The sequence below is a fragment of the Balaenoptera musculus genome, chromosome 4 (genome assembly GCF_009873245.2).
Source record: "Balaenoptera musculus isolate JJ_BM4_2016_0621 chromosome 4, mBalMus1.pri.v3, whole genome shotgun sequence".
NCBI lineage: Eukaryota > Metazoa > Chordata > Mammalia > Artiodactyla > Balaenopteridae > Balaenoptera > Balaenoptera musculus.
The window spans coordinates 105,078,364-105,150,452 of record NC_045788.1 but is presented as its reverse complement, the minus strand read 5'-3'; the positions used below and the strand labels follow the sequence as shown (position 1 = coordinate 105,150,452).

Below are 72,089 nucleotides of genomic sequence, written 5' to 3'. Positions count from 1 at the left end.
AGTTTCTTCAAGATTTTCATCTAGGTTCTTGACTCTCATTCGGCAGTTTTTGATATCTGACACTTCAGTAATCTTGCTAGCAGGTGTTAATAGATAGTTTTCTTTCAGAAACAAGGGCTCATGCCCTTTTTAAAATAGTCCTTAAATAGTTAGTTGATTGAAAAATCATGAGATTGCAGTTGTCCACTCATACTGGTAGCAATAACAACTGAGTCATTATAGTTTGGGGTAAGTTTATGTTTAAACTGTTTCAGTGCATGTCCACTAACTAAAATCAAGAAGCAAAATATTGATACTCATTAGGAAAGGTTCCTAGGTGTCTTCCAGAAAAATATATCCAGTCTAATAGCTGTCATTTTCCAACCATCTGTGTGTGTGTGCACATGCATGTGCACATGCATTTAGGTATGTGCATGAAAATATACAGTAACATTTTTGAGGAGACAGTTTTCAGAAATATTTTGAGGTTAAAATGCAACATGGAGGGAACATTTGGCTGTTGGCAATTATGCACAGCTTCATGGTCATACATTGCCTTTCTTCATCCAGGCTCATGATCTTCATCTTCTTAGTGCTTTGGTATTTATTGTCTAATTTGGGGACATGTCAAAGAGCTGCAGGATTCACCAGTTTATCTTGTTTGACTCAACTGAATCACATGTTGTAAAAATAATCCTGTGTTACAATTGCATTGGTCACACCAACTTTTCATTGATTTGAAAGTTCATTCATCTATGCTGAGGTATATGGACATTTCTCTTCCCTTCAGTTACATTGTTTGGTGTGTAATTGCCAATCTTTTTACAAACATCTCAGTAATAAATATATGCATGTCTTATGTTCTTGGATCTAATTAAAACTTTTGGTTGTTCTTTGCAAGAAATCATAGAATTGTGTTCATTCCTCCTCTGATGAATATTTGCTTCATTAATATCAAATTCATGTCCCACTGCTCTGTTTCCATGCCTTTCTAAGTACAAAATAACTTATTTTTCAATGCTGAATCACAGAGTAATCATTTTGATGACATTTTCAGCAATGCACATAACTCAATTTAAGTGACAATATGGATAGCCATGATAGAATTCTCATATGTGCTGCAAATAGAAATTACATTAAGACTTAGCCAGCACTGATTTTAAGTTGCCATCAATTGTTAAAATGTTAGAAAAATTATGCCTTATAAACAACAAAATATTGTTGATTCCTAGGGAGTTCAGCAAGGTGACCATTCCAAAACTTGTTTATTTTTTTCTCTACTCACAATTCCACCCATTTACTTCTTTCTCAGTAGAGAACTTTACTTCCTCATCACTTAGAGAATCAAGATGTTATAAGTAAGCTATGTATGTGCCCACTTGTTCACTTTTCCTTAAAGCTCATCCAGCTGCTTTTTTTTTTTTTTTTTTTTTTAAAGTGGAAATCTTTTTTTTTTTTTTTATTTATTTATTTATTTTATTTTTGGCTGTGTTGGGTCTTCGTTTCTGTGCGAGGGCTTTCTCCAGTTGCGGCAAGCGGGGGCCACTCTTCACCGCGGTGCGCGGGCCTCTCACTATCGCGGCCTCTCTTGTTGCAGAGCACAGGCTCCAGACGCGCAGGCTCAGCAGTTGTGGCTCACGGGTCTAGTTGCTCCGTGGCACGTGGGATCTTCCCAGACAGACCAGGGCTCGAACCCGTGTGCCCTGCATTAGCAGGCAGATTCTCAACCACTGCGCCACCAGGGAAGCCCCTCAGCGCTTTTTTTTTTTTTTTCTTAAATCTCAGAGGCAAAGATACTCCTTTTCCTGTCTAAAGATAAACCTTCCTTTGATCTTTGTCTAGTAAATCAGTGACATAGATAAACACCACAGATGACTGTGATGCAAGTAGTCTTCAGCTCAGTTTGATAAACAATGGTGCCACCATCTTTCATCTCTGTCTCCACAAGGAGCTCTCACGTTGTTATAAATACACTCATTGGGGAATAGAAGTTTCCTGCTCCTTTTGTGCACTTCCTTCCTTTAAGATTGTCAATATTAGTAAAGAAATGTTTACCTCTTAGATGTTACACTGAAAAGAATCCAGATGCTCTAAACTATTCCAAACTCAGGACAGGATGAAACCCCAAAACAAAATTAGTTGCCCTGACTTCAAGGTACATTCTTGACCTTGGTCCTTGGAAGGTGAGGAGAATGAGAAGGATGAAAAAGATAAGTTATGAATGATGAAAAAAAAAGTAAAAGTACTCATGGGCACCTATTCAAGGTTGATAGGGCTAGGACTACAGAGAGCCATGTACAAAACATGAAGGCATTTCTCACTTTTTCCATAAATATGCCTGGGTCCACCAACTAAAAGAGTTTTCCCGGACCTACACGTACACACCCCACCAGATGTTGTGAGGTTATATTTCAAGTATCTTGAAAACAATCTACTTCCTTTTATTTAACTCTCAAAATTTTGAAGTGTATTCTTTACTCAGTGACTCCACATTTTTCTCACAATCATTTGCTCTTTATCTCTAAGCATTTTGACCTTTTGGTCCTAAACCAATGAAACTGCACTTCTGAAGGTCACCAATGATAATCACAAAATCAAATGGCCTTCTTCTCGGCCCCCTACTTTCCATCTACTGTATGTGATTTTCACAGATTTGACTACTCATCCGTGAAATTCTCTTTCCTTCTGACTTTCCTAACACTAAACCACAGATCCTCAACTTATTTATTTGTGTCATTTATTTCATTTTTCTTGGATGAAGCTCAAATTTCACAAAAGGAAGAAGCTGAGGGAGAAGGGTAAAAAAAAAAAAAAAAAAAAGGTTTATTGAGAGCAAAATCTTCCCAGAAAGTTATACAAAGAAAGGAATTGGACACACACAACTTCCACCTCCACATTTCTAAACTCTGATTTTCTTCCGAGGAGGGTAAAGGAGTTAAGACAAAGAAGTGTTTATCAGGCAGCAGAGATAGGAAATGTTCTTTCAAGCATGAAGAGAAGAAAGTCAGCATGTTATCTTTCTCCCATATACCAAAGGATGCTAATTTGCTTTTAATAACATTTAGTAATATACATTTAGTAACATGCTTTTTGAAGTCAGCACAAGGGGTGATTCCTTGGTTCACAATGATTTTTCCTATATTTGCAAATAACCCACTAATAAGCAAATATCATGCTTAATGGCCATATGTATACTTTAACCTTTCTATTCTGAGTGTCTCTGAATATCTAGGGGTAAATATCTGCTCTAAATTGGACATATAGATTTGGTATCCTTGGAATTCAAAATTTAGAAGAAAGAAACACAAAGTCTTGCTGGGCATTTTGCCTGTGTCATGTTAATAAGTGTCAATACCTGGAATAAAAAGGCATTTCTTCAACTTCTAACAGTTGCCCTAGTCCCTGTTCTTCAACTAAAGTAGTTCAATCTTTCAATTAAAGATGTAGCTCGATATTAAATACTGCAGAGACTTACAGGGAGAATGTACCATTAGCTGATCCCTCATGTAAGAGATACCAAAACAATGTAGGTTTGGGCGGTGTTTTTCTCTTTTGTTGTTCCTCACAGACTTTGGAATAAAATCCCAAAGTCCAAATCATGCACATTTTGTAGATAAAATTGAGCCATATAAAAATTTTGGTAGGTAAACACTGTTAGAATATATATTTGTTATTGGGTTAAATGTGACTCTCAGAGTTTTATTAGAAAGTTCAACCCACTTACTTTGTATCTCTTAACCATTTATTTTCCTTATCATCTGGGCTCTGAGAATGGTTATATGTTCAGAGTTACTTTTTACTGTCTATTCTTTACAACACACCTGTGAGTTAGAGAAATATGATTATTCATACCGTACAGATGGTGGGAACTAAGGTATAATGCCATCTAAAACCTGAATAGCAGAGTCGGAACCAGAATTTATGATTCCCCAAACCTCATGTAGAGCAGTATTTCCTGTGATATCCCTGCCCTCTCTTTATTGTTCGTGAACAAAAGGCTGCATATAATTGCAATCTTTATAAATGCCAACTACTTTTTCAGAATGGGTTTGGTTCTTTCACTGTGATGGGAATATATTGTTTATTAAAATGTAGATAATGGTTATCAGTAGTACTCAGAGATAAGTTTTAGCTGATTTTGGAAATCATTATCTTCTGTGTTAGGCATAAGTTTAATTCTTTCCTCATTTGATTTCTTGTTTGGGGCATGTTTGTTAAAACAAGCAGTGGTCTCTGGTGGGAGAAATGTGTTGTTGGAAATAACATGGAGCTAAGCATTTAACCCTATGTACCAGGTTTGGAAACCTGCCAGCTTAGTCACCCAAGGCAAACGATGTTTTGTGCCAGAAACATACGAAAATTCAGATTAAACTTATTTTACTACTGGTAAAGAAAAGGAGTACATAAGGAGGAAAATAATTTGGACTGATACATTTTTGGTCTTATTTATAAAGCAGCTATACATTAATATTAATAAAAAAGTTTTTTTCCCCTCTAAAGACTAGGTATGGGAAGAAAAGATATTGGCCTAATGTATGTATTTTTCCCATTCCTTTTTTTCTGGGGCCAATTTTGGAGTAACTAAATTAGAACATATAGAATAATATTACAGTTGATTTTTCCATAAGGTAGAAATCAAAATACATCTTTGCTGTACTTATCATCCATATAATATCCAAATTAAGATTTCTTAAAGGGTTTTCAAAGTGTAGTTTACCATCCATGTCATTCAGACTTTTTTTCTGTCAGTTAATGAAGCGCAGGGGCTAACCTAATTCATATGATTCCCATCTGTCATCTCTGCAGCAGTGATGAAGCCCAAAATGAAATTCCATTCTTCATTTAATTCCTGTAGCTTGATATTAGTCAGGTAATCAAGCACAACTCCTGGGGTCTTGCGTTTTCAGATGAGGAAACTAAGGTCAAGTGACTTGCCCTGGGTCACCCAGCAAGACATCATAAGAACAAGGAAAAGATCCAGCAACCTTGGACTTTCTCAGACGTTAACAAGACCACTGAACCATACTATCTTCTCAGGTAATTGCCTTCTCTGACATCAAGTGGGTCACATTTTATTACCTTTTTTTTTTCTTTTTAAACAGAATCCTTTTTTTCTTTCTTCTTTCTCTGCTTCTTTTAAACAGGCATTTAGAAATGCTATTCTCTGCTTAGTGTTTCTGGTAATTATCTTCAAGGAAACCAGAATACAAATTTAAAGTACTCATTAGCATGCTGATTAGAAATTTCTCTCAAAGACTCAAAAGGCTGGAAGAGACCCCCAGAGATCATCTGATCCAGCCCCTGACTTCAGGCGTGCTTCACCTAAACAGTTTCCAGCAGATGGAAAACTATATTTATGACCCCCACAGGGAGGGTCCCCAACCTCCCCTGGTAACACAACCCTGTGCTTAGATCTGCTTCACTACGTAATGGGTTATGAGCAAAATGTAGAAAAAGAAACTGCCCTCTCTTGTAATGTCAGATATTACTAAAATGACTAAGATTAAGCATAATTTATATTTGTATTCATATAAGTTATCTGACCAACATTTCTGACTTGATTTTGGAAAGGTCTTCCTTGTCATTTGGCATTCTTTTGACATAAAACTTTTTGTAATTTATTTTTCAATTTTAAACCATATTCTGGAAGAACCTTCGTAATTTTACTTGAGGTAAAATGTCCGCACTTTTTATTTTTGTGCCTTTTGCTTCTTCTATGCAGAATGTGTCCCACAGAAATACTAGTACTTTCTCCCAATCTCTATTTCACCACCCTAACCTGGATAACCTTACATTGGGTTTGAGGGAACTGTGAGACTTAAGAACTCTTTCTGATGGCTTAGAAATTAAAAGATGAGCTGGGTACATGTGTACATCCTGACTTGTTCATGGGAATTGCCTTCATCACTTTCTAATTTCTTTAGCAGATTGTAGATAGGGCTTCAGAAAATCCCATTTCCATAATCACAATCCCATTTTGGCATCATTCTTTTCAGGGACTGATTGATCTCAAATTTGACATTTATGCTTCTGATCTAAAATAATTTTCTATCTTCATTAAAATCAGAATATACTTATAAAAATATTTATGAGTGCTCTCCTGAATCTCAGTTTTGAATGGCAGAAATAATTTGCTGAAAGAAAAAATTCCTAGCTCAAATGTATCTAAGAGAATGGGGAATTTATCCAAAAGGCTGGCCTCTCATATTTACACAACCTGTTTCAATGAGCTACATGAATTATATCCTGGGCACTGAAAGTGGTGGGAACATTCTGTTATTTCTTCATAAGCCAAAATGTGTAAATGTGTTAACAATGCCTGCAGGTTTCTCAGACACTGCCTTCCAGATTGTCTCTTTATTCTTCTTCTTTATTTTCTGCTTCTTTATTAAGACAGATCTATAGGACAGGACAAGCATTGACTTGAGACCTGAGTCATTGGGGTTCCTTGTAGAACTCCCACTGACCAACAGTGAGCTTCAGCAATTCTTCGTTATGGGGTCCTGATATCTATTTGTAGAATGAAGAGCTTGTAATGGATGACTTTTAAGATCCCTCTCACCTCTAAAATTCTAGCATAAGTGAATGAACAAATGAAGAAATAAATGACTGAATAAATTATTGAGCATTCTGGTCTAGTTCTACCTAATTTGTCTTTCTTACAATAAAATTGAGTGGCATTACTCCAATATGCATTTTTGAAATGTATTTAAATTATAAGCTAAATGTTGATTGAATATTGTTGACTTGATGTAATAAATGTTTATTAAAACCTTTTTTGCCAGACATATGTGGAAGATAAAAGAAAAAGGCAGTCAGTCATTTAAATATTTAAATATGTTGATTGTCAACACTATGAATGCAGCTTGAGACCAAAGTTAAATATCAATTAAATAAAATTTGATTAAATACAAATGCACTATATCCATAAAGAAGAATTTGGAACAGAGTATTAAACCAAGTCTGTTCCAATGAAAAATCCCATGTCAGGATTTGTCCAAATGTCTTTTACTCCCTTTCCTAGAAATCTGCTACAGTCGATGTGAGAAAGCAGCAAGAATACTCCCAGCAATATATACATATGCTGTGTTGTGCTAGGGGGCACAAATCCTGTCTTGATTTACTCATGTGCAACTCCATCAACACTGTGAGAAATTCAGGGCAAAGTTTAGTTTATTTTTCAAAAAGGATCATGTTGTTACATATTCCAAATAACACACGAACTCTTTTTGATTATAAAACCAATGATGTGCAGCCATACACATTTAGGCTACTCATTTAGCTTTTCATTGACTAAATGTCGGACTTGTTTGACTCATTCTTTATGGCAGATATTTTTAAAAGCAAGATTTGACAAAGAGAAAAATGAGGTGAATTTCTAGAACCATAAAAGCATGGAGGCAGAAATTATAGGAAAAATTTGAAATTTTAATGCCAAAACATGGTGAACATGTTAAAATATGGGAAAATGTTGCATACATTATTTGGCTTGAGATGGACAAAAATTATCTATGTGTTTGAGATAATCTCATTTGAATGCTGTCCTTTGTTTAATCAGGTGGAGTAAGTGCTGCCTCTTCTGTGCTGAATTTGGAGAAGTTGATAGAGGGGGATCCACGTGTAGATGTTGAGCCCTGACAAGAGATTGGAACCAGGAAGGAAAGGTAAAACAGGAGGTCCTTCTCTAACTTACCTTGCCCTGAAATCACACCTTGTATTTCTCTGTGAGCAAATGTGGGAAGTAGCAACCTTAGACAGTCCACACTCTTTGGTGTCCTGCCCCCTGAGCACACACAACCTACTCAGTCACAGTCACATGGTAATTGACAGAGTCAGCATCATTGACTATGAAGTAGGAACTCACCAACGGAGTCTGTCGTCACATTTTCTGACTCAACACCTTGTTAGCTATATGACTTTGAAAAGCCTTTTTATTTCTCTCAATTGTTTACATCTCTTAAGAAATAAGAGATTTTTTAACTTTGCCAATGACTCTTTCTGTCCTAAGTTTCTGTCTCTAAAAAAATTTTTAATGCTACATAAGTTGACATGTTATTTTACCATAGCATTATTAAATATAAGGCAAGATATAGTGTGTAAGAATATAGTGTGTATATTCTGTACTGTAGCATTATTAAATATAAGGCAGAATGTATTGTGTAAGGTAGTTAGTGAAATAGCAAAACAGCTTATGGTCTGCTCAAATTTGAATCTAAGGGAAACAGGAAACAAAAAAGGGGTTATCCACATTAATCCTTGGGTTATTTATTGACTCAGAACCAGGCTGTCTAGATCTATGTTGTTTATGGGGATGGATAATGGTGGATGCTTTCAGATATATATAAAGCCTCAAAACTGAGTATGTCAAGTTAATACAAATGTACTAAATACACATTCTGTCCCTTTGGCATTAAAAATACAGAAACATAGGTAATAAAAGATGCTACTGCATTATTAAGTTTTGACTAAATATTGATATATTTATATTCCAACAGGAAATGATTGAAGCATATGACAAGATAGTCTCTCTGAATCCAAGGAGCTTAGGATGGGATGCTGGGGAGAAAAGACGAACACAAACAAACCTGTAATGGATCCGCCCAATATAATAAATACCAATGTTAGACACGTATTCCTATAACAAGTCAACTTCTATAAATATAATAGAATCAAGGACAAGAAAAACAGATTGTTTTTAATTAAGGAGAAGGAAATTGGCTAATTGGGGGATAAGTGAGGTGGGGTGACTGATAGAGTGAAGGTAACCAAGATCAGAATCAGAAAACACAAATCGAAGATTTATATTTTCTCTATTACAGATTAGTGAATTTCAGAGTGACGTGATTACTCCTGAGGAAACATGGAAAGGTAAGATCTAGGAATATTAACACAGAGACCTAATATCTTATAGTGCTTAATATGCGTTAGGCACTACTCTGAGTATTTACATATATTAGCTCATTTAATTCTTTCAACAGCCATTTGAAGGTAGTACTAATATTATCCCTATTTTACATGTGATGAAATGGACATGGAGAGGTTCAATGACTTGCCCCATGTCTGATAGCTAGAAAGTGGCTGAGCTGGTTATAGACCTGGGCAGTCTATGTCCAAAGTCATCACTCTCAACCGTGATGTTGTATAACAGCCAAACGAGTAAAAGAGGGTGTCCATTAAAATTATAGCCTATGACAGCAAAAGACTGGAGAATGGCAAATATTCTGGTTCTCAAAGAGGAAACTATGTTATAAAATACTTCAGAAAACACTCTTAAATAGATTATTAAATTATGTTTTATTAATACTCAAAAAACAAATTGTTGATCATGTGGAGTGAATGTTGTTTCCTCTGGAATAAATTACGCCAAACTCAACTCATCTTTTTTATCTTTATGGTTGTTATAACTGATAAAATGTGATATAACAGGCATATTGTACCTTGATATCAGCAGAAGTTTTTCTGTCTTAATAAAGATGACAAAAATCTTCAAAATGATCTTAAAAATGAAAATTAAATAAAATCTTGATGATTTTGTATAAATAGATTCATAGATAGCTACAATGCCTCAAAAGTACTTATAAATGAATCAATACAAAGATGAATGGATGTCTCTAGTGATGCATGAAAACTTTTGTATTTGGGTTAATATTATCCATAATCAAGAATAGGATGAGTGGACTGAGTAGGAATTCATATTTTTAAAAAATGCTAAAAGTTTTACTTGACTAAAAGTTTGACGCATTTCAAAGAACATGATAGTCAAAAATGGTAATGCAATCGAAGAGAGTGCTATCAGAAATTCCATGTACAGAACAAGGGAGGTAATAGATGGCATAATTTTAGGATCGCATGTAAACAATTACGTTCCATGTGAGTGACTCATAATGAAGGGAAATAATTAGGAGGGCAACCTGGATGGTAAAATTTTGAACATATAATGAATGAATAACAGAAGTTCAATCTGTAAAACGGGTGTGTGTGTGTGTGTGTGTGTGTGTGTGTGTGTATGTACGCATTCACATATGTATGTGTGGTCCAGACATAAGTATTGAGATTATGTTGATCTCTTTCTGAGAAACAGATGAGCATCATCAGGATGCTCTGATTCACATTTTAACAGGACCACTCTGTCTCTATATTGTGACAAAAGAAGAGTGAGGTAAGGATGGAAACAGAAAAATAACATAGATCAGCGGTCTCCAACCTTTTTGGCACCAGGGATCGGTTTTGTGGAAGACAATTTTTCCATGGACGGGGGTGTGGGGGAGGGGATGGTTCGGGATCCCAGCCGCTCACCTCCTGCTGTGTGGTCTGGTTCCTAACAGGCCGTGGACTGGTACCCCAGGGGTTGGGGAACCCCGACATAGATGGTAATGATCTAGAAGAAAGATGAAGGTTACCTGTATTGGGATGATTCAGAATGGTAAAATGCTATTTTTTTTTTAAACAACTTTATTGGAGTATAATTGCTTTACAATGGTGTGTTAGTTTCTGCTGCATAACAAAGTGAATCAGCTATACATATACATATATCCCCATATCTCCTCTCTCTTGCGTCTCCCTCCCACCCTCTCTATCCCACCCCTCTAAGTGGACAAAAAGCACCGAGCTGATCTCCCTCTGCTATGTGGCTGCTTCCCACTAGCTACCTATTTTACAATTGGTAGTGTATATATGTCCATGCCACTCTCTCACTTTGTCCCAGCTTACCCTTCCCCCTCCCCATGTCCCCAAGTCCATTCTCTACATCTGTGTCTTTATTCCTGTCCTGCCCCTTGGTTCTTCAAAGCCATTTTTTTTTTTTTTTAGATTCCATATATATGTGTTAGCATAGGGTATTTGTTTTTCTCTTTCTGACTTACTTCACTCTGTATGACAGACTCTAGGTCCATCCATCTCACTACAAATAACTCAATTTCGTTTCCTTTTATGGCTGAGTAATATTCCGTTGTAGATATGTGCCACATCTTCTTTATCCATTCATCTGTCAGTGGACACTCAGGTTGCTTCCATGTCCTGGCTATTGTAAATAGAGCTGCAATGAACATTGTGGTACATGACTCTTTTTGAATTATGGTTTTCCCAGGGTATATGCTCAGTAGTGGGATTGCTGGGTCATATGGTAACTCTATTTTTAGTTTTTTGAGGAACCTCCATACTGTTCTCCATAGTGGCTGTATCAATTTACATTCCCACCAACAGTGCAAGAGGGTTCTCTTTTCTTCACACCCTCTCCAGCATAAAATGCTGTATTTTTTTGGCTTTACCATATCTTTAAAGGTGAAGCCAATAAGATTTGATGGTATTACCTGTAGCATATGGGACACCATACGCCAAGATATTTGGCCTGAGCTATATTTTATTCATAATAAAATTCCAAAATTTAAAGGAACCTTAGAAACCTTCTCATCAAACCTTGGATTCTTCAAAGGAATTCTTTCTACAATAACCTGCTCCTGCTTGAACACTTCCGTGACAAGGAACTCACTATCTCACACAGCACCCATCCTATTTTAGAGAAGCTCTGCTTTTAAAAGCTCTTTTTCTTATACCGAGCTAAAGCCTGTTCCTCTGTGACGGACAAGTGTGCCATTATGATTTATAAAAAAGAAATATATATTTGGTCTTCCTCCTCATTTCTCACACAAAGCTCCTAAAACTCTTGGGAATTCATAAGTGATAAGAGCAATAAATGTATGTTGACATTCATAACAAACACCTTTCAAACACACCTGAGTTTATGTTAATAAGGTGATTTTGGAAAGCCTCTAAGGATGGGGGCTGGTCATGAAGGGAAACAACCATGTGAATAAAGGGTTGGAACTTGCAGTCTCCTTCCTCCAACCTCTGGGGAGGGGAAAGGGGCTAGAGATTGAGTTCAGTCACCATGGGTCAATGATTTAATCAACCATGCCTATGTAAGGAAGGCTCCATAAAAACCCAAAAGGTCTGGGTTTAGGGAGCTTCCAGGCTGGTGAACCAGAACACATCCACATGCCGCTGTGCCTGGGTCCCAAACTCCATGGAGACAAAAGAACCTGCATTCAGGACCTGGCCCTATGTATCTCTTCATCTGGCTGTGGATTCCTTTAATATCCTTTGTAATAAACTGGTAGTCTAGTGAATAAACTGGTTTCCTGAGTTCTGTGAGATAATCTTAACAAATTAATTAAACCCAAGGAGGGGGGGTCATAGGAACCTCTGATTTATGGATGGTTGGTCAGAAGCACAGGTAACAACCTGGACTTGCGACTGGCACCTGAAGTGAGGATGATCTTTTGGGACTGAGCCCTTATGCTGTGGATCTGATGCTATATCTCTGAGTAGATGGTGTCGGAATTGAGTTGAGTCGCAGGACACCCAGCTGGTGTTGGAGAATGGCTTCGTGTGGGAAAAAAATCCCACATATTGGAATTCGTGACAGAGAGTAACAAGTAAATGATAAAAGATGAAAAACCTGGTAGGAAGGTGGGTAAGAGAAAATGATGGTGGGACTGTATTTGTTTCTTCACACAAAACATGGTATGTGTCATTAGGTATATAACAAATATATTTTTCACTGCCTGAGCAGTTTGGAAGACTAGTATTGGGTCATAATGACCATAGGATATTAGTTCATTATTTCTTAATGAGGTTTAAAAAGAATAACATTAAAACATCTTCTCTATCCACTATGCTTATATATATGTCTTGTTGATTCATTGAGTTTGTATGCGATGATGGTGATTTTGAACAAATGAAAAATACCATTGTATTCTAATTTATGGCACCTTGGTGTCCTAAATCTCAGTTATATTTAAGTGTACATGCCCTTCAATAAGGAGTGATCTACAAAATATAAACCAGTAGTTTGGCCAGCAACTAATCAGAATGGATGCCAGTTTGCTTATCAGCTGCATATCAGCCTGCTTCAAACCAGGGGAGAATTAAAACTATTTGAGTGCTGAGCTTAAATACTGCATATTTCTATTTTGTCTTTATTGTAATGAGGAAGCCCTGTCTTTAGCTCCTGCTGTGCACTTTTGGAGGGTCTTCCATATGGTTGCTAAGTATTTTGGCATTTTCCCAACTGTTACAATTGGGTCAGTGGGGGGGATCGTGTGGGAGTAATAAAACAAGGGTGACTGCAGCAGGGAGGAATACGATCACTAGACACATCACAGCTTATTGCCTCTCAGGCACTCAAGCACAGCTCAGTGCTATTCATTACAACAGGCAGCCAGGGCAAACCGCCTTTTTGCTATAGAGCTTACCCCAAGAAAGGCCGGGACTTGGGGGCAGAGGCTGTTTCCTGCTTATGTTTTTTTTTTTTCCTGTTTCCTTACTTCTTCACCTTCCCACAGTATCTCAAATAACTTGAGAAGGAGTAAGATACTTATACTTTGCATACTACTATGTTATTCTGAGAAAGTTTTCATGAGCAGACTCTTAGCTGAATTTTAGCAGCAACAGCGGGATGATCAGTGGCCCTGAGGGCTTTGATGTCTCAAGAGGGGGAAAAATGGGGAAGGAAAGTCTGACTACCCCAAATATTTAAAAATCCTTGAGACATGATTCTTAAAGCCAGAGGTGACTGATAATACCGATACTATTATTGAGGTGTCTTCCTATCATAAATCACATCTTTGTAAAAAAAGTACTATGATTTTCATCCTGTGGAAGGCAGTGCTGCTTAAAGCACTAATAGGTTGGGAGAAAAAAGTTCAAAGCAAAATTAAGATTCCAAATAGCAAAATAATATATTAAACAGAGATGTGTACACACAGAAAGAGAAAGACACACACACACACACACACACACACTCACAAAATGAACGATGAACTCAAGGTCTTGATCCAAAGACAGTATTTCCCATATTTACGCTTATACACAGAAGGATTCTTGAAATAATTCATTATGCTTTTCCTTTTACATAATATGGAGCTTTTTTCCACAGTGAATACCAATGTACAGGTATGTAGCATTCTAATAGGTTCACAGTGTAGCCATAAATTTTTCTTGAGCAATTACAAGAAATTGAGATATTAAAGAAATAGAGCTGCCGACATTTAAACCGGTATACAACAAATGTGTATGGATTTCTTTTTTCATGTTTCCAGCCAAGAACATTAAATAAAAAATGGTGCCTTAAGGGAGCTGCTCCCCATTCCCTTCCTCCCCCGCCACTCTCAAGCCTAGAAACCGGATCCCCGGAGACCCACACCTGGTGGTCAGAGCCTGGGGCTCAGGGCCGCAGTGAGCGCCTCGGGTCCGGCAGGGGGCTGCGTGGGCGGCGTCGGAGAGACCGCTGAGCGAGTCAGGGCCCAAACGAGTGTGAACTCCCGAGACAAATACCACCGGGGCTCGGACCTCAGCATTATCACCAGCCCCTGCACTTATGTATGCCTTGATACAGACAGCAAGGGGATGGTCGTAAATCAACTGGTTCCAGGACGACCCACGCTTGTCCTAGGATTCTGGGGACCCCCCTACTTCCAGCTTCTCCGGGGCAAAACGAGTGCTAAGTAAGGCTCATCTCTGTCAGCATTCAGCACGGAACCCGCACCTAGAAGCCACCTGACACCGCCCGCAGTCTCCTACGCACTGCTACCACCTCAAGCCTCTCATGATTCGCCACACCGGGACGCTGCAAGCGGGAGAGCGGGCAGCAGCTGAAGTGAGGGCAGCGCTGCAGCTTCAGGCGCCGCAGTACGCAGGCGCGCGCGCAGATCACGCAGGCGCTGCCTGGAAGTGACTTCTCCAAAAAGTGTCTTAGTTCGCGGTCACCTGAGCGGAGGGCAACTCCGCTGCGGCAGGGTTCGTGGTTACCCGCCCTCCGGGGGTCCTGCCTGGAGACCCCGCCCTCTTCTCTTGCCCATCCGCTCCGCCATCCCGAGCCCTCCAAAGGCCTGTCCTTTTCCTCCGGTCCTTTCCCAGTCGCGGGCCGGACCGGGCCGAGCCGGGCTGCCCGGACGCGGTCCCTGACCATGGCGTCCCTCTTCAAGAAGAAAACCGTGGATGGTGAGTTCCAGGCCGGGCCGAAGGGGCCCAGCTCTGTCTTTCCCCGGCGTATTTTGGGGGCTTCCGGCCGCGATTCTTGTTGCTGTCCCTGGGGGCGGGGCTGGATCAAGTGGCCCCACAGGTGACCACTTGACCTACCTCGTGCGTCACTTTTCTGTTTCCCTATCTCTTCTGACTCACCCCACCTCAACCTCACCTGGGCAGTCTTGCTTCCTCTCTCTGATAACATAGTCCTTAACAGCCCCGCCCCCAGCTTTCTCCTTTAGCGGGATCCTGAGCATCCACGGAGGCAGGATGCGGCTGGCCCTTGAGTGTCATTAGACTTGGTGATTTGATGAATTTCTTATTGGTGTCCCCTGCTTGGTTTACTGCTCCTTCAGTTTGGAGCCGTACTACTTCTGGGCATCCAAACCGGAAACCTGTGTTGAGGTGGGGGAGGGTGTAATAGGCTACTGTTACAAAATGAACTTAGGTACGGGCCGGTCTTGCCCTAGGAACACCCCATCAATAGAGACGTGAAAAAAATGCTTCTTGACTGACACCGGTAGAAAAATTAAAGAAATCCAAGGGAAGTGCCTGGATTTAGTTTTCATAGTAGATTTTTCTCCCTTATGATTGTGTTTTGCTATCTAAAGAGATATGGTATGCATTATCTGCCTAGAAGTTTACATTTTAAGAGACTTGCATTGCCTCAGACATTTAGCTCTATGTCATGTTAAGGGGAAAAAAGTGAATGTACAGGAGTATACAAATGGGTATTTATAAGGAATGACTGTAATATGTGTTTATGTAACTGTTTAATTAGTCTTGATACTTTCATTGACTCTACTAGGAATCAAATTCATTCAAGTTATTTAAAAATCGTGTTTCTCATTACATGTTGAATCTAGGTTGTTGCTGGTTCAGTCGAAGAATCACTTCTTTGTAAGGGTCTAACTCTGCCACAAAAGGAGCAGTGGTAGCTAGACAGTGATTGGTACCAACAGGGTGGTCAGTCCAGACCTGGGGTAACTCCTTCATTCCTCTGTAGTGACTTTTCCAATGCCAGCACAGTTATTTTGTGGAGGATGACAAAAACATATCTTTACCCTGCCACCCTACCCTTTACTTCAACACATAGTGGCATTTTACCCCTAATTTACCACAGAGCATAATAATATTTTCGCTTATTCTGAGTGGGTGAAATTGACCTTTTATTAACTGAGAAATACCACTTACAATACCTGAAATAACTACCAAGTTGGGATAGGAGGTAATACAGTTATGTGAAATGAGTTTTATGTGTGTTTTACCTGAGAATCCTATTTAATCTTTAACATGGCACTTTAGTTTTTCAGTGTTTCAGTACCAGTAATATGATTTTCAGTCATTGTATAGTACTCCAGGGGAAAAAATGGTTCATTTTTTTTGTTTCAGTTTTATGGAGTGAGAATTTACTAAACAGAGGAAAAGGGTTGCATCTTTCTTACTGTGATGTTACAAATTAAATTTTAAAAATTAACATTAAAAGCCAAACATCCTAGCTTTAATTGCTTGATATCTGTCAAATATTTACTAAGACATGAAAATCAGTTCTATATTTTCAGTGCTGTGCTTCCTGGTGCTTTTGGCAATCTAGTGACTATTGTACTTGAAGTATAGAGCAGAAAAAAAAAAAAGACAATGAGGATGTGCAGTGAGGGTGTTTAACTGTATATTTATTTGAAGTTGGGTTAATTCATCCAAGAAATAATGTTTTTGCTAAATAGACTTATTTGCGAGAAAAAGATCCTAAGGACTTTTGGAAGGAACTATACTACTGTCTTAAAGATCTGTGTATGAAATTTCTGAATATAAATTTGGCCACTATGTACATTCACTATAACTACCAAACTGCATACTTGATGTTTTCTTAAATTATCATGTCAATTCAGATCACTTAATGACATCTTAACTGTCGATCTGTACTTTCATTATTTTGATCTAGAGATTTACTGATGTTTTTATTCTTTGTTTTATCAAAAATAAGGTGTTTTGTTTAAAAGGTGACAGCATTCTTCTTAGCAATAATGAGGCTATATATTATGAAGGTAAATGTATTCTTATGCATTTCTCCCAGATCCTTAGACTCGTTGATTATTGATCACAAGATCTTTTAATGTATGCTGTCTTTTTATCTGTTTCAGCAGCAATGAAATTCTGATATGAAAGGAAAATATGTAACTGCTTATAGAGCTGGAGAATAATTGAATCTTTTTGTCTCTTTGGATTGGCTAGAAGAGTTGCATATTATATCATTAAAAAATACTGCACATTGTAAATTAAAAAGGGAGACAACATTACACACTTATTACTATTCAGAGTTATGTTTAATTCATTTTTGACATAAAGATGAACAAGTCTCTGCAGTGTATACTTGGTTACAAAAATTAATGAGAATTGTACCTCAGTGCTAAAGAAGAGATTCTTTTGAATTTGAAATTACAGTTGAGCACTTTTACTGATTTATAAGATGTATACATATATATAAGGCATATATATGGCAATGTGTTTATCTACAGTGGTTTTTTGTTTTTTTCCTAAGTGGACTAATGGTGACCTATTTATTGAAGCTAATTATGAACCTATAAATCAGGATGCCATGAGGACTTGTCATGAATGCACAACTAAATATGCCTCTTAAAAAGTGAAGTTCTTTAGGCACTATATACTTTTTGTCTGTTATCCTCAACAAAGACAAATTTGAGGTATTACTCTAAGCCAGCACTGTTAGCATTTTGTATCAGTATCTTATTTAATTCTTACAAAACCTATAAGTACTATTATTATCCCCACTTTATGGATGAGGAAACTGAGAGGCAAAGGACTAAGTAACTTGCCCAAGATCACACAGCTACTAAATTAACTTGGCTACGGGCCGGTCTTGGGTACGGGCCTGCAGCAGAGCCAGGACCTCATCTCTTTGGGTATTATCATTGTTATTTCTTCTTATTGGAGAGCCTGTGGCACAGTTTAATTTTGCTGTTCTTGCTAAGTACATGGAATTCTCAGCTTTTGGTAGGTACCATGTACACCTACCTTTTGTCTGTGAGCCAGACTATTTTCTCTCGTTAGTATTAGTATTAGTATTATTTTCTCTCATTAGAATTAGTATTAGAACTTTAATTTCTAATGGTGGTAGAACTGGAAACAACCCTCCTTTTCCTGACTCTCCCTTAACCCAACATTTTCTTAGGAAGTATTTTCCAGTCTCTTTTTGCTCTTCATCGAAACGTCTCGAAGGAGTGGTGATGTCTCCTATCTTCACTTCTTTACTCCTCTGATGCTCCCCATTGTACAGCAGTTTGTTTTACATCTCATGTAATGAATGAGATCTTGCTAAGATCATCAGTGACTTCTAGATCACCAAATCCAGTGGTCATTTTTTAGTGATCGTCTCTTGGGCTTATGTTTTGAATTTGATTTTGACAATAATTTCTTCCTTGAAATTCTCTTTCAGCTCGCATGACATAACACTCTCTTAATTTTCCTCAAATTTTTTTGACTACTCTTTTTCTTTTTCCTTTTATGTTTTTCTTTCTTTTTTCCTTTCTTTCTTCCTTCCTTCTTTCCTCCCTCCTTTCCTCCTTTCTTCCTTTCTTATTTGAACCTGCCCTTTAAATGTTAGTATTTTTCTTGGTTCCATCTTGAACTACCACTATTCGAATCGTACATTCTCTCCCTACATGATCTTATCTAAACTCTTATTATTTTAGATATAACCCAAGTGCTGATGGATCCCAACTGTGTATCTCTAGATATATTTTTCTGAGTTTCAGACCAATATATACAATAGTTTGCTAAATATCTCTACCTTGATGTCCCAAATACCTCAAATTAAAACAGATCCCAAACAGAATTCATCACCATCTCCTTCAAGTCAGTTCCTTTACTGGGTTCTCCTCTTCTAGTATTTGGCAGTTCTTGATTTTGCCCTCTACCTTCAATTAATTACCAAGTCCTTTTCCTTTTGCCTCTTAAATGTTTGGTACATATGATCTTCCTTGCTCTTATTCAGATCCCATTTATCTTACACTTTACTACATCACTTTTCTGTGTTTCTTTCCTGTAACTTCATAGCCTTTAAATCATTCATCTATTGGGTTGGCCAAAAGGTTTGTTTGTTTTTTTCTGTAAGATGGCTCTAGTAGCACTTAGTTATCTTTAACTTCATTCGAAACAATTTTGTTAGATTGTATGTAATGGCTGTCATATCAGCATGCATTTAAAAAAAAGACTTATCAAAATTGGTGAATTTTTGTGTAGCCATTTTAATATTGAAGATGGAAGAAAAAACATTTTCGGCATATTATGTTTTATTATTTCAAGAAAGGTAAAAACGCAACTGAAATGCAAAAAATGATTTGTGCAGCATATAGAGAAGGTGCTGTGACTGATCAAACGTGTCAAAAGTGGTTTGCGAAGTTTCCTGCTGGAGATTTCTTGCTGGACGATGCTCCGCGGTCCGGTAGACCAGTTGAAGTTGATAGGGATCAAATCGAGACATTAATTGAGAACAATCAATGTTATACCACACGGGAGATAGCCGACATACTCAAAATATCCAAATCAAGCGTTGAAAATCCATTGCCCCAGCTTGATTATGTGAATCACTTTGATGTTTGGGTTCCACATAACTTTAGCGAAAAAAAAGCTTCTTGACGGTATTTCTGCATGTGATTGTCTACTTAAACGTAATGAAAACATTCTGTTTTAAAAACAAATTGTGACAGGCGATGAAAAGTGGATACTGTACAATAATGTGGAACGGAAGGGATCGTGGAGCAAGCGAAATGAACCACCACCAACCAAACCAAAGGCCGGTCTTCATCCAAAGAAGGTGATGTGTATATGGTGGGATTGGAAGGGAGTCCTCTGTTATGAGCTCCTTCCAGAAAACCAAACGATTAATTCCCACAAGTACTGCTCCCAATTAGACTTAACTGAAAGCAGCACTAGACGAAAAGCGTCCAGAATTGGTCAACAGAAAACGCATAATCTTCTATCAAGATAATGCTAGACTGCATGTTACTTTGATGACCAGGCAAAAACTGTTACAGTGGCTGGGAAGTTCTGATTCATCCGCCGTATTCACCAGACATTTCACCTTCAGATTTCCATTTATTTCGGTCTTTACAAAATTCTCTTAATGGAAAAAATTTCAATTCCCTGGAAGACTGTAAAAGGCACCTGGAACAGTTCTTTTCTCAAAAAAATAAAAAGTTTTGGGAAGATGGAATTATGCAGTTGCCTGAAAAATGGCAGAAGGTAGTGGAACAAAATGGTGAATACGTTGTTCAATAAAGTTCTCGGTGAAAATGAAAAGTGTGTCTTTTATTTTTACTTAAAAACCAAAGGCACTTTTTGGCCAACTCAATACAAAGTTGCCTGTGTGATTGATATATATGAAATCCAAATCTTACTATGCTGCTCCTCAGTATAAATCCATTTGAGTCTCTAGCACTAAAAAGATCAAGTGAGTGCTCTTTAATAAGGTATGTATGGCCCTGCTTGATCTGGTCCTTGTCTTCCTTTCTAGCCATGTCATTTTACTCTCCAAGAACACTTCTCATATTTATCTGTATATACCATACTCTTACCCACTCTGACATATTTTAAATTATGATGACTTTATGCATAGAAATCTTTTTTTTTTCTTCCTCTAGCTTACTTGAACTGTCTCAGGTTTTTTTCTTTTTCTAGAAATTCTTCTTTGATGCCACCTCAGATTATGTTAAATGCCTCACTCCTTGTGTTCCCCCCATCTGCTTCCCGATTTGCATTCACCAGAACCAAAGTAGATCCTCACGCACTTCCAAAGTTGGATTATGCTTTTTCTAAGTTTTTCCGTCATTCCACATTTGCAAGGTTGCAGAGAGTCTTCAGCATAAATGAAAATAACTGCAGCAGTTTAGAATTTAGAGACTAAATTCCAAAATAGTAACATTTACTAACCAAAAGTTGTGTTCCCAGTATCCAGAGCTTACTATAGTCTACATCCATATTATCGCCACTCACCTCGAACCTTAGTACAAGTTTAGAGATAATTTGAGGAATGTTACTGACAGTAGAGGAACAAAGCTTCTTGGGTTTTGCCTCATTGGGGTGGTATCCATGTATGCTAGTTTTCCAGAGTTCAGAACCTGTGAAGTTTTGACTAAGTTGGATAAATCTGTCAAGAGTCAGTTGTGATGCCACATTTTTTATAGCTCAAGAAGGAATAAAATTTACCATCTATATAAATTAGATCCCCTTCAGAAACATTCTGCTTTCTTCCAAGTAAAATACAAAATTCTTATGGTGCTACCTACAGTAAGTACCCAGATCTTTCCTAGCGTGTTGTGTGTTCCCAGAGTGATTATTATTCTGAATATTTAAAAACTCAAATTACTTTCTGTTTGGTCCCTAAATTCTTGGCACACCAAAGAAAAATAATTGAATAAGGGATTCAGGGGCACCGTTCTCTTTTCTGAGCATTTTTCTGAGCAAAAATTCTCCATACTTTATTTATTTGTTTATTTTTAGGAATGTAGACTGTTCTCTTTTTATTTTGAACAATTTCAAATCTACAGAAAAGTTGAAGTGACAGTATTCAGTGAACACCCATTTTCTCATTGCCTAAATGCACCAATTATTAACATTATGCCACATTTGCTCTCTCTCTCCCTCCTCTATGTGTGTATGTCTTTATATGTGTTTATATACACATATGTGGGTTCTTGTTGAACTATTTAGGGTAAATTATAGACATAATGAAACTATCTCTAAATAGTCCACCAAATATTTCCCAAGAATAGGTTGTTCACCTGTATAACCACAATGCCATTATGACTCTCAAAAAATTTAATAGTATACAATAACATTATTTAATATGGAATGAAATTCAAAATTTCCTCTATTGCCCCGCCTCCCAAATCCATTATTGCTGTTTTTTTTTGTTGTTGTTTGTGTTTGTGGGAGAGTGGTTACCTGGGTGATGAAAAAAGATTTCCCTACTTATGTGGCATTTGAGGGAAAAACAGAATGTTGAGAAGAAATAGTCATGTGATGATCTGGTACGCGAGCCTCCTAGGCATAGAGAACAGCGAGGCAGGAGGCCCTTTCAGAAGCCTAGGAACAGATATTTCTGTAGGAAAATGTCTTTCCTCTGTATTTCTCCATCCCAAGCATGATACCAAAGACTGGTATTTCTTTTCATGCTACCATTTTCTACCTTCAAGTCCATCCATATATCTGTGAGACTGTTCTTTCAAAGGATCATTCCCTCATTCCCTTACTTATCTAAGCTGAAAACTGCCCTTTGACAGTTTTCTGAAGCTGTTATTGATGATGATGCCAAAGGCTGTGTCTTTGAGAACTACATGAGACCCAAAGATCTGCCAACAGCTGACATCTCAAAACCTTCCTTCAGCTCTTGAAAACACTGATATTTTAATAATAATGAACAAATTCATTTTAATGAATTCCTCAGGGCTTGAGTGACTTTTGAGACTTTACTGGTGGGGGGAAAAGCATTCCTTTTTGCTTCCTTTTATCCTACCTTAGGGCTAGACTCCTATTCTCTTCTTAGTGTTCTACCTCTTCCTGCCAAGTGAGTCCTGCTGAGTTTTTCAACTTCAACCTGGTTCTTAAGTGGATCTATGTATAGAGTAAAGCTGTTGGCATGATTCTCTACTGTCCTTTCTGTTTCCTATAGTTTATTTATTTTTGTTTTTATTTTTTCTTTTTCATGTGTTTAAAACTGGTTAATTAAGCTGATACCTTTTCTCCCTGATTTCTCATATATCGTGTCCAAAGCCTGAGAAGCAAGTTTGCTTTGCATATCAAATTCTGACTTCTCCTCACCCACTCTCTCATTGTCATTGTTCTTCTGCCTCTGAGTAAATTTGGCTTTTAGAGCCGGTATTTTCTGCTTACTGGCCTTTAGTATTTGTTTCTTATCCCTTAACCTTTGAGTTTGGAGCATTTTTGCAGTTTTTTTCTCCTCATCAACCTAAGAAGGTGGTATAGCCCCATATGGCCAGGACCCCCCATCCCCCTTTATTGTTCATTGGTGAGCTCCACCATGACTGCTGTAGCTGAACTCACACTCCCAGCTCTTCTATTCATAGCCATGATCAGGGTTTACCTAATATCCATTATCCCACTATACCAGTGCCACACTACCCACTATTTCCATCGATACTAGCTTGCAGAGCTTGCACATGAAATCTGAAGAGGAAGCTCACTTTCCTCTTGGATCTTGATCTCCAAAACCCAGTTAATGGAGATGGTAAGGAAGGATGTGGGAGCATTTTGTGCTCTTTTCTCAATCCATGTGATCATTAGATTCAGAATAATTGGTAGGCAATAAAGTTGCATAAATCAAAATGATTTTTCTCTGAAAAAATACATTTAAAAGCAGAAAAAATCTATTAGATTAAAAAGTCCATCATGACCTTATAGTAAAGCGGCAAACCCAGTACACGGTAGCGCGGATGCTGTCTAAGAGACCAGCTTGAATCCAGCTGAGTGGTACAGTCGGTGAGTTGTGCCTTAGCGCTCATGGGGCAGTAATCCTGAACTATCCTGAAAGCTTGAGACAGGCCCCCTCCCTTTTCTCAAAAGATAGGCACTTTAGAGGATATTACTCACAAATTAATGAATGTCCATATTTGCAGTTGGTAACCACTTTTTGCTTTAATCCTCAGATGTGCAAATAGCATGTAAATGAGCAGGGTCTAGAAGGACAGCCATAATTCAAGTTGGGGCTTGGCCTCAAACCCCAGTAGAGAATTCTAGTGAGCTAGACCACATGGGAGGCCCTTTTAGATTTTATTTTTTATTTTTTGGCTTTTTTCTTTCTTTCTTTTTTCTGTAAGCAGATAGGCCTTATTGGCTCAGAACCAAAGAGTACAGAATGAGCTTTTCTGTCTGTATCTTCTTAAGCCCAAAATTTACGTCAGTGATCTTATCACTCTAATGTATACCTGTGTTCTTTTGTTCAGTAAAAAGAGCCTGAAAGGCTTGAGACAGGCTTTAGTGCCCAGAGTAGAGCTGGCCTGAGTGGCTTTTTCTCAGTGTTGTGCTGGGTGTGGGTGAGGAGAGGGTGGTGGGTGGGGGAGTTCCCAGACCCTTTGGACCTCACCAAATGGTAACAGAGAGAGCACGCCACGGGCACTTCCATGTATTTTCACAGTTTGCAAGTTCCCTGTAGCCACCTGTTACGAAACGCTTCACAACACCCTACGAGGTAGAAGAAGTGGTGGCGTATGAGAGTTCAGGGAGTGCTCTTGACTAGAGGAGGAAACGGGATGGACAGGGAAGCACAGGATAGGCAGAGCCAAGCGCTCCGTCTCTCCTAGGTCAGCAGTACTTGCACATATTTCTGTCATGGTCATAACTCAGAATGAAAAAAGGGGACAGCAAAAAATTATAAGAGAAACATCTGATTATTTCAGTGTTACATTTTTCCATTGTAGAAAGGTATCTATCGTAGTTCAGATTTTACTATGATAATTTGTTAAATTATCAGCCATCTTTCTTGATAACCAATATTATACATTTTTAAAGAAATCTGTTAAATTATGACTATAAGGCAAATCCTTTTACATTTTGATATATATGTTTGTGCTGCCTTAGATTACTGTTAACTAATATATTGGTATAGTTGTTGACACAAAGTAAAATGGGAATACAGATAGGTAAATAAAATAAAATGTGTTTCTTGCTCTTAAAGAGCTTGTAATCTTAGGAATAAATCAGACCTACTAAGAAATAAATATGATTGGAAATAAACTTGGCCTTAAAAACATTAAAATAGTCTCAGAATCTTTCTCATGTTATTCCTTCTGAATTATCTAGAAGACCAAATCATTAACTGGGGGTTTAGTGTAGAGATTGTTTTTAAAGGAAATTAAAGAGTAATTTGTTTTATAAGATATACCTATCACCTCATATGAAAAAATATTTTACTGTCTTTTCCTACTTACCTTAATATGTTTTAAAGTGTTATGACTCTGTTTTAGTATAACATTAGATGCTCTTGGTTTATAGCCTAGAACTGTTTAAATATTAATAGGTCTATTAACAAAAGGCTGTGGAATATGCAGTAGTTAATTTTCTTTATTTTCCTTCTCTTATATACAGTGACAGTTATGGTGCACATAGTTACATAAAATTAAGAAAAGTGAAGTCAAACTATTTTAATTAAATTATGTTTTGTTAAAATTTCATGTCATACTTGTTTTTCAACAAAGATGGCTATATCTGTTCTTTACTCTGATTCTCTGACACCAACTGGGTGTCTCCAGCAGTTCAGTTCAATCCTAACACTAACTGTCTAGAGTTAGCACAGACCCCACACCACAAGTTAAGGGCTCTGTCCACAAGACTGTCCTCACTTAAGAGGCCAGTCGCAGTCCTAGATTACCACCAGTACTTCTGACCGACCAGCTATAAATTCTAGTGTCACCGCAACTCCCTCTTCAGGTTTGGTAATTCACTAGAACAACTCATAACTCAGGAAAGTGCTTTACTTAGTATTACTATTTTATTATAAGGATGCAACTCAGGAACAGCCAAATGGAAGCAAGTTATTATGCAGGGGGGATGGGGTGAGGGGTGTAGCTCAGAGCTTCTCTGCCCTCTCTGGACATGTTACCTTCCCAGAACATCAATATGTTCACGAACCCAGAAGCTCTTCCAATGTCTTTGTTCAAGAGTTATTATAACCCAACCTCTGGCCCCACTCCCCTCCCCTGAGGGATGGGGCTGAAATTCCCCACCTTCTAATCAAATATTTGGACTTTCTGGTAACCAGCCCCATCCTGAAGCTATGTAGGTGTACCCCTCTCTGAGTCAAAAGGTGTTTCTATCACTCAGGAAATTCCAAGGGTTTTAGGACCTTTGTGCCAGGAACTCAAGCCAAAGACCAAATAATGTATTTTTCATTATGCCACCCAAGTAATGAAAAAAATGTATGTGGATAACATTCTAGATCTTAGCAGTCAAGGCTTTCAGCAGTGTTTCACAGTGCTTTGCACTGTGTCAATTACCTGGTCACAATTCAGCTTATCAACACGGTGACTTCTCTTTCAGCCCAGTACTTTTGTAACTTTAGGAGACCGTCATCATTATTTTAATATTTCATCTTATCCTAGTTGAGTTCAGGGAGTTTTTAGTATACAAAGGGGCTGTACTCTAAAAGTTCATTTGTAATTTCATAGTTTTAAATTTAGGGCATATTTTCTATTGAAATAGTAGGATAAGTGGTGAATGTTTTCATACCAATCCATTGCCTTGGGCAAAATAGGGAACTAAGACCAAAAGATAAAAATTTGGAGGGTTTAAATGTTGAGGATGAAAAGGCTGATGATTGTTTTGAAAGGGGAAATGAGAGCTTTCTTTGTTATTTTGTTTAGTATGAATCTGTACATGTCAGAGGAAAAATATCATGTGTTGTGGACCTAATTATGTCCCCTTAAAATTGGTATGTTGAAGCCCCAACTCCTAATGTGACTGTATTTGGAGATAGGGTCTTTAGGGAGATTATTAAGGTTAAATGAGATCATGAGGGTGGAGCCCTAATCCAATACGACTGGTGTCCCTATAAGAAGAGGAAGAGATACCAGGGATGGGCACACATGGATAAGAGGCCATGTGAGGACACAGCAAGAAGGTGGACATCTGCATGCCAAGGAGAGAGGGCTCAGGAAAAACCAACCCTGCCAGCACCTTAATCTTGGATTTACAGCCTCCAGAACTAGGAGAAAATAAATTTCTGTTGTTTAAGCACTCAGTCTGTGGTGTTTGTTATGATAGCCCTAGCAAACTAATAAGTCATGTTATTTTAGAATAGGATCCCGACCAATGCTCCATGAAACAGTTATATCTGAGAAATGTTAATAGAGATTTCTTAAAAGGGATCCTTGGCTTAATAAATTTGGGAAACAATCTCACATATTCTCCCCTTAAAGATTGATAATGTATATTCTTATGTTAAATGTTCTTAGAAGCCTTGAAGCAAAGAAATCGGTTTATTTTTTTTTCCAACTTGAACATTTCCCAAATATATTTGTCTATAGAATATCTCCTTCCCTCTTTTTAAAATGAAACACGTTTCCCATCCAGAAGGAAGTTGGTGGAGGGAGAGAGCTCCCTCTCGTTTCACCTCCCATATAGATACTGTATGGTTTCATATGCTTATGTTTAAGGAACGTATAGAATGTGTTCTTAGTAAATCCTGAGCATGAGATGTCCACCAATATAACTTCATTGAGAAACAGAGTAAGTAAAGGAGGAGAAATAGATGTCTTGTATGTAGGATATAGGAGCTCTGGCATCTTATTTTAACTTTCATTCAGAAAGTCATTGTAGTTGATTAGTTATATTCTATATAATGACTTGAAATGTTTTTCATTCTGTTTTAACAGTTTTTTTATTGATATGGATCTATATTTATAAGGATTATATCTCTGATAACTTTACTTTTTGTTTTCCTAAAAGCTTCACAGTGTAATAGCATATTTAAGATCAGAGGCCTTGGAATCAGAATGGCTGTATGTGAATCCTACCACTTTTTCTCCCTTGGGCAGATTACCTCACCAAATATCAATTCCCACCCTCTGAAACAAGTGAGATAATAGTACCTACCTTTGGGGGTTGTAGTGAAGCACTTACTATAGTGTCTATTACTCAGTGTAATTAGTTATTTGTATTCTGAGTAAAGTTTCATTAAAACAGAAATGTGTAGAATATAAGTTGTGATGCTCCATCACTAAAAAGGTAACGGTTGCTGGCTTTGCTGCTGTTTTAATTGAGATGAAAGTCACATGACATTAATCATTTTAGAGTGAACAGGTCTGTAGCATTTAGTACATTCACAATGGTGTATAACCACCATCTCTAGTTCTAAAACATTTTCATCACTTTAAAATAAAACCTTATATCCATTAAGTAGTGACTCATCCGTTCCCCCCTCTCTCCAACTCCTGGCAACTATCAATCTGCTTTCTGTCTTTGTGGATTTACCTATTCTGGATATTTCATATGAGTATAATCATAAAAGACCATTTGTAACTGGTTTCTTTCACTTAGCACGCTTTTGAGGTTTATCCATGTTGCAGTATGTATCAATACTTCATTTTTTAAAATAACTGAACAATATTCCATTATATTATATGTATATACCACAGTTTGTTTATGAATTCATCAGTTCACGGATATTTGAGTTGTTTCCACCTTTTGACTATTGTAAATAGCGCTGCATTTGTGTAGAGTATTTGTTTAGGTACTTGTTTCAGTTTTTTTGGGTGAATACCTAGGAGGGGAATTGTGAGGTGATTTGGTAATTTTATGTTTAACTTTTTGAGGAACCACCAAACTGTTATCCACAGTGGCTGAAATAATTTACATTCCTACTGGCAAATCAACACTTATTTTCCTGTTTTTGATTATAGCCATTTTGGCAGATGTGAAGTGGTATCTGGTTTTCCTAATGACTAATGATATTTTGTATCTTTTCCAAGTGTTTATTGGCCATTTGTGTATCTTCTTTGGAGAAATGTCTATTCAAGGCCTTCACTCATTTATTGAGTTGTTTGTCTTTTGTTTTTGAGTTGTCAGAGTTTTTTATATATTCTGGATACTAGACTCATATAATTTACATATATTTCCTCCCATTTTCTACACTGTCTTTTCATTTGATAATGTCCTTTAATCACAGTTTTTAATTTTCACAAAGTCCAGTTTATCTATTTTTTTCTTTTGTTGCTTGTGCTTTTAGTGTCATATCTAAGAATCAATTGCCAAATCCCAAATCATGTAGATTTACTCCTGTGTTTTCTTCTGAGTTTTATGATTTTAGCTCTTATATTTGGGTCATTAATCTTTTATGAGTTAATTTTTATATATGGTGTTAGGTAGGGGTCCAATTTCTTTTTTTGTGTGTGTGTCATGTGGATATCTAGTTTTCCCAGTGCCATTTGATGAAGAGACTGTTCTTTCTGTTGTGGTGGTGGTGGTTTTAAATCTACCTCTTTACTAAAAAGGTACTCTAGTGAAATGATTAAGATCACTGATTCAGGAGACAACACTTGGATTCCTTGGGCACATTATTTAAACTTGCTAACACTTAGTTTTCTCATATATATAAAATAATAGAAAAAATCAACTCCATGGCATTATTGTGAACATTATACTGTATACTGTATGTAAAGCACTTAGCAAGATTCCTGACAATGAGGGAAGAGTTTTGGCAAACATTACTATCCATATCTGTGATCCTTTGAAGAAATCACTGTTTAGTAACAGTTAACCCAAATGATAGTCTGTCAGTCTCAGACTAATATTTTAAGTCTTCAAAAGGTAAGACTGGGACTTCCCTGGCAGTCCAGTGTTTAAGACTTCGCCTTCCAATGCAGGGGGTGTGGGTTCGACCCCTGGTCGGGGAGCTAAGATCCCATATGCCCCACAGCCAAAAAACCAAAACATAAAACAGAAGCAATATTGTAACAAATTCAATAAAGACTTTAAAAATGGTCCACATCAAAAAAATCTTTTTAAAAAAAAAAGGTGAGACCGGTGGATCCAGATGAATTGAGATAAATGAGAAAGACATTAACAATGACTGGACACTTACAATATATCAGGGCATTGTGTATGTTATTTACTCCTTAACAACAATCCTAATTTTGTAAGAAACCTGAGGTTTAGAGTGTTAACTAACTTTGCAAGGTATCATCATATAATTATCAAGTGGCAGAGGTGCGATTCAAATCCAGGTCTGCTTCATTGGAAGGTCGGCTGCTTCACTCTGTTATGATGACTTAGTGTAGGAAAAAAGATGTAATAAACACATTGCTTGTCTTCCTTCTTGGAATTTCATGTAATACTGGAATAAGGAGAGATGAAAAGGGTGTGTGTGTGTGCGCGCGTGCACGTGTGTATGCATATGACATATGTGTATATGCCATATTAAACGTTGTATAATAATCAGTTCTCTAAGGGAGTATTTTACTGTGATTTATATATACTTTTGGCCAAACTATAGCATATTTGCATATTTGCACTTCTGTAGTTTTTTATATAATCAATATTTATAATTTGTTTTAACATTTGATTAATTTTTAGTATATTGAATTGAAACAAAAAAAATTCAACACCTTGTAAATTAAGGTTTATTTATTTTTTTTATTGAGGTTTCTGAGTCCAATATTTTAAATGGTATTGAAGAAGATTTTACAACTCATACATTTAGGTGTCTTTTGTGGTTCTCTTAGATGTAATAAAGGAACAGAATCGAGAGTTACGAGGTACACAGAGGGCTATAATCAGAGATCGAGCAGCTTTAGAGAAACAAGAAAAGCAGCTGGTAAGTAGAACATTAAATTTCATTTTAACTTTTCAAACAAATTTAGAAATCAGTGTTGGAATAATTAGCTAACTAGGAAAAAGACACGACAGGTGGTAAGTGATTTACTTTACTAAGAAATGACATTTAACGTCTTCCTGCAATTTCTGCTTACCTTTGTTTACTGTGTCATTCTGCTGACTTTTATCAGGATTCTGTGTATTGTGTATTCTGCTGATTATATTCTTCAGTTTGTGAAAGACATGAATGCCTAGGAAGAAATATTGCTCAAAACAGAGCCACCTTCTTGTCAGTTAACAGCAAAGATAAAATAGTCCTAGAAAACAAGACAGTGTTACAAGAAAATAATTGTTAACTCATAGGTGTCTTACTTGATATTTTAACTGTTATTGGGTCTGTGATAATAAATGTACTTTTTTAATAGATTGGCTATCTTTCTGTATTTTTATGTTATACTTTTAAATGTATGTTGCTTAAAATATTTTTAAAAACCAGCATGATTGAGGTATAATTGACATGCAGTTGACTGTACATTTTTAAAGCATACAATTTGATACATTTTGACATATGTATTAACTCATGAAACCATTACTACAGTCAAGGTAATGAACATATCCATCACCCCCAAAAGTTTCCTTTTTCCCTTTGTAATCCCTTCTACCCATCCCTCCCTGTTTCCCTCCATAGTTAGGCAACACTGATCTGTCATTGTAGATTAGTTTACATTTCCTAGAATTCTATATAGATGGAGTCATAAAGTGAATTCATTTTTATATGGCTTCTTTCATTCATAATTATTTTGAGATTAATCAGTGTTGTTACATGTATGAATACTAACTCCTTTTTATTGATGAATGTTATTTCACTGTGTGGACATTTCACATTTTGTCTATCCCATTCACCAGCCAGTGGACATTTGGGTTATTCCCAGGTTTTGGCTATTTTGATAAAGGTTGTTATAAACATTCAGTTGAAGTCTTTGTTTGAACATATGTTTCCTAGGGGTGGGATTGCTTGGTAGATCACAGGTTAAATGTATGTTTGACTGTATTAGAATGCTAAACAATTTTTCAAAGTTGTTGTTCCCACCAGTTATATATGAGAATATATATATAACTATAATATTTTCTGTTCCCACCAGTTATATATGAGAGTAAAATTGTTTCACATCCCAGCCAATAGTTGGAGTTTACAGTCTTTATATTTTATCCATTCTAGTGGTGTGTAGTAGATTGACATTTTAAATTGCATTTCCCTAATCACTAATGATGTTCAGCATCTTTTCATGTGCCTGTTCATCATTTACGTATTCTCTTTGCCAAAGTGTCTATTGAAATATTTTATCTATTTTTTTCATCAAGTTGTTTTCTAATTATTTAGTTGTGAGAGTTCTTTATATATTCTGAATGCAAGTGCTTTATTAAATATATGTTTTGCAGTTATTTTTTCCAGTTCTTGGCTTGGTCCTTTATTTCCCTAAGAGTGTCTTTTGAGGAACAGAAGATTTTTATTTTGATCAAGTGAAATTTATTATTTTTTTCTTCTGTTATTTAGTACTTTTAGTGTCCATTCTAAGAAATCTTTGCCTAACCGTAAGTCACTAATATTTTCTCTGAGATTTTCTTCTAGAAGTATTATAATTTCAGTTCTTACATTTAGGACTGTGAATCTTACTGAATTAAATTTTACTATGTTGTCAGGTAAAGGTAGAGGTTCACATTTTGCATTTGGATATTCAGTTGTTCCATCATCATTTGTTTCCCTATTCAAATATCTTGTCATCTTTGCGGAAAATCATTTGTTCAAGTACACGTGGGCCTCATTCTTGACTCTATGCTATTCCATTGACCTATATAACTATTCTTTTTTTTTTTAACATCTTTATTAGAGTATAATTGCTTTACTATATGACTATTTTTAAGCCAATACCACACTGTTTTTACTAACACTTAATAATTAAGTCTTAAAGTTATATAGCATTAACCCTTAAGTTTTGTGCTTCTTTTTAAAATTGTTTTGGCTAGTTTAGGTGCTTTGTATTTCCCTATGAACTTTAAAGTAAACTTGTCAATTTCTACAAAAAAGGATCAGATTTTGATTGGGATTACATTGAACCAATTTGCCATCTTAACAGTATTAATCTTTCAACCCATGAGCATGCTATAGCTCTCTATTTATTTAGATTAAAATTTTTCTCAGCAGTATTTGCACTTGTAATTATACTGATCCTGTGCTTCTTTCATCAGATTTCTGGTTTTGTTTTGCTGGTATTTAGAAATACATTCATTTTTTTGTATATTGATCTTTTATCCTGTAACCTTCCTAAACTCACTTATTCTAGTAGCCTGTTTGTGGATTCTGTTCTATTTTATTCTATTCTATTGTCTATTTCTACATAGACAATCATGTCATCTGTGTAAATAAAATTTTTCATCTTCCTTTTCAATCTTGATGCTTTTTTTTTTATATCTTATTACACTGGCCAGAACTTCCAATGTTAAAAGTGGTTTATAACCTTTTTTATTGATTTTAGGGGAAGACATTCAGTCTTTCATCATTAAGTATGATATTAACTGTAGGCTTTTTGTAGAGGCCCTTTCTCAGGTTGAGGAAGTTCCTTTTGCATCTAGTTTGTTGAGAGTCTTTATGGGGAATTAATTTTGTCAAGTGATTTTTTTTTGGCATCTATTGAAATGATGATTATGTAGTTCTTCTTCTTTAGTCTGTTAGTATAGTGAATTACATCATTGATGAATTCCAAAGTTGAATTCCAAAGCTGAATCAAGCTTTTGCTACTGGGATAAACTTCATTGGTAATGATGAATTTTTTTAAAATACTTTTATTTCAATTTGCTGAAATTTTCATAAGAATATTAGCATCTCTGTTCATAAAAGCTGTTAATTTGTAGTTATCTCTTTGTATAGTGTCTTTATATGGTTTTGACATCAGAGTACTGCTGACCTTAAAGCATGAATTGGCAAGTGTCCCTTCCTGTTTCATTTACTGGAAGGGTTTGTGTATTTCTTTCTTAAATGTTTGATAGGTTTCATCAGTAAAGCCATTGGGAGTGAAGTTTTCTTTGTGGATAGACTTTAAGCTACACAAAAATCTATCTTTGTGGATAGATTTTTAAATTCTAAAATGTTCAATTTTTAGAAAATAGATATAGAATGGATCACGCTATCTACCTTTCTGAATGAGATTTGGTAATGTGCATCTGTCAAGTAATTTGCCCATTTCTACTAAATTTTAAAAGGTAATGACATCGTGTTTATAATATTTTTTATTATTCTTTAACATCTTTAGGATATAAAGTGATGCCTCCCTTTACATTCCCAATATTTATCGTTTGTGTGTTCTCTCTGTCTCGGTTTTTCTCCCTCTTCTGACTGGCTGATGGTTTATCAATTTGATCAATTTCTTGTAAAAAACCAGCCTTTGATCTCATTAATTTTCTGTATTTTTTTCTTTCCCAGTTCACAGATTTCTTTTCTTGTTTATATTATTTCCTTCCTTTTGTTTACTTTATTTTTTTTTAAATTTTTATTTATTTATTTATTTTTGGCTGTGTTGGGTCTTCGTTTCTGTGCGAGGGCTTTCTCTAGTTGCGGCAAGTGGGGGCCACTCTTCATCGCGTGCACGGGCCTCTCACTATCGCGGCCTTTCTTGTTGCGGAGCACAGGCTCCAGACGCGCAGGCTCAGTAATTGTGGCTCACGGGCCTAGTTGCTCCGTGGCATGTGGGATCTTCCCAGACCAGGGCTCGAACCCGTGTCCCCTGCATTGGCAGGCAGATTCTCAACCACTGCGCCACCAGGGAAGCCCTACTTTATGTTTTATTTGCTCTTCTTTCTACTTTCTCTATTTTGAAGCTGACGAAATATTCATTTTTTTAATGTAAGCTCTAACGCTATACATTTCTAAGAATTATTTTTAACTGCAGCTCACACGTTTTGATATGGGGCATTTTCATTTTATTAATTTAAAATATTATCTCATTTCCCCTCTGATTTTTTTCTTTAACCCATGACTTATTTCAAACCACATTGTTTGATATCTGCTTCTGTTTTTCCTTTCATATTTTTCTTACTGCTTTCTAGTTTAATTTTACTGTAGTTAGAGATCATACCTCGTATGCTTTCAATCCTTTTATATTTGTTGAGCCTTGTTTTCTGTTACAGAATATGATATATTTTGGTGATTTTTTTTTTTTTTAGTGTACACTTGCAAAGAGTGAGTATTCTGCTGTTGGCGATGGAGCTTTTAGTAAGTGTTGCTTAGGTCAAGTTGGTGATAGTGTTTTTGTAAATCTTCTGTATCATTACAGATTTTCTGTCCATTTGTCCTAACAAGTACAGCAATATACTTCAGAAAGGAGTTGTTGATACCCCTCATCCTAGTTATGTATTTGTCTGTTACGCCTTTCAGTTCTGTCAGTTTCTGCTTCATAAATTTGGAAGTACTGTTTTAGGTGCGTACACATTTAGAATTGTTTTGACACCTTTATGTATTAATTCCTTTATTATTATGAAATACCCCTTTTTATTCTGGTAATACTCCTTTTTTTAAGTTTTTTTTGATCTGGTTAATGTAACCACTCCAAATTTCCAGATTTTAATAAGTATTTATATAGAATATATTTTTCTATCCTTTTACTTAGCTTTGTTTTGGTAATTAAAGTTGGTTTCTTGAGATAGCATATAATTGCCTTTATGTTCTTATCTAATCTAACAGTCTGCCTTTTATTTGAGATGGAGATGGACCTTTTCACCTAACATGATTGTCTACATTACTAGCTTTAAATATACCACTGTGGTCTTCTTTTTTGCTATCTCCTACCAACTCTTCGTTTGATTATTTATTTTTTCCTTTTTTTCCTACCTGCTTTTGGTTTGAGTTTTTAAATTCTCTTCTGGGCTTTATGTGAGTACTGTTTTGTACACTTGTTTTGTAATTCTGGATGGAGGTACTAGTTCTCTTTTTTCCATGTATACATGTAGAATAAATTTCCCTCTCAAATTACTATTTCTGTGGCTTTATACTAGCCTCTTTCTCTTTTCATAATCAGGGTGAAATGGTATATTATATATGTTCAGTCTATTCTTCTTAAATCATTGAGGACTCCCCCTTAATGATTTTGTTCCCCTCTTTTTATTTCCTCTCTTAGGAATTAGAAATTAAGAAAATGGCCAAGATTGGTAATAAAGAAGCTTGCAGAGTTTTAGCCAAACAGCTTGTACATCTAAGGAAACAGAAAACAAGAACTTTTGCTGTAAGTTCAAAAGTCACGTCTATGTCCACACAAACAAAAGTGATGAATTCCCAGATGAAGATGGCAGGAGCAATGTCTACTACAGCAAAAGTAAGTGGGAACCTTTATATCCATAGCTTTATGATTTTATCTGAGATATTTAAATGTCAGTATTCAGATTAGATTCAAATTAAATTTAAAGCACCTTCTGATATATATGTGATACAGAATCTTTGTAATTTTTAATAAAATGAGTTATAATACTACATAATCCAGATAAATATTTCTAGATTTTTTTATTGATTTGTTTTAATATAAAATTTTTTGTTCCAGGGCAGTTCCACTGTTCCAAGATTATATGTAGCTTCTAAATTTTTAAAATTGACTTAAAACATCATTTTAAGATTTTTGGCCTTATTTCATTATGCCATAAGTTTTGGTATAATAATTTGAATAATAATTTTCTCTTGATTCATTTTCATGAATGTGTCAGAAGGACACATGAGTATTGTGAGAAGAATTTATCAGTTAATTTTTATCAGGAACTTAAGTTTAACTTACAGTCTTTACATTAAAAAAATTAGTGTTCTTACTATAGAACTCAAAGGACTGTGAGCCTTTCAGACATTTAATAAATAATGAGCTCTTTGATGTATATTAAGAATTGTGAGAAATCAGAAGTTCAAGACAAAGGCTCTGCTCTCACAGATCTTATATAGTTCAGTCAGGGATGGGAGGAGGTTAAGATGTGTCTGAAAAGGAAACTCACTATACATCAGTCTATGCTAGGTTTCAGTAAACTGCACAGATCCTTGAATAGTACTTACTGTACATAAGATGGACACATTCTATTTCCCTGTGTTCTGCAGTCTAAAAGGCAATTATACTTGATCTGAAAGACTTTGCAGAAGACCTAGGTCTTAAATATCACTAGGCTTTAAATAAAGGGAAGAAAGAATATGAATGTGAAGAGCAAAAGGAAGAAAAGCCACAGAAGAGAGAAAGTACAGGTTTATATTAGGAAAATAGTACATAACAGTTGATTCTCATTATTTGCAGTAGTTACGTTCTATAAAGTCAGGAATACTGAATTAGGGAATATCAAACCATTGCTCCTAGGGGAAATGCAGACTTAGGTTCCTGTGAGCCTTTGATCACAATTTTTGTCAACCAGTCTATACGTAACCTTGTTTTATATGTTTCTGTTGAAAGACACCTTACTTATCATAGCTGATCATTAACATTGAACTCATGGTCAGCAGCACTGTTAACTCATGCCTGAAAAAAGCTTATCTGACAAATGTATTTTCTCCACATTTGTATTTTTTCCAGTTTTTCCACATTTGATCCAAGGCACGTCACGGACTTCTTGCATTTAGAAACGCTAGACCACACTTTAGTACATTTTAACCCCCAACCAACCAAAGGCACAAAATAAACAGCAAAGAAGACACGAATTTACAGTATTAGTGCTGAGTCAAGATGGCAGAGTGTCACCTTGCTTGAACTAAGCTGGAAACGTGTGTTGGGTGACTCAGATGTTTTGCAGGTCTGCGCATGTCCACAAATGAGCACAAAAGTACTGCAAGTGTTGACTTGTTACAAATATATTTTAGTGAGTAGGCAAATTCAAAACTAAGGAATCCAGAAATAATGAGGATCAAGTATAATTGCCTTTTAGACTGCAGGACACATGAAAATAGAATGTGTCCATCTTATGTACAGTGGCACATGTGTTCCTTAAAAAAACAGAATGTTTCGATATAGCTTCGTTCTGTTAGTTTTTACTCTCTAGGAATCTTAGTCATTTTACAGTGAAAAACACAGTTAAAGGCAAAAACTTTTTTTCCCTTTTTTGGTTTTACCAAGTTGACAGAACTAAACATCTGTCTAATTTGAGGAAAAGGTCATATCTGAAGATCACACACCTGGACTGGATAACGTTTCAATAATGTTGAGGAGGAAGACTGCTCATTTTGCAATTTTCTGCAAGTGATAGGGGAGGAAAAGGTACCTAATGTGGTCCTGCCATATAGCAATGTATGAATTAGTTTTCACTTAAATTTCTCAGAAATTTATTAATTCAGGAAATATTTGTTTAGGTCCCCTAAGTAGGAATTATAATAAGTGATGGAGATGAAATGGAAAGCAAAACCAGGCAAGGGCTTAACCTGTAATAGGTTAAAGTCTATTTAAAAAGCAGCCCATTTGAGATGTAGTTTAGTGCAGTGATTAAAAACATAAGCTTTGGAGTCATATTACTTGGGTTCAGATCTCACTTAGTAGCTATGTGACCTTAGCAAGCTATTTCACCTTCCTATACCTTCATTCTCCATTTGTAATGGAGGGGAAATGGTAATACCTAGCACATAAAGACTTGTTAGGTTTAAATGTCAATTAACTTTAAATATTATTATATGTAAAGTGCTTAGAACAGTGCCTGGCACACAGAAAGCTAATATATATAGGCATTAGCTGCTCTATTATCACTGTCAGCATCATTGTTGTTTTTAGTGTATTTTTGTAACAATAATGTAATTTGCGAGTAAAGTAATATAATTTACACCAATAAATAAAATTTTATCTATAGTGAGAAGGATTTAATAGGGGTATCTATTCTAACCTAGGGTGTCAGGGACTACTTCCCTAAGAAAGTTGTATATAGACTGAAATCTGAAGTATTGATAGTGAAAGCAAATAAAGAAGAGCATTCCAGGTGAGGGACAGTATATGCAAAGGTCCTGTGGCGGGAGGAAACATGGCACATTTAAGGAAATATAAGATCCGTGTGTCTAGAGGGCAGTGGTGTAGAATGAGACTGGCTTGTTAAGCAGAGTTCAAATGGTGCTTGGTATCACAGGTCAATTATGGAATTTGGCTTTTAATACTAAAAGCAATGCAAAGCCACTGGAGAGTTAGGTATGTGTGGGCTGGTGGGGGGTGGGGGGGTACAGTGTCATACTTGCAAAGATTACTTTGACTGCAGCATGCATAAAAGACTGTGTTTGCTTTGTATCTTTGAAACTGACATATTTCATATAATACACACATATAATATATGCACAGACATATATATAATAATAATATATAAAATATTTTGGTCTTACTAGGTGGCATTAATTTCTTTTAATAAAAGTAGTTGTGAATATAAAATGTAAGAGAATTCTTTTCACGTATTTTTGCAAAACTTAATGTTTTGAACATTTCTTGAAATCATGGTTTAAAATGAATTAATAGGTTAAATATGTATGCCAGTATATCCTTTAATTTAGACATTAAAACTTTTGAAAATTTTTGAAAAAATTAAAAAATTCTTTTTAATTTAGATATTACCTGCTTGCCACATTATAGGCAAATGTAGTTTTCCCATTTGAGTAGCAGTGGATTTTATGTTGTCAGTGTTTTTTATTATATAATTTTTTGCCTACTGTTCAGATGAGGTTTTTCACAGTTGTCTTTATTATATAGATGTTAAGCAGGTGGTTTCCAAATGAGCATTTCATTTTTTTCTAGAATACTAACACTATTATGTTTGATTATGGTAGAATATCTTTAAGAAACCTGCCTATTTTTGATGTGCTCCCTTTGGACTTATTCCATAGTAAAATTTTCATAATTGTGTAGCTAACATGAATCTTTTCATATATTTAGACAATGCAGGCAGTTAACAAGAAGATGGATCCACAAAAGACATTACAAACAATGCAGAATTTCCAGAAAGAAAACATGAAAATGGAAATGACTGAAGAAATGAGTAAGTTTAATAACTTGTAATGAAATTTACAGGTTTTTCTCTTTGAATTAGCAAGTTTATTTACTAGCAACCTCATATTCTCATCCACGAAGGCACAAATGATGAGAAAAGAAATGATACAGCTCCCTTCTAGATAGATGACTATATTGTAATTTCATTGTATTTTTATAGAAGGCTCAAAATTCTATTAACATTTAACTGAAGGAAAAATATAAAATATGTGATGCTGTATTTCTATGCCATATTGGCGTCAGCAGTTTCACTTTGTTGATTAGAGGACCCAAACCAACTTGTGAATAAAATACCTCTTCCTAGTATAAGTTAGATTGTTTAAGAGTTGTGTTGATTCTTTCATACTAGAGAAGATCTATGAATATATATAAAAGATATATTTATATTTTTTCATACTATAGAATATCTAATGTATATCTATCTATATATAAATTTAATGTATATATTTCATGCTATAGAACATCTATTTATATTGGAGGTAGAGATAACGGAGTTCTTTCATTCTTTTTTCTTTTTCCCTTTCCAGAGTCTAAATTTAATTTTAATTTCTTCTTTTTGAGTATAAACTACAGGCTGTGGTGGAAATATGAGGAATAAAATGAACAAAGCTATAAAAAAAATTTATATCATCACACCACCCAGATATACTTAGTGTTAACACTGTATATGTCTTTCCTATATTTTTCCATGTCTTCTAAAGTGAGATAATATAACATGGACAATTTTGAATCTTACCTTGCCTTTAAAAAACAGTAGTATAACATAAACATGTGCTCATTACCTTGAATTTTCTCTGAAGTCTTTTTTTTTTAATGGCTTTAATATTATGTAACATCAATATACCCTAATTTATTGAACCATTCTTACATTGGCCAATAAGATTGTTTTAAAATGTTCAATGTATTTGATAATCCTTTGATAAATATGTTTCTTTGTCTGAATTTCTTCAGTGTTCTTAGAGTATTAACTTCTGTAAAGCTTTTGATTCATACTGCCAGACTTTTTCCAGAAGGACTATGCCCATCTTTATTTCACCGATAACGAATGAGTGACCCTTCACAACACCCTGGTCAACATTGAATCATTATTTGTATGATATGTCAAAGCTGGCATCATTATTTTGCAAAGATATTTTCTAATTGTTTTACAACTGTGTCGGGATATGCCAGTTTAGTTCTGCTTATCTGCTAGCATTTTAATTTAACGGCATTTATTGCATAAAATAGTATCTAATTAAATTACTAGGATTACTAAATTTACCTTTGTTCTAGTATTCTATTTCAGAGTATCTGTTTTCCTTCTAAGGTTTAATGATACTGTACATGTATCTTTGATAGTTCCAAAAATTGTTTACTTTAGTTTTTACTTTGAACCTTTACTTTCAAAAATATAATTTTTCAAAGACATCATTAGTGAATTTTTAATGACTGAGAGAATTGTCATTTATATAATGATCACGGTATCTAATATGTTTATGTGGATTCCAGTGATGGCACAGGTGTGAGCAGATCTTAACAGAGGGATTAACTATTCCATTAAGCTATCATGAAGAGAGTCAATAAGCTTGTACTTAAAACTTGTATCTGTCACAGTTCTTGTTTGTGTTTTAGTAATTTGAAAGTGAGTCTGAAAGAATAGTAGTTATTGGTGGTTACTTGTTTTTTCAGTAAGGTATTTTAACGTTAGTATTTTCACCCAAAGATAAATTCAAGGTTTAAATGGACATGTCTTTCTCCAATTAGAATTTATATTGTACAGTGTTGTGCCAATGCTTGTTCACACTTAGATTTTGGAAACAAGATCTTTGGGAAATTTTTATTACATCCTGATTACACCATTCTGGTGTTTCTCCTCCATCCTTTTCTTTCATTTTTTCTGCAAGCAGTTTTTCATTCAGGCCCTTATAAACTCTGACCTGGACTCCCCACCTCCCTTGTTACTTCATTACAATCTGAGTATCACTGCTAAATTATTTTTCTAGAAGCTTACCTCTGAGTGTGCCGATCATATTCCCGCAGTGGCTTCTTTCTGACTACAAAATAAAATCCTACATTATAAATCAGAAACAGTTTTCAGGTCAAGCCCCTTTATTTTGTCAATGCAAATACTGAGACCCAGAGAGGTAAAGTGACTTCCTCCAAAGTTGCACAGGTACTAAGTGGAAGAATTGAGATTGTAATTAAAGTCTTAACATTCACTTTACTTCTTCGGAGATGATAGTCCACTTTTTTGGCCTTAAGCTCTTTAGCTTTTTCCAACTGACTTTATACTATTAAACTAACGCAAAAAATTAAATTATCAAACCATGCTCAGACAAATCAGAGATCTTAACCAATGTCAAGCTTTAGTAGCAATGTCAAGGATACAAACTATTAAGATGCACATGCAAAACAAGGAGAGTGGTGGGACATCCCAAATGACTCTCCAGATCTTTTCTTTCCATATCAGACATAAGCTCTTTGACCCAGCATAAGAGATGGTGTGTCCAATAGGTTTGCTTATCATCTCATGTTGAAGAGAGCACTTTAGGAAATATATTAAATTTATACCTCAGATGGTCACCTACCTTATGTGTTATTTTCTGGGGAGTCATGGATATAAACCCATAGATAGTAGCTATAGCAATACCAAAGCAAAAACAGCCTGCTAGGAGCATTCCATAAACAAGGACTCTCTTGCTAGCTAATATTAGTCTGTTTAGCAGGAGCCCAATTAGCAGCGTGCTTACAGAGAGGTCAGACTAGGTTACTTGTCTTTCTTTCTCTGGGGGCATTCCCCGGTGATCATGTTAGTAATGATCACAGGCCAGTTGCTTTAATTCTTTCCCTCTCAACCATTTTCCCTTTATACATCTTAAATAACCAAACAGAGGAACTTACTCTTACTTATATATATTCCCTATTGCCTTCCACCATGTCTTTGCTCACACTACGCTATCTCTGTTTGGTTAAATCCTATGTGTCCTTCAAGGACCATCTCACATATTACTTCCCCCCAGGTGGATATACTCTCTTCCCTTTGAAGCTTTATAATCATTTACCTTTCCATTTATCACAAACTGTTTATTAATTTTTTTCTGTTCTACTTAAATGTAAACTACCTAAGATCTTTACTTTTCTCCATCCATTCATAAATTTTATTTGTACTGTGTAAATTACATAGTTGGGCCTTTTTCTAAAAATATAAACCTAACCTGAAATCTGTTTGAAAGTAACTGCTTTGTTTCCTCCCCTCCTCTCAAGTCAATGACACACTTGATGACATCTTTGAAGGCTCTGATGATGAAGAAGAAAGCCAAGATATTGTGAATCAAGTTCTTGATGAAATTGGAATTGAAATCTCTGGAAAGGTATGAATGTCTTATTCTCTCAGTTGGAAATATTTTCTCTACCATTTGTGTCACTTAATTGTTTTAAGTTTTCCTTTATGTTAGGTTGTATGTTTTTAATATTTGTTTGAAAAGTAAATTACACCTGTTTGCAGCACATCTTTTATGTCCTATCCCAAAAGTTTGATAATACACATTTTTTCTCTTTTGCTCTCTTTAATATAGATGGCCAAAGCTCCGTCAGCAGCCCGAAGCTTACCATCTGCCTCTACTTCAAAGGCTACTATCTCCGACGAAGAGATTGAACGGCAACTCAAAGCTTTAGGAGTAGATTAATCAAAAAAGCCATTATATTTTGCCTATTATAATTATTTAGTATAAACCAGGCACACTGCAGATTCCTTTTACAAAACACATTTATTTTGCAAAAATGAAGACCATGAGTAAACAGTTGTTTCCTAACCCATGGCTGTTTTGAATCTTTTGCCAAAGAATGACAATGATGCAAAAATGGGAACAGTTGGATTTTAATTAAAACTGTTTAGGAGTGATGATGTGTAAAATGTTGACTTCTTTTCTGCATGGCATAGAGAAATTATATTCATTACTTAGTGTCGTTTATGTTCTAAATCTTTTTCACTGAATACAGATCTTGTTAAAGCCACTAGGCACCAGCTTAAAGAGACCTGTAAAAATATTAAAAGTATATCATTAATTCTGTATCTGTTAACTTGTCCTTTGTTAGCGATATGTGTTATGACCATAGGCGGTTCAGCTGCCAAATTATTTTTAAATTACCTGAAAGAAGAGTGCTATTTAAACATCTGTCTTAAACAAAAACTGTTACGAGCTTTTCTTTTTTTTTTCCTTTGGGAGAACATTCTAGTTGGTAAGTTTCTTACCTTTCAAAATGTGCTTGGCACCTGCCTTAAATAGCACAAACATATTGTGCACATCTTTAAATCATTTTAACTGACAGAAAAGAATTACATTTTAAACTCAAATTGAAGCCTTTTACAAAAATTATCCAGGCTCTTTTTTGTAAAGCTTATAAAAGTGAATTAAATATAATTAGCAAAAAGAGACACTGAATTAATAACATTTTATAGTAATAAAACAATATATTTTGATCTTTCTGCCAAGAACTGAGATTTTCTCCATATGAGTTATAATTTAATCTCTTTAGTTTTGAACTGTATTAATGTGTACACTGAACCCTCTAAATTGAAGGCATCATTCTCAATTAAATAACACTACTATGACAGTACTCAACCTAAATTTTAAAAATTAGCATTTTTTCATGGTAAATAAACTACAACTTTGTCCGAAATTACTGCCTGAATGTGTATTAATGTATTAGCTGCATTTTTTTAAGGTAAAGTTGCTATGGTATTTAATGTATGGATAGAAAGTGAGAATAAGTGAAGAAGTGGCAGATTAGTTAGAATTTAGAATTAGGTTAGCTTTGAAAAATGATGTTGTCATATATGGGTTCTAGCACATCCCAGCATAAAAACTCTTCTGGAGGAGATCAGATAGCTGTAACCTGGTTGATTTGGGATAATGGATATTTTGGACTAATATGGACAACATCAATACATTTTAGGACTAGTAGACATGTGGCATATGGATTGGTGGGAAAAACAAAAACCTACACTTTACAGTCTATAATCCATAAACCATTTTATAATGTTCAAAGATAAGATTCCGTTATTGATAATATTAAATGCAGTTACCCTGAACATTGATGGGTCAAAACATTTTACTGGATTATGGAGTGTTAACCCAGAACTTGTTTTGATTCTTGGATGTACATAATAATGCTAACTAACTTTCTTGTTTACTTTCTTGTTGACATGTGGGGGGTTTTGCTTTTAAAATTATTTTGTTAAAAAAAAATCCCAATAAAGGTTTATTGGTATTATGCTTTTTTTTCCCTTATCTCTTTAACTCTATTTTTGGTTTCTGCTGAAGTTAAAAGTTTTATGCATATCTGGTAATTTTTCAAAAGACTGATTTTTATTACTTTCTTGGAAGGAAAAATTAGATAACTCTGCTACTTACATTTTAACAATAATTATCTTTTTAAGAATTAGCAGCTGATACAGGACTGATGTTTGTGAATGGAATAAGTCTAAGACTTGGTGGTTTTACATGAAATTTATCTGATAATTTCTTTCCTAGAACTTCCAGGGGATAACCATTTTTAAACAGATAGGTCTTAGAGCTTATTTTTTAAATTTCAGTCAAAAATGGATGCCACAGAAGACTTTGGGATCCAAAGGAAAAAGTAGAGTCATTCTGATTTGGCTACATTTATAAAATGCTCTGGTGGCAGTTTTCACGAACAGTCACTATAAATTTGTAATGTTACGCTATCCTTTGCTAAAAATAAAACTTCCTTTTAGACCCTTAAGATTAGGAAACAAGGATTCTTACACACTGAGTTTAATGAAAATACTGATTTTTTTTTTTTTTAAAGTTGATTTCCCTCATTTCCTACTTCTGGCAAAAGGATTTCTTTAACAGCTGTAGTCAAACAAAAGTTTGCCAGTAGAAAGAGAGCAGAGGAGTATAGCAATTTCTCTGTTACTGAAAGGGATGCAGCCCAATGTCATATCCTATTACTGGGTGTGAAAGTCATGGATGGAGGAGATTGCTGAGTCTCAGAGAAGTAGAATGTGGTACAGAAATGTCAATACTCATCTTAGAAAACATAAAATGACCATCTGTCGGATGACTGTGTTGCACAGACTGTACTCTGTGCTCTGAGAGGAGCACCTGGTCATGGCAGGGATAGTGGAAATGGGCTCAGGAAATTAACACAACATTGAAAATCAACTACTTCAATAAAATAAATTTTAAAAAAAATTTTAAAAAGATAGTGACCTTGTAGACCAGAGTGGGGAATCTAGTAGCCTGTGAGCTTTATGTTATTTGACCTGCACAGTGATGTGTATTTTATTCTTTGTAATGAATGCCTTTAGGAGAAGCCTGCCCTTGCCCCTTGGCCACATGTGCATTCCTTACTAGCCCAGTAGCGACGCTTCTGGCCTGATCCCAGTGGGCCCAATTTAAACATGCACCCCCATTTCAGACACTGCCATGTTAAAACAGTGTATGTGCAGATCTGAAAAGAGACCTGTGATGACCTTCTCCTTTGATGCCATTACTCTACATGAATAGGGTTTTGCAGCTACAAAGAAATAGATCACCTTTCCAATTTCCTTTCTGTAGAAGCTTGAGTCCCGTAAAGGTATTTAAGACCATTCCTGTAACTTAGTTCCTTCAAGAGTCAATTGGATTGAAGCCTGAGGATCCTGAAGTCTGAGGTGAGGTACCCTGCTACTGGAACAGCACACACACTTCCTCCTCCCCCACATGCCATCCTCCTAAGAACCTGAAGACGTGCTACACGCGCGCGTGCACACACACACACACACACACACACACACACACACACACACACACACACCCCTCTGTCCCCAACCACTGAAAAGTTTTCCTTTAACTAAATAAATACTTCCACCATTCGATATGGAAAGGTAAATTACATGAATGAGTTTCTCAACCACCTCTACAGGGTAAAATTGAGTATACCAATAGGTAAGTGACAAACAGATCTTTCCATTTTAGTGGAACTCTACTGAATTCCTGAAGATTTACCACAGAAGAGCTCACAAAAACATGAGATGGAAAGGCTGTGTGGCTAAAGTCAGCTTTTGACGTTTATTCCCAAATGTATGAACACATAGATACTGCACAGCAAATCACATTTGTCATTTGTTTAATTGCAGTTTAGGATTCTAACTAACATTAACTATTTTCTATTTTTTTAAAAAGGCCAGTATCTGTTAAAATTCTATCTCAATATAGTTAGAAAATATAGTCTCAAAACTCATTTATACAAATGAGTTTATAGCAAATACCAGTGCATTTACAACCAATGAATAGCTAAATAACTAAGGAATTGCTATTTCAATATTAAGTATTGATTCAAAATATTTTTAGGGAGAAAAATTGGTTTCCAATGCTAATTGTATCTAAAGTTGCAAAGAATGACCTTTAAAATGAATGTCTGATCATATGATCTAAACATACATCTGTAATGATGACTAAGCATGTACACATGCTTGTTTTTGCTATATAATGTCAGATTAAACATTCCCAGCAGTTTCATATTTTAAGTGCAAAAAGTCTGGATTTTAAGTGCAAAAACTATTCTAGATTTATATTGCATTACATTTGCTCCTATTTGCAAGTTTCAAAGGCATGCATATATGTATTTTTAGGTGTGTATATATGTATGTACATTTTGCCCTGCCTTTTGCAAACTAAAGAATCACTTCCCCAACTAATGTATGCTTTAAGCAGGTGAATTATCAAGAGAAAGTACTTATAAATCCACATAGCTGAAAAATTTGGAATTTACTCTCAAATAAGAAAAGCCTTTATATATATATAGTAAATATTAAATATATAGTTAAATATATATATTATTTAACACCTCCTGGGTGCTAGATGTGTCCTTAAGCATGGATGATCAGGCCACTGAAAACTAGTTTTTTTTAATTATTATTATAGCAGTATAGTTGTTTTACAATGTTGTGTTAGTTTCTACCATACAGCGACACAAAGTAGAGTTCCCTGTGCTATACAGCAGGTTCTCATTAGTTATCTATTTTATACATATCAGTGTATATATGTCAATCCCATGAAAACTAATTTTTTTTGTTGTTCATGATATATCAAAGTTTCTAGCCATCCAATTAATGCTGATTATGTGTGCACAGACATACATAATCTACATAGATTATGACCTGTATAATGCTTGGTCTTTATTAATATTACAAAAAGCAAGAGACAGGACAGTGTAGTTTAGTAAGCATTCTAAATAAAAAAAATTTAGTCTAATTCCCATTTTTGTTACATAAAATAAGTTAAACATTGCCAGCAGATTGACATTCAAAATGCAAAACAAAGTCATTATTTGATAGTGCTATCACATTACAGTCTACTTCTGCCTACAAGTTTTAAAGAAGTGCATTCTTTTTTTAAATTGAAGTATAGTTGATTTACAATATTATGTTAATTTCGGGTGTACAACATAGCGATTCAATATTTTTACAGATTATACTCCATTTAAAGTTATTATAAAATAGTGGCTATATTCCCTGTGCTGTACAGTGCACATTCTTATAAATTAAATAAATACGTCCCTTACGGTACAACTCTCTGGATTGAAAAGCTCAATATAGCAAACTTTTTTATTAATAATAAATCATATTCTAACCAATTACATAAAAAATGATCATCTTTTCTGATAGGACCCCAGATGATTTTCTAGGTTGTGAGATTTCAAAAATAAGTTATGTTATTAAATTAGACTCCCTTCAAGTTCGTAGCCATTGTTAAGAGCACAGCCCTTTGTTCATTTAACAAAGACTGCATGCCCATTGTGAGCATAGGCTTTCCCAGACCCTGGAAAAACAACAGCAAACAAGCCAGACATCTTCCTTGCATTTTTACAGCTTACAGAAATAGCAGTGTGGGGCTCAAGAATCAATAAAGCATATTTTCTAAAGCTAAACATCAAAAAAGCTAATGTCTGGGAAGAATAAAAAGAACATAAATTAATATTTCTGCAAATTTCTTTTGAAACACTTCTTTGGGCTCTATGCCCTAAATGTTAACTTCAAAGGTGTCACTTCTAAGATTTATTCCTAAATGCAATAATAAAATTCAAAGGCCCCTGTGGTTTTTAAGTGCAAAACTTTTAGTTCAGGACTTCCCTGGTGGCGCAGTGGTTAAGAATCCGCCTGCCAACGCAGGGGACATGGGTTTGAGCCCTGGTCCGGGAAGATCCCACATGCCGCGGAGCAACTAAGCCCGTGCGCCACAACTACTGAGCCTACGCTCTAGAGCCCGCAAGCCACAACTACCTAGCCCACGTGCCACAACTACTGAAGCCTGTGCACCTAGAGCCCGTGCTCTGCAACAAGTGAAACCACTGCAACGAGAAGCCCGCTCACCTAACTAGAGAAAGCCCGCACACAGCAACAAAGACCCAATGCAGCCAAAAATAAATAAATAAATAATAAAATAACTTTATAAAAAAAAAAGTTTAGTTCAAACAAACTATTAGAGCTGATGGTAAGCAGGACATCAGTTAAGGAATTTTCTAATTGGATCTTCTCTGGTGATATTCTTTACGTGACATTACTGACTAAGATATTAAAAAGCAGATACACAGCCTTTGGAAAAGGAACCTTTAAACTAAAAGACCACTCCCCTGTGTGTGTGTGTGTGTGTGTGTGTGTGTGTGTGTGTGTGTGTGTGTAAAGAGAGAGGGAGAGATATATTGAGAGAGAGAATCACTGTTTTATTCCTATTAGTTTCTGGCTTAAAAAGTACAATGTGGCTTCTGAGAATAATTCATCAATATAATTTAAATTATCGTATTTATTTTTAAAGTAGAAAAGAAAAGCTTCTGCAAAAGTTACTGATATGATTTTTTTGAAGCTAACCAAAAAACGAATTTTTAGTTTGGCTGAAGAAGAGAAAGGAATGAAAAATAGAAAAACTGGCTATTACACAACAGGAAATCTTATCTGCATTCAAGATGCTCCTTAGAAATAGTAAATAAACTCTGATTCAGACTTGTTTTCACCCGTTTTTCTCTCTGCCTTCGGTTGCAAAACCAAACCCTCACTACTTCTTTCTCCAAGTTCAGTTCTTCAGCCATCCGCAAGATCTCTTGAGAGGAAGGTTTATTCTGTTCTCCAAAGTGTCTCTCCAGAGCGTCTTTAGCAGCAATACTGGGAGGTGGGGAGTTGACAGGAGAGAAAGGGAGATAGTATATTTTTAGGGATGTTTTCGGCAGATCAAAACTGTTAGGTTGAATTTCCTAAATATTAACATAAAAAGGAAATTTAAAGACTCCGGAAACACCTTCAAAGCTCTTCAACAAAGATAAATGTGCAGTTTGTTGATCATTTGGATGTTTGCTAGTCTTCCGTAGGCTACCTATACCAGAGTCACAGGAAGAAATAAGTAGGGGGACCCAGACATTCTGTTTATCCCACTTTGTGCCACAAGAGGGCACTGACTTACTGAGAAGGAAATAATTCTGTGGGCATTTCTAAATGTCTCCCAGAAATCATTTATTTACAATAAATGAAATGAACCCACTAAAACAAAAACTGTATTTTAGCAATTCCTCTGTGAGCCTCATGGAAATTACAAAAAGATCAATGAACAATCTTTCTGGCTTGAAATGCAAGGAGTTACCTTGAACTTTATGCAGCTAAAATACTGATGACTAGTTTTGTTATTTGTAATAACAAAGATACCATACTGCCAGAGCAAGACTTATGTCTAAAAGGACAATAGAAACGGTCACTCTGTTTAGAAGTGATTGTCCAGTTTCTGTTTTATCCAAAACTTGCAGAGTAAAACTGTTCTTGAATCAAACAATACATATTTTTCATCAAATTTTAAATTTCCAGCCCTATCTCACCAGTAATTTATTAAATGTTATGCTTTTTCACCTATCTTATTTTCTCAATTGACTCTATTCATTTTTATGTTATATTGAACCTATATTATGCTTAAATGCTCATTCCATTTGTAAAATATCTTTTTCTTCTCCAGTAACTCTTTAATATCTCAAAAGTATACCTGATAGTTGTTCTCCGTTTCCTTTTTCTTTCATTTGCACCCACTTTCTCATTGTATAAAGCTGTGATGGGGAAAAGATGAATAATTCCAAAAACAAAGTAAGTCTTTTTATTTTAACTATCAGATTTGGATTTAAAATTTTCTTTATAAAACAATGCAAAATAAAATTACCATACATTTTTGTTTTAAAGTTTTGCAATCTACATCATTTTAGATTACAAGCCCTAGATTAAAATGTTAACACAGAAATAAATATTAACTTTGCAAAAACAATTGTCTTTAAATCCTATCCCTACTTTTAGTTGGAACACTTGCTCTGAATGCTCTCAAACCTTGCTCTTTATCCAGCCTTGACATTAATATAATTAATATAATTTTATCACAATAAATGGCTCATCTAGCAATTGCTTGTGTGTGCAACTGCTCTGGCTACACTTATATTAGGTTATAAAAATGATTCATGTATAATTACTATAGTATATAGCCCAGAGGCAAAACAATCTGGATGTGTTAAAAAGAATCATTTTACCACTTCACACCTATGCCATATTGTCTAGAGGTTTTCCTTATACAGTTTATTCTCTCACAATTTACATTCTCAGTAAACTTATTTCTATACTCGCACTGGCCTTGCTTTTTTTAGTGTGATGAAACAAGATATTTATTTTTCACATCAAAGAGAAAAAGCAAACCCAAACCAAACTTCAAGCCTCTCACTTTAGCATTAATCCAACCAAGGGAAGGCATTGTTTTCAGGTTAGAACATCACTGAGTCTCCAGAAACAACTTTTGTACCTCCTACTTGCTCGGCTTCCTCCAGCCATTTGGATAATATTGCTTTCAGTTTGCATGCATTTTTGAAGCTGAGCTGCAAGTTTTCAAATCGGCAGATAGTTGTTTGACTGAATTCAGAGCCATGCACAGCTGCCAGGGCTTCCCCAACATTTGTTTGGGTGTATCCTGTGAAAAAACACCAGAGGCCATTAACTTCAGTTTTTCAAGAAACATTCATTTTGGTCCATTATTGTACAAATTTGTGTATCTTTGTCAACTATTAATTACCACTTCTAACCATATATTTGTTGGCAACTTAGAATAGCAGTAAGGTTCAGTGTAGAATTGTTCAGTATTTCAAAAAAAAATTCCTTCTAGTTAATAAATTACTTTTTTAGAAGTCAAAAGAATTCAGGTAGGAACATCTGCCATTCATAATATTTAGCCAGATTGGTTAGATGTGTCATAAACACTTTAGAAGACATTTAAAAATTCTCTCTTAATCATTATTATTAAACATCTGATGATATATACTCAAAATCTATAGTATATTAAGTATAATGCATAAAATACATGGTGATATATCATAAATATTTCTATCTCAACTTTAAGAGTGAAAAATTCAACATGTTGAAGATAAAACTAAGACTTGTGTTTACTTTCCCTAAAACTAAGAATTGTGTTTACTTTCCCTAAAAACATGTTTATTATGAGACTTTGATCACACAATATTTTATGTATACCTCCAAGCATATTTATGATATCATTCAGTAATGCTTCTATCTCCAGGCAATAGCCAGGACATGGAAGCAACCTAAATGTCCATCGACAGATGAATGGATAAAGAAGATGTGGCACATATATACAATGGAATATTACTCAGCCATAAAAAGAAATGAAATGGAGGTATTTGTAATGAGGTGGATGGAGTTAGAGTCTGTCATACAGAGTGAAGTAAGTCAGAAAGAGAAAAACAAATACAGTATGCTAACACATATATACGGAATCTAAGGAAAAAAAAAAAAAGGCCATGAAGAACCTAGTGGCAAGACGGGAATAAAGACACAGACCTACTAGAGAATGGACTTGAGGATATGGGGAGGGGGTGGGGTGAGATGTGACAGGGTAAGAGAGTGTCATGGACATATATACACTACCAAATGTAAAATAGATAGCTAGTGGGAAGCAGCCGCATAGCACAGGGAGATCAGCTCGGTGCTTTGTGACCACCTAGAGGGTTGGGATGGGGAGGGTGGGAGGGAGGGAGATGCAAGAGGGAAGAGAAATGGGAACATATTGTATATGTATAACTGATTCACTTTGTTATAAAGCAGAAGCTAACAAAAAAAAAAAAAAAAAAAGTTCTCATAGATTGTCTCAAACATTTTTAGAATACAAGTTGATATAAGCCATCAATATAGAACTTGAAACATTCACAGCAATATAAATAGCAAATTGAAAATGAATGTTATAAAGATGCCTATTGCTGTGTTTATGACAAATAGTTACTACATATTAATTCAGGGCCTAAGGCTATATACCTGTATGCATAAAATGATTACATATGATGCCCATCAATAAATATCATTAAAAATTACCAGTGGCTCATTTCACAAATGCAAAAGTTTGCACCATCATTTCAATCCATTAAAAAATACATTTCATGCATTAAAATCAAGGTTAATTATTATGGTTATTTACATTAAAAACACTTTTCAATAGAAAGTGAGCAAAGGCTATGAACAGACAGTTCACAGAAAAGGAATTACAAATGACTGTCAAACACATGAAAGAACATTTCACTCTTCACTCATAATAAGAGAAATTTAAAATGAAACTACCATGAGGCACCACTTTGACCTATCTGATTTGCAAAGATTCAAAAGATTTAATAGCATCTTTTTCCTTCAACAACTATTTTTTTATTCTATGTGCCAGTCACTGTTCTAAGTGCTGAGGATATGCCCCTAAGGAGAAAACAAAAAATAAATAAATAAACAAAAAACAAAGTACAGAAAACTCCTGCCTTCATGGAGCTCATATTCTGAAGGGTGGCAAAAGAGACACCCATGGTGGTAGTAAAATTTGGTACAACGTCCACAGAGACCAATTTGACATCTATCGAGATTACAAACACACATACTCTTTGATCAAGCAATTTTGCTTTTAACACTTTCCCTTCACATGTATTTATATAGGTGCAAAATGACATTTATGAAGTTAATTATTGTGGTATTGTTTTCAGTAGCATAAGATTGAAGGCCATATAAATTCCATCAGCAGGAGACTGGTAGTATATTCATAAAATGGAAATTGGCAGATGCATTACAGAAAGCTCTCTAAAGAACTAATATTGAAAGCTCTCCAAAACAAATAGTTAAGTGAAAAAAAATCTGTATGAAGAAATATATGTATCTGCTTATATGTATATGCATAAAATATCTCTGGAAGGCCACATAACACTGACAAACAGGAAAAACAAGCAGAAGGGATATATTTCACTTATACTTTTTTAGCCTTTGAATCATACAAAGGTATCTCTTCAAATAAAATATAGGTAAAAAAGGCACTTCAAAACTTATCTCTGAAAAAGAGTACCATTAATTTAGAAATCTATGTATTTTGGCTACTAAGAATTTACAGGGAAATGAAGGTTTTTGTAGGTTTGTCATCATTCGAGTAACTTACATCCACAGTAGAGATGTAGAATGAAAACTGTCTTGGACTTTTGAGCAGAGTGTCAGAGACTGAACAGTAACAGAGTAAGAATTTGCAGAGCAGGTTGTGTGCCCCACTGCTCATAACAAGCACATACCTAGTTTAATTCTTCTCACTTTAAATTCATTGGCAAACTTTTCAAGTTCTCGGATTTCTGGAGAATCCATGTCTATTGGCTCTTCAGCCAACTTGCTTTTCCGCCTGAGCTCCTGCTTGAAATCAGCGGCTGTGAGGTCCTCTGCCAGGAGAGGCTGGTGCATGGGAGGAAAGCCATGACTCAAGGTGTGGTCGGGAAACTTATAAAGACAAGGGGCTAAGCTCCCTGTAACAGCAAGAAAAGGAAAGGACCGTTTGTAATTATCCCCCATTTCTATACATGCAAGAGTTTGGCCCATAAGATTATTCTGTGACAGCCAGTCTCAATTCTGAAAGGTTACCTGACATTCAGTCTTCTGAAATAGACGAGTAGCTTAGTATAAATGCAATGATTTATTTTCCACCTTCCTGGGAGCAGCAAAAACAAAGATAATGCAAAGCCAAAGGAAAGAAGCAGGGACTTACAAATAATTAAAATAGAAATAAGCAAATTTCACAGAAGTGTGAGTTTTCCATCATTTTTTTCTCTTAAAAGACATCTATTCCTGGGAATCTGAGGTTCAACTTTAACCAGAATGTACATATTCATCTCTGTTTTCTTAATTCATTGAACAAATAATCTATGATGTTTGTTATAATCAAGCCACGTGGTTAAGGGCTATGCTGGGAAGTTTTCGTAGGACTGAAAAATTGATTTTACATTATTAAGAAACCCCACTGTTTTTTCAGTAAATGCTTAATTTAGTAAAGTCAGGTAAAAAGAAAATTATGAGAACACAAAATACATTAATATGTTTAAATAGATTCGACGTTAACAAGCGACAGACATTAACAAAAAGTAATTTTTGAAGTTCTATTAAAACGTTAGCAACAAGAGTTATTGAAAAGTATAAAATATAATGGAATCACTTCCTGACAATTATTTAGGAAGCAAAAATAAGTGGCAAGGAAGGGTGCAGTTCTAGATATGATAGGTAATCACCCATAAATGATGAAGCATTGAATCCATTTAGTGAGTTAAAATAAATCACAAAAAACTAAAAGATTTAATTTTTTAATTGCTTCTAGATTTCATTCTTCATTTGGAAAGAAGAGTCTGCCTCAGTCGTGGAGAGTGGGTGAGAGGATGGTATAAGCCAAATTTCCACACATTTTATTTCTGTTTTCTTCATCAGTACTTTACATTTTTATTCATAGAGGTTTAACTTTAATTTATATTAAATGACACCTGTATAACCAAGACATTTTGATGTAAATAAAATATGCAATAATTAATAATCTTTCTTGTGCGTACAAATAAGTATTTAAACTAAAAATAAATGACTACAGAATACCTGCAGTAATCATTCTTAGAAACTTACTGAAAAAATACATCGAGTTTATGCTACCTATAATTTCTCTATAAATACATTCACAAGTCAGACATGAGTAATAGTGTATTTTGCCAGAATATATAAAGCTTACATTAATATATCAACACGCAATGAGCAAAGAATAGTGTAAGTCAGCAAATTGTTGGCTTATATTATTTACATGAGAATATGTATTATATAGTGTACCCCTATCCAGTAGACTATATTACTTTTCTGAAGCAAAATACACAAACAAGTGAGAAATTAAACAAAATAGCATAAAATAAATTTAGCCGTTTCACAGATGTAAAAAATATACAAAAGAAACTATTCCTGTCTAGAGCAATTAATGTTACTTCTAAAAATCAAAATTATCCAGTTTTATTTTTTTTTAAATATCAATTTTTAATTTATTACATAACTCAATTTGTTAATGTTTATTACCTTTGGGGTTCATTTTTAGCTTTCTATTAGTTTTAGATTTCTGCTAGTTGAAGTAAAAGAAAAGACTAATATATAAAAAAGAAAACTGACCACTTTTATTTTAACATTTACTTAATATTCATCTCAAGACTTCTTTTGCTTTGCTTTCAGAGTTGAATCTTACACATATGAAAAACTCTTCACTTCTTTCATCTTTCAGAAAGAGCAAATGCCACTTAATACACTTAATGATGAAATACTCTGAGAAAGAGTAAAAACAGAGAGACAAATCAGGCTGCTGTTTTATTTTGCATATTTAATGTATTTTAAGGCACTTTGGATAACTCATGTAATCTGTGTCAAATTATTTTTATTTCACATAAGTAATTTGTTGCATATCGTTTACATGAGATGCAGAAAGGTCTGAATTTGTTAGCAATCTTGATCACTCTTTTCAATTTTTCTTGCTGATAATAGTCGCACTGCTACAAATCTCCGTGCTGCGTTCATTTTACATTTGTCATCTTCTTATACTTATATAAACAAATGAAGTAGAAAAGATATGTATTTTATACCCACAATTTAAAATTTGAATAAAAACAAGTTAAATAACTCTCCTTGGGTGCCATGATGAATTCACTACACAGTTGAAACTAGAAGTGAAGTCCAATGAACATTGCAGTAAACCAAATCAAAATAATCAGTTCATTTTTCAGGTAGTCTGCACTCAGGGAAATCAAATGACTTTAAAGATTTCTGCATCTTAAACATATTTGGCTACATTAAACAAACGCTTTCAGACAAAAGTATTATATTTATTTAATCAAATATTGGAAGTGTGCCATCTCTATTTCTGGAAAATTTTAAAGCTAGTTTATACATTATAAATACTCTGGAGAAATGCACATTTAGCAAATAAATTTGAACATGAGTCCATAAAAAGTACACAGGAAATACCATGTTCAAAAGTCTGGCATCCAGAGGAAAAAGGAAAGCACAATGTGTGACATGCTTTTATTTTTTGTTAATTGAAAGTATCCACAATTATCTGCAAGGACACGGTTTTCCTGGAACTAACCTTAAACAGAAATTCATGACAGTCACAAGCACAGCCAAACAACCTGTGGTTTCTATCATATGAACCTATATCTGGGGAAGAATGGGGAGTGATTGGTATGGTATACATGACAAGATATTTAAAATTTTTTTCTAAAGCCTGGATTATTGAAAAGTCAGGTTGGGGAGGAGGAGAATAACATGCAGTGAGTCGTGTCCAGCAGAAGTTTCATGAACAATTTCCAAAACATTGCTAAAGCAAAATTGTCTATAAGCCTAGAACAAGCGCACACCTAAATAGCTTGGAAGTGTTTGTACATTCTTTACAGCCCGAGATGTATTTTCACACCGCAGATTAATCCACCACAGCCTTTCTGAACTGCTCTGCATGTACTTCTGGGTGGCGGAGGAGGGAGAGGAACAGAGGTGAGTCTTTGAAAGTAGGTGACGGGGAGGCCATGGTCTTGCCTCGTGGGGACCTGGCTCAAGGTTCTGTGATACAGGGCAGGGGGCTCTTCTGCATCATGTGGCTCAGCCAGATGCTAACTGACAACATCTCTGAGGTTATGAAGCTTTAAAAGAACAAACAGGGGAAGCAGAGGGACACAGTGAAATACTCCCACCTTGCTGAAGACATGCACAGCAAAGTGCATTTGAATAGTTCCATTTCTTTTTTTTTTTTTTTGTCCTCATGCATGACAACGTGAAACAAATCCTAAATTTGAATTGTGATTTTTTTTCTCTTTTGTGCATTTGTACATCCTATTCAGGTACAACAGGGTCCTCTGCCTGGTTTTATAAATTACGTTGATTTAGAGCACAGGCATGCCTGTTTGTTTAAATATTGCCTGTGGCTGCTTTACAATCACCGAGTTGTGCAGTTGAGACAGAGGCTACAAAATTTCGGGAAAATACATAGTGTCAGTGCTACTGAAAGTCCTTTCATGATCCAGAGGCAAAAGATGGTCAGAATTACTCCTTCCCTTAGTGTCAACACAACCAGAATAAGTTAGGGAAAAGTAAGACTAAATAAAACAAAAAAAGACAAAAATGAAACAGAAAAAAAAAAAAAAAAGACAAGAATGAAGAGATGGGCTCCAAAGTAGACTATTTCTCTATGTCACTGTCACACAGATTTCTGTTACCCTTTGCCTTAGCCCAGGTGGAAAGGGCACTTGCAGCCATACTAATCTTTTCTCTTATTATCCACTTCTCATAAGAAAAGAACATCCATCTTCTTGATTAATTCCCCAATATCAGCTATTTTGCTTTCCTGATAAAATTAATTTTTAAGCAAGGACTCTTACAGCACATCTTGGGTGGCCATTATGTCATAACCTTGCTGGATTTAGCAATCATTACCATGTAGCTGATTTGCCCAGTTTCCACAGGACAGTGGACAAAGTACGCAGCTCATTAAGCTTGTTTTCTAACTTTGACCCAGCTTTAGAAACTGGAGAACAGACACAATGTCAGATACCCAGGAATCAGAGTTTTGAAGAGTTTTTGTTGTTATTTTGTTTTCTTTTGTGTTTTTCCAGAAGAGATTTTTGAATAGCATTTATAATTCCCTGTTTCCTATTATCTATACTGTAGGCTATTGAATTATCTAAATTCTCAGGAGAAAAGAGACAGAAGAAGAAATTTAACTGAGAATGTACCTGAAGAGAAGATGAAGGAGAAAGCCAGGTTGAGTTGGTACAAAGTTGCCACAACTCAACTCTGATAGACCTGTGGTACCCACTGCAACTTGGATACGAAGAGACTGACACTCGGAGATGCTGACTTGAACAAGGTTTGTCATTAGCTCCTGGTGTGGCTAATTCATTTCATCCAATCAGTCATTCTCTTTGGTATGCCCACACCTGGGCTATGAAGCACAGGGGATACATCTGATCATTAGAGTCCTCCCTACCAACCTTAACAAAATATTTAGCTATAGCTCTTGTCTTCCGATGGGTTATTAATTTATTGAAATGCTCAAACTAAATGTAAGCAGCAGAGTATAGTGACAAAATAACCATATTCAAATAAAGCCAATTTCACACCCTTTGAAATATTGTTCTTTCTGCAGCTTCACTTTTATATGGAGTATGTGACAACGAATCTGTCTTTGTTGTTGACGATTAGACGCTTCTGTGGATCGTGTGGAAGCAGCTGATTTGATGAACGCCTTGAGACTTCTCAGAAAATTCAAATGACATTGCCAGGTTTCTCCTGTGTTTTTTATACCTTTTCTGAATTCCTGAATACTTCTGAATTCTTGTGTTTTACAACTCAATTTGTGTAGCTTCTATGGGGATGACGGCAGAAAGGTTCAGATTCTCTGAGATTTAATCGGCCATGATGCAAAGGCTAATTACCAAATATATGTCAAGATAGTGACATTGTAACAAATTATAAAGCACACCACATTTTAATGATATCCCTCTCAAAAAATATTCAAATATAATCTCTATGCTTGCTATGGTGAATTTTTCTTTCAGTGACAAAATATATTTAATTTTGGTTTAAGACTACAGCAATACCTCCAAATCTTAGGGCAATTTTTCTCGTGATTGTCACTAACCCAGGCCTTGAATCATTTTAAAGGGCTTTTCCAGGGGTCTCTCCTTTTCAGCTTTTAATGAGGAAGAGAGTTTGCTGAGCCTGCCAGGGAAACTTGTACCAGCACAATCTGAGCTGCCTGTGGACTCCCAGTGTGAACCTGGGCCTGTTCTCTCCAATCCTGGAAATTGGAAGGGTGTTAAATTTCTCAGGTCAGCTGTGAACTCCGCAGACACTGGCCTAGATCTGGTGAGAGGGAGGTGGTAGCAAAAACCGTCTAAAAGTATTTGGTCTGTGGCTGGTTTTATCTTTGTGCCAACCTCAATCCATTCCTGCCACTTGCTGGGTATAGAGGGCGCCTATAGTTGTACTGGGGTTCCTGGGACTTACTGTGAAGGAAGAGCAAGGCCTTTTTCCTCCAAGAAAGGGCAGCACGTGACCATGAGCTTGTTATTTCCAGTCTCCATAATCAAAATGTGGTGGAGGCCTCAGAAAGCATTCTGCCTGCACCTCTAGTGGCTAAATGCACATTATTCTATTTTATAATGAAAGTAGTTCATCATCGAGGGCTGTTCTCATTAACCATGAATACTGATTAACTACTACATATATGAATCATAAATGATCTGTTTTCAAAGAGGAAGAAAAAATATGGCTTTCTTTATTTCTTACTTATTAAAGAGAGACATTAGGATTTACAGGTAACCATTAAGAACATCAGTTTTCATTATATATAAAGGTGAGGATACTAGTTTATTCAGAATGCTGCCTAATAGAAGGTAAAAGAAGCTAATTTGTTCTGGAGTATTTTATTTTAAAGTTTTAATGTTTTATTGAGCCAAACAGAGAAATTCTGAGAAATTAAAGGTTGGTGAACTAAATTCTTTGTTCAATTTTATTTCAAATGTATAAGCATAAATCCATATTTGATTTTTTATTACCTACTCTGGATAACAAAACACAAGATTTCCATAATATGTGATTTCTCTATCCAGAGTTTCTCAATATCACACAAGTGTGCACACACACACACACACACTCACATTCTCCCATAGATCCTTGGTAGTTTATTGTTACCCACAGTATTTCTCTCCCTGCTGCAGAAATAAATATAAAAGATTAAGGGATACCCAAAAAAACTTCTGTGCCCAGCAAAATTGTTTCTATGGCCATATCCTAAAATTAAGTCATAAATTTTGTAATGAGTGGATCTCTTAGGTCATATTTTCTTTTCCTTAAGAAATGTGCTATCAATATCTTCATGCAAGTGTCAATAAACAAGTAGTTTATCTTGATCTAGTGATGCTTTACTTATCCAAAGGGAAAAAAGATATGTAACTTCAACTATTTCAATCTCATCTAAGACTCAGAAGCATCTCAGACAGGGCTGCCGAAGACTCAACTATTGCTAAAGCAGCTGCAAATCATTCTTAGCCTTCAATGTCTTATTTATCTTTATGGACCAAATGGCCAGAAGAAATATTGTGATGAGGAAGATGCTCTATAAGTTGGTCCATCTGCTTTGGTAGCCACGTAAGGTTACTGAGCACTTGAAATATGCCTAGTGCAACTGAGGAACTGAATTTTAAATTTGACCTTATTTTAGTTAATTTACATCTAAATTTAAATAGACACATAAGGCTCGCGGCTACCTTATTATTACTGTAGGCAAGCCCACTAATGGCATAAACAAGTGACAATGAGCAGTTTGGCAGTAGAGAATTAAAATAAAAATCATACAAAGCAAACACAAGAGTTAAGAAGCATAGCAGTTCAGAGGTGTGTAGAATAGGGGCAATCAGGTATAACTATTATGGTCTCTGAAGACATCACAGATCAGAGAACATTTCAATAAGCGGTGGTTTTACCAGCATTTCCAAGGTTAAGAGATCTGAAATTCATGATATACTCTGGTCAAGATTCCCTCAGACCCAGGAAATCCATCCAAGTGTCCCCAAACTCAATCTTATATGTAAAGACAATTTGTCTTACCTGCCATCACTCCATAGGTCGATGACTGGTTTCCATAATGACAGGAAGGAACAGAATAATGAAGTCCTGTTGCTGTGGTTCCCAATGTTGTCACCAAGAAATATGTGCACAAACATTTAGGAGTTTGGATCAAAGACAAAATAGACGGGACTGGTAAGAAAATGTACGAGGATTCAAGACACATTCGTTTCATTTCAAAAGTACACGTTTAAGCTATTCTTAAAGTTATATGCCAATAATTTGTTCTCATTTGGGGGCGGTTCTCTGATGAGTAGGTTAAAACTAGGGGTTGAAATTTGTCTCAAATAATGAGATCATGAATCATCAAAGTGGACGAGAACCTTCATTAATTATATCCTGTGCTCTGTGTTGGGGTGATTGACCAGTTTGAAACTTGGCTAATTGGAAGTAGCCGAATTCTCGCAGGTTCCACCCAATATAGACATTGCAAAGAACTGACGAGAGGATAGTTTCTTAAAATTCTTGTATAACATAGTATAATACAGTGGTCTTTTTCTGGAGCAATGAATACAGAAATCAACTCCCGATCAGTCTTTACTTCTGCTTATTCACCTAACAAATTGTTTCCATCAAAGAGGAAATGGCAGAGTCACTAGCCTTTTATTGGATATAATAATAAAAACCCCACTAAGTTCAGAGGCTTATGAAAAGCCTGCGACAATGTACAATGTATTTAGGCTGGTGTTGAAATCATGAGGTTGTAGGTTTTCTTCAGGCACACAATTAATTCAACAATTCTAATGATGAAGCTGGTCAAAAAATAAGTTCATTGATTGTTGAGTAACTTGAGGTTTATAAAGGTTGAACCTAGCATATAAACTTAACCTCATTTATAAATAGTTATAGGTTTCATTGAATTAATGTGTATGTTGAAAGTATTATAAATTAGAATTACTAAACTTTTGTCAAGCTTTAAACATGAATCACAATGGACTACTGACAATAAAATCACTAGCCAACGTTTTCTTATGTATTTTATTTTCTCTTTTTTTTCATGATATCCTGAATGTAGTGGTGGATTTTCATAAATAAAATTGTATCTTCTTGAATAATATGAGATATTATAAAGAATAGATTTAGAATCCTTTGAAAATATATGGTCTACCGATTAAAGACAAAATTTCTTCAGAAGGTAAAACATATTTTCTCTAACTATAACTCAATTTTTAATACTTTAAAATATCTGCATAAATTTTCATTTTACAACTGACACAGAGAACTGAAGTCATTTTACTTTAAAATGATTACTATGCATTCCAAAATTAAACAAATGAACATGAAACGCATTCAATATCTAAGTGCTCTTCTCATTATAATCACTATTTTTAATTCCTTACTTAGACAATTAGATGTATATGATTACAATTTGATGGAAAAATTATAAAAATCAATGTTATTGTTATTTAAAACACGTTAGGTCACTTTTCTGATTATGAATTTTTTTACTTCCAAGGTTTAAATACCTTTTGTTTGTCTGATTTGGGGAAGTAGTGTAAAAGGGTGGGCTAACTTACTAAGTACATTATTTATTTATTTTTAAATTATTTATTTATACATTATTATTTATAATTATTTATGAATTAGCTATAAATAATATTTATAAATTATTTATTTATACATTATTTACTTATTTTTAAATAAATAAATAGGGTTTTGACCTAAACTCGCTTAATTTTAACCTCAATTCCAAATTTTACTTTTATTCTAGCCAAATACTACCCACACACAGTAGATTAAGCAAACAATGCATTATCCTTCTCATCACCAACCTATATAAATGCCTATAATGTAAAATATACAATTAGCTATGTGATAATTGTTTAAATTTATTTATACCACACCTCTTTGATAAAAATACTTTATTACATTTTCCAAAAAATATGTTTGAGGATATTTTCATTAGTACATTTTAAATTAAATTCTGAGAATGTTTAGTAGATAAAAAAATCACTACATTAATAATTTTCCCAAAGTCTAAATATATGATCTCTAGATACTTTAAAATTCAGCTGAAGATTAATGCCAAACTTACGTATAAGTTTGAAAGCTGCTTAATTATAACAAAAGATAAGGCTAAAATACTTTAAATCAGCATATAAATGTATCAACTCAAATTTTGATTTTTAAATGTATAAAATTTAGTTCATATTTAGATTGCTTTTAAAACAAGTGGAAAGTGCGGTTAAACAGAAGACATTTACTCAACTCAAGACTGTTTATAAATCAACTTCAAAACACTTTGTTACTGCATAAAAAATGGACACATTAACAAAATGTACTTATCTGCTTGGTTGTGTTTGAGACAATATATTTGAATTCTCAAGTTTAATTTTCATTTAAGAAAGTTATATAAGAAAATATAAAAACTTTGAAGTCTCTTCAGAACTCAATTTTGAGAAAATTCAACTCAGTTTATGGTCTCTAAATATTATATTGCCTCTAGATTTGATTTCTGAGTTTTTAATTATGCTAAAAATGTAAGTGTATTTAAACACCTAATTATTTTATTCTTTGAAACCCATTGTTCTTGGTATTGGGAATCATTCAGTTGTGTTTACTGTGAGGTGTATGACTGTTTTTAGACATGGTAGTAAATGTAATCTAAAAACCAAATAAATCTCTTAGATAAAGAAATAACACCTGTTAAATTATTTTACACTATTTCTTTAGCTTTGCTCTTTATCCATACATGTCTACGTAAAAATGGTTTTCAGACTCACTGTTTACTTATATAGAAAACAGATCTCTTTCATAATAAAACCAACAGTAATAGAAATTACTACACTTACTAATATTTCTTGAAAATTTTCTTAGTCATTTTGACCTCTTCGATATCCTGAATATTTAACTTAACACCAATGAAAATAAAAGAAGCAATGAGATTCTAAACTAACAAGATTCAAAGCGTCCACCCTGACATTTTAGGCCCAGCCACACGTAGACGGTTATTGGAGTCAGTACCTGTGGACATCACGTTGGTGGCGTGGTTGGAGACAGGTAGGCACTCGGCAGCGCTGTGATGCATTATCAGAGGCAGAGTTGCAGAAGACTCAGAATTCAGAGGTATAAAGGTATCAGCCGAAGTAAAAGGTTGGCAACTCATTCCCACAAAAGAGCAGAAAAATGAGGAGAAGTGCTGCTCCTCAAGTCAGAGTTTTATTATATCACCATCTCAAAGGGCCGTTTCAAATCTCACTACCTGCATATATACATCAGGGAGGCTCTGAGCACCGGGAGGGCGCGTGCTGGTATTTATACTGCAGGGAAATCCCTTTATACATGTTAATCGTCTTTTCCCAGGGGTATTGCTTCATCAATCTGGACAGCCTTCCTTCTTACCCAAACATAATCCATGCCCAAGAGGGGAAGCTGGTTCTTGGGTACAGACTGAAGGCAAAGGAGAAATATGAAACTTTATTTGACAACTTCAGTAATTCAGACCTTTTAGAAAGGAATCAAGAACTTAAAAAAAAAAAAAAAAAACAACTGTCCCTCAAAGAAATAACACTAAAATGAATTGAAAAACACTAGGTGTATTTTTGCTACTAACAAAATGATAAATTTATACATATGAGATTTTTTCTTTTTTTTCATAACCTCATTAAATCTCAAAAATAACAAGAGAAGTACATGCTACATAATTTTAAGAAGTAGAATTTTTAAGTTTAAATTGAAAGATGCATAAAAGACTAAATTTGAGAATGAATATATTGCCAACTAGTGATTCACACTCAATATAATTCTGAAAAACTATGAAAACAATTGAATTTTTACTATATCACAAATAGAAAATGATAAAATATTAAATAAAATTGTAGTAATTTGTAGAGAAGATGAACATTAGTGATAGTATCTCTCCCTTGGTTTCAATTTATTCAACAAGAACATACACTTAGTGAGCTCTTACTAGATGTCAACACTATTCTAGTCACTTTCTACAGTTATGTCAGCAAATGTCACATCTTTGTGAGATCTGTACCATTCCCACTAACCTTGATTGTGCCAGAGCCTCTGATCTTTGCCATTCCGCTCCAGAACCTGCACTGGGTGCAAACTTTCCACACAAAATATATTGACATTATAAGACTATGAAAAAAATAATATACTATAAACAATTGATTCAAAGATAATTATCACTATAATGATTTCACAATGATCATGATCTCTACATATAAATGAATGAATGCAATACTGTCTTTATTATGTATACTAGGGATAATATAGGGACCAGAAGTAACCTGACAGGCATAGATATTACTGACATAAGCAAGGACTTATGCTCCATTAGATATTTTTGAAATTTTATATTATGGAATATTTACCTTGGAATTGGTTGCTTTGTGCTAAATTTAATGTTGATATTGATGAGAATACACTTTCAAAAACTTGAAATTTGAACGCTTGTCATTAACCAGTTAATATTTTGTAGGAAAAAGATGTTATAAGGTTGCCCAAATCATTAGATATTGCCTGAAAATATTTATTGTAAAAATGACATATTTTCTTTTCTGAATTCTCTTTGAAGCTCCATTTGTCTTCTTTAATGAGAGAAGAAGGTTACAGGTAATCAAACGTATTTATTTTACTTTTGCAGAATTCTTGTAATTTTCAGACTTCATATATACAAAAAAGTATTTTTTTGATGTGTTTATAAAGAGAATTTTTTTATAAAGAGATTTGCTAAGAAAATTAAAAGTTTATAGGGCATCAAATAATTTTTAAAATAAACTAAATGATATTTAGAGAGAATAGTACTTGAAAATTGCCCCTAATAATTTTGCTATAGTTTGAGTCATTGGAATATGTCAGTAAAGTATATCAACCAAATGATAAAGAGGGGCACTGTAAAACTTGCCTGGAACAGCAACAAAGAACTTCACCAGTATTTGCCACCTAAAATTCTAAAATTGCAATTTTAGACATAATTTCCTTAATAATGGTTTAAAAAATTTTAACTATTTGTGCTGTGAAGTGGAAACCAGACTGTTACAGTTAAAATTGTGTAAAGCCAGGAAGTAGATGTTCCCATTATAATCTTTACTTAGCACTGTAAATTATTAATTTATCAGATTTTTAAATCAGCTTTTGTACACAGTTTTGCTTTTGCATAGTACTGAACTATATAGCTCTATTACAATTTAGCCGTTTATTGTTGGGTGTTTGTATTGCTGTTTGCTTTTCACTTTTATAAATAACAATGCAATTAACTCTTTGTCCAAAATGTTGTTTTTACACAATGCATTTTTACAATTTATCTATAGGATTGTTTTGAATATCCCTCCTTATGATGGGTTCTTAGAAGTGGGATTATGAGTTTGCCTTATGATATTTTTAAAGTTCTTGAAAACATTCTTAAATTGCTTTAAAAACGAAGGACTTTTTTTTTAGAGCAGTTTTAGGTTCACGGCAAAACTGAGCAGAAAGTACTAAGATTTCCTGTGTGTACTCTGCTCCCACACATGCATGGTCCACCTCACATCTGCACCAGAGTGATACATTTGTTACAATTAATGAAACTGCAATGATACATCATTATCATCCAAAGTCCACGGTTTACATTAGAGTTCACTCCTGTGTATTCAACTTGCTTGAACAAATGTTTAATGACCTGTATCAACTATTGTAGTATCATACAGGATAGTTTCACTGCTCTAAAAATTCCCCTTGCTCTGCCTATTCATTCTCCCCTTCCTCCTAACCCCTGGCACCATTGATCTTTAGACTGTCTCCATAGTTTTGCCTTTTCCAGAATGCCATGTGGTTGGAATCATACAGTATGTAGCTTTTTCACATTGGCTTCTTTCACTTGGTAATATGCATGTAAGTTTCCCCCAGATCTTTTTTGGGTTTGGTAGCTCCTTTCTTTTTAGCTCTGAATAATATTGCATTGTTTGGATGTACCACAGTTCATCCATTCACCTACTGAAGGACATCTTGTTACTTCCAAGTTTTGGCGATTTTGAATAAGGCTGGTGTATACACCTGTGTGCAAGATTTTTTGTGGACATAAGTTTTCAGCTCTTTAGGATAAATACCAAGGAGCAAGATTGCTGGATTGTATAGTAAGAATATGTTTAGTTTTGTAAGAAACTGACAAACTGTTTTCCAAAGTGGCTGTACTATTTTGTATTCTCACCAGCAGTGAATGAGAGTGCATGTTGCTTCCACATCCTCCTCAGCATTTAGTGTTGTCAGTATTTTGGATTGTGATCATTCTAGTAGGTATGCAGTAGTATTTCATTGTTTTCTTAATTTACTATTCCCTGATGGCATGTGATGTTGAGCATCTCTTCATATTTATTTGCCATCTGTATATCTTCTTCAGTAAAATGTTCAGATCGTTTGTCCATTTTTAAATTGGGTTGCTGTTTGTTCTTATTGTTGAATTTTAAGGGTTCTTTGTATATTTTGGATAACAATCCATTATCAGATATGTCATTGGCAAATATTTTTTCCCAGTCTGTGGCTTGTCTTCCAAGTTTCTTTTTCAAACAATTTGTTCTATTATGATTTGGTTTCAAATACCAGGAACAAGTTGAGCAAAAAATAATTGTTTATTATTAGGTGATACAGAGGATTCTTGGATCTCACAGAGGTCAGGCCATAGGGAGGGACTGAATAGGAAATGAAAGCCATCTGCCACATCTCTCTGACTCTCCTATCTCCCTTACTCTGTGTCTCTCACTTTTTAACTCTCTACAACACAACCTTGAGTCCATCTATGGCCACTTCACAGATCTCCAGATCACACCTTAAGCTTTTAACCAAAGAGATTATTTTGCCATTTCTCAGTCTACATTTATGAGAGAAACATTCTGATTGGCCATGGCTTTTGTTGTGTTCCAGAAGCACAACATGGTTCCTTGTGTCCACATTTGTGAATGGATTGGGTTGCACTGGAAGCGCTCAGGCATTTGTAGACAATGAGGGATGGATTGCTACCTGGGAAGACACCCTTAAAATGTGACTGATGCTGTTCTGCAATTTCATAATAGCCTCAGTAGAGTAAAACTTACATTTTTGTTGCTTTCTCAATGGTATTAATAAACTAAATTTTAAACACTTAGCTCTATTAGTCACTTAAGACAATAGCATTTTATTAATTTAATTTGCATTTTTATTGCTAATATGCTATATTTTCATATTTATATTAGCTATATGTATTTATTGTTTTGTTAATAACAGATGTTATGTTTTGCCTTTTTACTTAATATTGATTTTTATTATCAATTTGTATGTGTTTTTTAAATATATTAAAACATTAATTTTAATTGTCATTGTTTCATTTTCATTGTTTCCATCATTTAATGATTAAATTTTTTAAAATTTCTTGTTTGTCTTTTAAATTTATATTGGATATTGACATATATAATTTTTTGTGCATGAACTAAATATGTTGATGTTTTCCTTTGTGCATTTCTTAATGATTTTAAGTTTTAAAATTCTCTTTTGTGTAGAGGTTTTGTTTTTGTTTTTGTTGTTTTTTGTTATTTTGGAGCCTTAAAAAATTCCTCTTAACATTTTAAGCTGGTGTATGCATTATGTTTCTAGATTTGATTTATTTAAAACTTTTTTCTACTGAGATATAATTGATATACAGCACTGTATAAGTTTAAGGTGCACAACATAATGATTTGACTTATATATATAATGAAATGATTACAACAAGTTTACTTAACATCCATCATCCCATATAGATGCAATATTAAAGAAATAGCAAAAAAAATTTTTTCCTTATGATGAGAACTCTTCGGACTTACACTCTTAACAACTTTCATATATAACATACAGCAGAGTGAATTATCTTTATCATGTTGTACATTACATCCTTAGTATTTATTTTTCTTATAACTGGAAGTTTGTACCTTTTGACTACCTTCATCCAATTTCTCTTTCCCCTAACCCCCACCTCTAGTAGCCACAAATTTGGTCTCTTTTTCTATGAGTTTTATTTGTTTTTGAAGTATAATTGACCTACAACACTATGTTAATTTCTGGTATAGAACATAGTGATTTAGTATTTCTATACATTTCAAAATGATCACGTTGATAAGTCTAGTTGTCATCTGTCACCATACAAAGATACTACATAATTATTGACTATATTCTCTATACTATATATTTCACAACTGTGACATTTATTTTGTAACTGAAACTTTGTACTTCTTAATCTCCCTCACCTATTTCTCTCCCTCCACTCACTTCCCCTCTGGCAACCACCTGTTTTTCCTCTGTTTTATGACTCTGTTTCTGTTTGGTTATGTTTGTTCATTTGTTTTGTTTTTTAGATTTCACATCTCAATGAAATCATACAGTATTTGTCTCTCTCTGCCTGACTTATTTCACTTAGAATAATACACTCTTGGTCCATCCATGTTGTCACAAATGGCACAATTTCATTCTTTTTTATGGCCGAGTAATATTCTACTGTATACATACACTGTATCTTATTCATTTATCTATTGATGGACACTTAAGTTGCTTCCATATCTTGGCTGTTGTAAATAATGCTGCAGTAGAGTTCATTTATAATTGCTTAGATACTAAAGAAAATTATAGCATAATTTGAAAACTATCAGATAAATAAGAAGAAAAATCCACTTCAAGTTAAGGTAATAAAAGAAAATATAGCAGACGTCTTGGTGAGGCACATTTGTTAGTTTGGTTCATTCATTGTAGCTTCTCTTCAATTAACTAAACAATTATTTTTTAAAAATAAACTGAGTTTTGACAGAATAATCACATTTTGACAAAAATATATAAACCCAGAAAAAATGCTGTTATGTTATTAGGAAATAATACTCAAATCTATTTGTCTCCAGGTAATAGAAGTGAAATCTTTTTTCTTAATTTTTCTACATTTTTGCATGAGTTGAGAAATAAAGTAATAGTTCAGCATGTAGATAGATTTTGGAGCCAAAATATTTGGGCTTGAACTCAAGCTTGACACCTTAATAGCTATGAAGTGACAGGAAAGTAACTTCACCTTACAGTGTCTCAGTTTACTTTTTCTATAAAATCGAGATAATACTAATAAGTTCTCTATAAATGTTAACAATTATTAATATGTGAATTTTAAAATAAACATTTATGCTTATTAAGCCTATGTGCTTTATGGTTATTATTTTCTTTGATCCTCACATTAATCCAGCAACCTAGGCACTGTTTTACAGACTGGGAAACTGAGGAATAGAGAGGTTAAAGACTTACCAAAAGTCATACAGTAAGTAACGGAGATAGTATAGGAATCCAAGCCATCCATTTAAAGCCTGAACAAGCTACGTAATACTGCCTTTTATTGTATAAGGAAAAGGTGTATTGATTTTGAGATTTATTAACTATAGTTCCCTGACTCTTTCTACGTATCTTTATATTTAGACTTTTTGCTTGTCACATGACTTCAGGGAGAAAACATGGAAAAAGAACTAATTCTCTACAAGATGTAGTATTCTCACCTTCTCAGCATATGGGTCTCTGTACAAACCTATATTAGTTCCCAGGTGTATTACATGAATAATATAGATATTATTTCTTGTGGGGTAATGGACTGGCACTACTAAATAATTTAACCCTATTCAATATGTCCAATTAATGTTAATATTCTTTCTTTACCAATTTGTAATTCAAATCACTTTGAACTAATTAGAATTTATATATATATATATATATATTTACTTATATATATGTTACATATGTTCTCTCTATATATAAACAGAGAGAGATTGAGAGAGAGAGAGAGGAGAAGGAATTAAGATGGGGGATTCCCATCAGCATATGAAAATGAATCTAAATTAATTTATTCAGTTAGTGTAAGTGACAATAAAATGTAGTATTCCCACAACTCAACATTGGAGAAGATGATAGATTTTACTCCAAGCAGTTTTTAAAGAAAAGATTATACAGACATATGGCTTGAAAAGAAACTCTGTTACATTGGAAGCAGACATTATTCAAAACATGCAGCAGTCATGCATGTCATATTTAGCTCTTTGTTGATTGTGAAAGCAGCAACGAATGTGTGCATTATGCAGTTTATTCTTGCTTAAATTCTTTCGTATCCAGAAATCAAGGTTCTTTATTGCCCAAGGAAGAGATAATGTCAATGACTTGCAGCCTTGCTGAAGATGAATGCTTTCTTAATGCTGTCTAAAGGGTAAACTTGGTACTTATGGGAAATAAATGTCAAGGTGAGACATTGACTTAGGAATGATGCTCTTCCACAAGGGCCATATCTCTGTTGTACTATAGTTCATGGGTAGATTTATTATTTGCCTCACTCACTTAATAGAGTAAGTCTTGTCTAAACAATGGACTGCTGTGCTTGAATTAATTTAGTTGGAAAACATCTTTGCTCCAAGTTTCATTAGACAGCGTTAATACATGATTCATAGAGGTACGTTTTGGAGTGAGTAAATCTTTCACAAGAGGTGTTTGCTATTTGAACCTAAATTAGAAATTATATTGTTATTCCTTACACTCATGGTGTAAAAAAAAAGAGATTAGCTCCTTAGCAGTCTTATTGGGTGACACAAGGATATCATGTGGTGTAACAAGAAATGTATACAGAACACAGCAAATTAATTGATACTGTGCCGAGTGAGTCTGACTCCTTTTTTCATTTAGGTATCTCTGAAGATGAAAGAAGAGAATGCTTTCCTTAGTTACTGCATTGAGATTATTTAATTATAATCATCTGGCTGTGGCTTAGTTCAGGACACAAGATAATCTAATGTAGG

At 34.8% G+C, this 72,089-nt stretch overlaps 2 protein-coding genes across 2 annotated transcripts; one reads left to right on the top strand and one right to left on the bottom strand.

Annotated features, from left to right (window-relative positions):
* The first annotated feature begins 14,690 nt into the window (after positions 1-14,690).
* On the top strand, positions 14,691-44,618 carry CHMP2B (charged multivesicular body protein 2B). Its single transcript, XM_036851562.1, has 6 exons — positions 14,691-14,979; positions 30,258-30,349; positions 35,517-35,711; positions 39,252-39,354; positions 42,609-42,715; positions 42,920-44,618. The coding sequence occupies exons 1-6, from the start codon at positions 14,946-14,948 to the stop codon at positions 43,028-43,030; spliced, it is 642 nt and encodes a 213-aa protein (XP_036707457.1). The 5' UTR covers positions 14,691-14,945; the 3' UTR covers positions 43,031-44,618.
* A 4,633-nt stretch (positions 44,619-49,251) lies between these two features.
* On the bottom strand, positions 49,252-65,397 carry POU1F1 (POU class 1 homeobox 1). Its single transcript, XM_036850580.1, has 7 exons — positions 65,346-65,397; positions 64,315-64,740; positions 61,333-61,482; positions 53,964-54,188; positions 51,170-51,334; positions 50,375-50,435; positions 49,252-49,512 (listed from the first exon to the last, which is right to left on the bottom strand). Exons 2-7 carry the CDS (start codon positions 64,454-64,456, stop codon positions 49,302-49,304), a joined length of 954 nt encoding a protein of 317 aa, XP_036706475.1. The 5' UTR covers positions 64,457-64,740; positions 65,346-65,397; the 3' UTR covers positions 49,252-49,301.
* Positions 65,398-72,089: the final 6,692 nt, after the last annotated feature.

Coding starts and splice junctions, on each gene's coding strand:
- CHMP2B (XM_036851562.1), top strand. CDS start 14,946: ATGGCGTCCCTCTTCAAGAAGAAAACCGTGGATG. Junction 14,980..30,257: donor CAAGAAGAAAACCGTGGATG/GTGAGTTCCAGG, acceptor TGGTTCTCTTAG/ATGTAATAAAGGAACAGAAT. Junction 30,350..35,516: donor AGAAACAAGAAAAGCAGCTG/GTAAGTAGAACA, acceptor TTCCTCTCTTAG/GAATTAGAAATTAAGAAAAT.
- POU1F1 (XM_036850580.1), bottom strand. CDS start 64,456: ATGAGTTGCCAACCTTTTACTTCGGCTGATACCTTTATACCTCTGAAT. Junction 54,189..61,332: donor GACCTATGGAGTGATGGCAG/GTAAGACAAATT, acceptor TTGCTGTTACAG/GGAGCTTAGCCCCTTGTCTT. Junction 51,335..53,963: donor AGTGAGAAGAATTAAACTAG/GTATGTGCTTGT, acceptor GTTTTTTCACAG/GATACACCCAAACAAATGTT.